Genomic DNA, 71,579 nt, shown 5'->3' with positions numbered 1-71,579 from the left:
GTGTGGCCTCCACGTGCCTGTATGACCTCCCTACAATGCCTGGGCATGCTCCTGATGAGGTGGCGGATGGTTTCCTGAGGGATCTCCTCCCAGACCTGGACTAAAGCATCCGCCAACTCCTGGACAGTCTGTGGTGCAACGTGGCATTGGTGGATGGAGCGAGACATGATGTCCCAGATGTGCTCAATTGGATTCAGGTCTGGGGAACGGGCGGGCCAGTCCATAGAATCAATGCCTTCCTCTTGCAGGAACTGCTGACACACTCCAGCCACATGAGGTCTAGCATTGTCTTGCATTAGGAGGAACCCAAGGCCAACCGCACCAGCATATGGTCTCACAAGGGGTCTGAGGATCTAATCTCGGTACCTAATGGCAGTCAGGCTACCTCTGGCGAGCACATGGAGGGCTGTGCGGCCCCTCAAAGAAATGCCACCCCACACCATGACTGACCCACCGCCAAACCGGTCATGCTGGAGGATGTTGCAGGCAGCAGATCGTTCTCCACGGCGTCTCCAGACTCTGTCACGTCTGTCACATGTGCTCAGTGTGAACCTGCTTTCATCTGTGAAGAGCAAGGGCGCCAGTGGCGAATTTGCCAATCTTGGTGTTCTCTGGCAAATGCCAAACGTCCTGCACGGTGTTGGGCTGTAAGCACAACCCCCACCTGTGGACGTCGGGCCCTCATACCACCCTCATGGAGTCTGTTTCTGACCGCAGACACATACACATTTGTGGCCTGCAGGAGGTCATTTTGCAGGGCTCTGGCAGTGCTTCTCCTGCTCCTCTTTGCACAAAGGCGGAGGTAGCGGTCCTGCTGCTGGGTTGTTGCCCTCCTACGGCCTCCTCCACGTCTCCAGACACAGCAAACCTTCTTGCCACAGCTCGCATTGATGTGCCATCCTGGATGAGCTGCACTACCTGAGCTTGTGTGGGTTGTAGACTCCGTCTCATGCTACCACTAGAGTGAAAGCACCGCCAGCATTCAAAAGTGACCAAAACATCAGCCAGGAAGCATAGGAACTGAGAAGTGGTCTGTGGTCCCCACCTGCAGAACCACTCCTTTATTGGGGGTGTCTTGCTAATTGCCTATAATTTCCACCTGTTGTCTATTCCATTTGCACAACAGCATGTGAAATGTATTGTCAATCAGTGTTGCTTCCTAAGTGGACAGTTTGATTTCACAGAAGTGTGATTGACTTGGAGTTACATTGTGTTGTTTAAGTGTTCCCTTTATTTTTTTGAGCAGTGTATATATATATATATATATATATATATATATATATATATATATATATATATAGTGTATATGCCATTTAGTCAATCCTTTTCTCCAAAGTGACTTACAGTACAATGAGTACATACAATAGTACTTATGACTGACTGATGAGCATGGCATCAATTGCTGAAATGTATATTTCAATGTGACTACTCATTGCTTTTTGAATTGGGTGACAAGATTTTTAAACCTTTTTCCAGAAGTACTTTTCACAATTGTATTATTTTACATGAGCCATTACATATCTGTGTATGAATTAGAGGTCGACCGATTAATGGGAATGGCCGAGTAATTAGGGCCGATTTCAAGTTTTCATAACAATCGGTAATCAGTATTTTTGACCACCGATTTGCCGATTTAAAAAAAAATATATATTAAAAAATATATATATTTTATTTTGTATTTTTACACCTTTATTTAACTAGGCAAGTCAGATTAAGAACACATTCTTATTTTCAATGACGGCCTAGGAACGGGGGTTAACTGCCTTGTTCAGGGGGGATTCGGGGATTCGTTTTTGCAACCTTCCGGTTACTAGTCCAACGCTCTAACCACCTGCCTTACATTGCACTCCACGAGGAGCCTGCATGGCCGGCTGACTACCTGTTATGCGAGGGCAGCAAGAAGCCAAGGTAAGTTGCTAGCTAGCATTAAACCTATCTTATAAAAAACTATCAATATTAACATAATCACTAGTTAACTACACATAGTTGATGATATTACTAGTTTATCTAACGTGTCCTGCGTTGCATATAATTGATGCGGTGCCTGTTAATTTCTCATTGAATCACAGCCTACTTCGACAAACGGGTGTTGATTTAACAAGCGCATCTGCGAAAAAAGCACTGTCGATGCACCAATGTACCTAACCATAAACATCAACGCCTTTCTTTAAAACCAATACACAAGTATATATTTTTAAACCTGCATATTTAGTTAATATTGCCTGCTAACATGAAATTGTGTCACTTATCTTGCGTTCATTGCACGCAGTCAGGGTATATGCAACAGTTTGCCTGGCTCGTTGCGAACTAATTTGCCAGACTTTTACGTAATTATGACATAACATTGAAGGTTGTGCAATGTAACAGGAATATTTAGACATAGGGACCCATTAGATAAAATACGAAACGGTTCCGTATTTCACTGAAAGTAAAAACTTTTGTTTTCGAGATGATAGTTTCCAGATTTGACCATATTAATGACCTAAGGCTCGTATTTCTGTGTGTTATTATGTTATAATTAAGTCTATGATTTGATATTTGATAGAGCAGTCTGACTGAGCGATGGTAAGCACCAGCAGGCTCGTAAGCATTCATTCAAACAGCACTTTAGTTCATTTTGCCAGCAGCTCTTCGCTGTGCTTCAAGCAGTTTATGACTTCAAGCCGGGTGGGTATAATTTGTGGAACGTTCCAACACGCACTACCCTCTGTAGTGCCTTGCGGTTGGAGGCTGAGCAATTGCCGAACCAGGCAGTGATGCAACCAGTCAGGATGCTCTCGATGTTGCAGCTGTAGAACCTTTTGAGGATCTCAGGACCCATGCCAAATCTTTTTAGTTTCCTGAGGGGGAATAGGCTTTGTCGTGCCCTCTTCACGACTGTGTTGGTGTGTTTGGACAATTCTAGTTTGTTGGTGATGTGGACACCAAGGAACTTGAGGCTCTCAACCTGCTCCACTACAGCCCCGTCGATGAGAATGGGGGCGTGCTCGGTCCTCCTTTTCCTGTAGTCCACAATCATCTCCTTAGCCTTGGTTGCGTTGAGGGATAGGTTGTTATTCTGGTACCACCCGGCTAGGTCTCTGACCTCCTCCCTATAGGCTGTCTCGTCGTTGTCGGTGACACTGTTGTGTCGTCTGAAAACTTAATGATGGTTTAGGAGTCGTGCCTGGCCATGCAGTCGTGGGTGAACAGGGAGTACAGGAGGGGACTGAGCACGCACCCCTGGGGGGGCTCCAGTGTTGAGGATCAGTGTGGCAGATGTGTTGCTACCTACCCTCACCACCTGGGGGCGGCCCGTCAGGAAGTCCAGGATCCAGTTGCAGAGGGAGGTGTTTAGTCCCAGAATCCTTAGCTTAGTGATGAGCTTTGAGGGTACTATGGTGTTGAACGCTGAGCTGTAGTCAATGAATAGCATTCTCACATAAGTGTTCCTTTTGTCCAGGTGAAAGGGCAGTGTGGAGTGCAATAGAGATTGAATCATCTGTGGATCTGTTTGGGCGGTATGCAAATTGGTGTGGGTCTAGGGTTTCTGGGATAATGGTGTTGATGTGAGCCAATACCAGCCTTTCAAAGCACTTCATGGCTACGGACATGAGTGCTACGGGTCTGTAGTCATTTAGGCAGGTTGCCATTCAGGCAGGTTGCCTTGATGAGCAAAAAAGACTGTATAAAATAAATTAATACAATTGAAGAAGGCAGACAGACATAAGCGCAGAGAGAGGATATCAATGTTCTGGAAAGATGCTGAATGGAGGGATAGTCTAAGATCCCACCAAACGTGTTCACCAATCTCATAAAACATTTTAGAAAAAGGCTCAGTGCCGAGGGCCACGGAGTATTGATGACAGGGGTGCCAATCATTTTGACCCCTATCTTTTTTAAATGTGTTTTTTTTACAAATGTCTTTCTCTGAGCAGTTGTATTAGTATAAAATAATATGATTCAAAAATGTTTTTCTTCATACAATAGGGTTCAGTATTTGTATTGTTTATTTTATAGTCTTTTTTGCTCATCTATATCAAGGTTGCAATTATTTTGGACCTGACTGTACTTAACATATCTACATGTACTAATTTGCCTGACAATGGAATTCAGGCATGACACAATGACAAGATAAAAATGATTATTGTGGATACTGGCTCTCTCACAAGTCTAACATATCCTATTCTTCAGAAACCAAACTAGAATAGAAGCATTTTTAGTTCTCACAGTCTTCAAATGATGGATTATCATAGGACCCTTTAACCTAAACATCTTAAATCAGACCTCACGGTCCAACAATTTTTCACTGGCTCATTCCTTAAAGAGTTTAAGCTTCATGTTTGGTTTGAGAGTGGTTTGTGTAATGGTTGGCAACTTGTCAATGACTCATGACCTAAAATCACAAATTCCACTTCTGTCCTTTCCCAAATGTTGACTTAAAAGGACCTGTGTCTCGAATTAAGTGGTTGTGATAAAACTAAGTCACTTCCGAAGAGGAGGGCGCTATCCTACTATCGCCTAAAGCAGGGTTTCCCAAACTCGGTCCTCGGGACCCCAAAGGGTGCACGTTTTGGTTTTTGCCCTAGCACTACACAATTGATTCGAATAATCAACTAATCATCAAGCTTTGAGCATTTCAATCAGCTGTGTAGTGTTAGGTCAAAAACCAAAACATGCACCCCTTCGGGTCCCGAGGACCAGGTTTGGGAAACTCTGGCCTAACGTTCTGTCTTTTCACAAATGGAACTCATCAGACAATAGTTGACTTGAGTTATAGCCTACTTTTGATAGACAAAAAGACAATGACGTACCCCCAGTGAGCATTATTGGTTGATATTTGTTTCGTCCGCCCTAGCCTTGATTTCAAAGTCCACAGATTTTTGGTCTGGTCTGGACCGGCCTAGGTTTGGCCCAAAAATTGATTTGGACATATGATATACCCCAGTGAGCACTGACTGACACAGGACATCCATGGACATTGACTATTGGTTCATTTTTGTTCCTTCCGCCATGGCCTTGATTTCAATGTCTACAGACTTAGATTTTTGGTCCATCTGGACCTGTCTTTATTTAGCCCAAACATAGACTATGATTGGTTCAAATTTGATCCAGTCCGGACCCAGCCTCAGCATTTGGCAAAAATTGGAGACATATGGTTTTCAGTGGAAACGGAAGAGAGACTATGAATCGACTTCCGCTTTTGGATGTGTGAAAAGATAAAAGATATAACTTGATATAATATAATATAATATTGCCTGTTTTTCTTTGAGATGGAATTCTTGATACAAAGTCAACAGACACCACATACCAATTTTGTTGATGTCGTCTTTGGCAGAGATTCCATTAATGCTAGATAACGCTAGCTAATATCTGGCCAGCAGCTAGCTATGGCATGCTTGCTATCTTGCTTTCTGAAGTTGTTTCCATCCTGAATATTAACAGGGCGACACTCCATCTTAACTCCTCCTCCACATTTACTGGATTGGTTGAACAGTGCAGAAGAGAACCTTCCCCGACATTTGACCAGAATGTGGGTAATTTAGTTTCAGGCGTTTCTTTTACCCATGCTATATTACGTTAATCCGGAGCTGCCAAATTTGGTCTTGTTTTGGGGGCAGAGCTCATTTCAATAATACCCAGGGTGCTTTGCAAGTGTTCATGTTTACATTTACAATTTGGTCATTTAGCAGACACTTATCCAGAGCCACTTACAGTGCATTCAACTAAGGTAGCTAAACAACTACATAGCACAGTCATGCACTCCCACAGTTTTAATTTGAAGAACCCCTAAAGGACACTCCAGGAACCTTCTCTTTTTAGAGTGTAGAAAGTAAAATGTTTCTGTAACCCTTACTGAGAAGTTAAAGAGTTCAGTTGGTGGTGTCAGAAAACTTTGAACATGTTCACTGCCAATTCTAAAGCTTTTGAAAAGGATAAGGTAAGTGCAAGTGACAGATGGTAGCAATAATAACTGTTCTCCATTTTACTCCAATTTGATATTTTATTTGAAAATAAAATGTATGAATGTAACATAACTTTTCAATGTACATGTAGATGTAAGTGAAATTATGTATGGTTGAAATGTAGCCGTAGAAATAACGACCAAAAAAATACTTATTTTCCATATTCATATATGATGACTTTTCAACTTTCACTTAGAACTGAAAATTAACTTGTCTTCAATGTCAGACAAATACATGTTTTTAAATGTCATCTTTTCAACATACGTAAAAGATGTATTTTCAACTTTCACTTAGAACTGAAAATTAACGTGACCTTTTTTTAACGTGACGTCTTTTCAGCGTCTTTTTAATGGCAATAGCCTCACTCTTAGAAACATTGATGCTTGTTGGCTCCGGGGTGAAGATTCCACTAGATACAGATCTAGGATCCGCTTCCCCTCCCCCAACTGAACCTTAACCATTAGTGGGGGAAAATGCAAAATTGACCCAAGATCAGTGTCTAGGTACAGTTTCACCCTTTACCTGCTTGTTGAGGAATTTCAGGAGTATTTTTCAAGGTCCCTGTCCCACTGAAACATATATATGGAACGTGTGGGAACAGGATGAAGAATCATGAACATATTTGGAATACACACTCAGAGATAGAAAAGATTGAGCTTCCCCATCTGTGCTTTTCCTGTTTGGAATTCCTTGGAATTTGTCAAAACTGAGCAATTTCCTTCTGATAACGATTAGTGTGTAGAACCAGGAAGGCGTGGGGCTTTGAATGCTGATTTTATCCCCTTTATGTAATTCTGACAATTACCATGATCTCTATTGCTGCGTTTTCACAGGCAGCCCAATTCTGATCTTTTGCCCAATTATTGGTCTTTTGATGACCAATCAGATCTTTTAACAATAATTGGTCCAAACATCAGATTTGGGCATCCTGTGTAAACGCAACCAATGAGGTCCATAGAATAGATCAGGTTAGAATCATTATTTTGGCTGTATTGTGTGTGTTCCATCCATCAATAAATTAATAAATCAATTCCAAATAACCATAGGATTTCCAATTCTACATTATGGATAGGCCATGCTGAATCCTTTCTCCAGCTTTTGAGAATATTTTTTGTGATAATATCAAGATGTCATACTATGTTCTCGTCAGATATCCAGGTTAAAACCAGATGAAGAAATATTTTCTGGTTGCTAAAAAGTCAGACAAAATATCCTCTAACAATCAGTATACAACTTGACCAGGAAGACGTCATTGCAACCTTTTGCCTACTGTAGTTTTAATGAATTTAGTGACACTGAAAACACATCGTGGCTTTCAAAACAGTTCGATCGTTCCTGATTTCATGGTGTACTAACTTTCCTTCACAAGAGATCAAAGAGTAACAAGCGTGGCGATCTTGAAATTATTTAACTCACACAGCCTTCTCATGGCCCATCAATCACCATGCTTCTTCACTAGCCCACGTGGTTTGCCTGCTAAACCATTTCAGATGCTTCTGAACTTTACCACCAGCCTCACCAACTCTAAGTGTGTAGCCCAGTGTCATGCTATTTTTCCTTCTTGTCCTCTCGTTGCTCTTTAATCCATTTGTAATAATGCATGATTGTTATTACTGTAAATTCCAACCCACCATATTTTATTTAAAAGTTGTTAAAAACATTATTCCATGAGTAACTATGGTTACTATTACCGATCATTGTAGAGGTTCACTTTTTTTTTCAAATAATTAATTGACTGTAGGTTGGAGAGAACAAAGTTTATAAAGAGATTGATACTATGAGGTATCCAGTAAAAATGAGCCTATACCTGCAGTATCACATATTTGACCTAGTGACTCCCAATGAAATGCAAATTAGTACTATAATGTATGAGACTGAGTATTTTAATGCTATGGGGTTCTCCGACTGATAAAACATCGATCTGTCGTAGGGACTGTTTGTTGGAGTAGTATCAAGAGGCAGCAGGATCAAGTGCTAAATAGAGTTCAGTTTATTAAGTGTAAAAGTGGTGCCAGGTTAAGTTGTAAGTCAGAATATTTACATAACATCTACAACATATTTACTGTAGCTCTCTTCACGACAACAGACACAGGTTTGTTCTTTGAAACGGGCGTTTATTGCATTGCACGTCTTTTTCTCCGATGCATCCACGTCACGCCGTGAGAACTATATGTTTGAATGAACACAGTAACGTTGATAAATTATACAGTACTGAAACAAAGAAATACAAATGGCGCTCGGCGCAACAATACAAGTGGAACTTGGCACGACTATAAAAAAAGTTCTATAGGTTGAACAAAATACCTCGTTGGCTGCTTGTCCTGAAAAGAGGTTCTTGAATTCTTAAAGTCCCTTGAAAGTCCCTTTACTGTCCTTCTTAGCCTCTGCCATCAACAATTATGACTCAGATCTGCTTAAGTTAGATTGCACACAGTCAATTAACAAATTCCGTAGCAGTAACACAACAGAGAACGTTAGTTCCGGGATGGAACATAAAAACACAATCAATGGCCTAACGTTAATTTACCTGTTTGTTACATCACATTTAAATTCTTATCTATACATCAATAAATTAATTTTTTTATTTACTACATCAAATAAACCTTGAATTATGTATTAATCATGCATAGTGAACACAGCATCTATGTAACAACACTTACATTTACATTGATAATCAGACCAGGGTCGGTCCTTACTGTTCTGCCACCCTAGGAGAGACCAAAAATACCAACCGCAAAACTAGAATCATTTCAGTAAGCAAAATAACTTTGAAAAGATGTCTAAAATACATATTTTCCGGATGTTGAAATCAGGCAAATTTTTGGTTCTGAATGAAAATAGAAAAGACGCCTGTAAATGATGTCTTTTCTATTTATCTATGTTTTGACCAAATCAAGGCTGGTCCAGACCGTACAAAACTTGAAGCAAACAGACGTCTATGATTGGTTTTTTGGTCTGCACCAAATCTGAACCAATGTCAGTGGATGTGGAAATCAAGGCCAGTCCGAACTACACCAAAAAATGTTTATGAATGCCCATCTATGTGGTAAGCCTACCGTTTGTAAAAGAAAAAAAAGATGTCTGTTCTGGACCAAAAGAGAGACATCAGCTCGTGCTTACTGGGTTGCAGTGTAACGGAGACGCTGAGAGTCGAGGTGCAGGTGAAACATTGAATAAAACATGGAAAGAAACATAACAGTATAAACACAGGAACAATACTGACTGGGGAAAGAACCTAATGGAGTGCCAGATAAAGGGGAGGTAAGTGAGGTAATGGAGTCCAGGTGTGCCTCATGACGTGCAGGTGCGCGTAATGATTGATGCCAGGTGTGCGTGATGATTGATCCCAGGACCGGTGGTTAGTATACTGGTGATGTCGAACGCTGGAGGGGAGGAGCGGGAGTATACGTGACAGTACACCCCCCCCCCCCCCCCCCCCCCCCACCCCCACCCGAGAAACCATCAGGCATGTTGTCAGCAGCCTTGAGGAGGCAAGTGCTGCTGTCTGAGGAGGAGAAGAGGAGGCAGCTGAAAATAAAGATAAACATCGCATACTTCATTGCGAAAGAAGAAGAACCTTTCGGCAAATTTGGGCCGCTTATCAGACTCCACCACAAAAACGGAGTTGACATTAATCCCACATATGACAATGATGTAAGATGTACGGAGATGATCGGTCAAATTGCTAACATAATTAGGAGAGCCTGTCAGCGAAGCTGAAAGCCGCAAAGTATATTGCCGTTCTAATAGACGGAGACACTGATATATCCAACACCGAATGCGAGATTGTCTACGTACGCTTGTTGGAGGATGGGAAGCCAGTCAATCTCTTGGTTGGACAACAGACCCTTGAGTACTCTCATGCCATTGGTAAGTTGTTCCTCTTTATAGGCTTTATTCTTGTGTAAAGTTGAATCATTATTCATAATGAAGATAATTTAGTTTGTCAGAAATACTTTTGTATAATTGTTTTTTTGGGTTGTCATTCGAGGTGTTTTGGATGCCACCAAGGCCACATTTCGTGCTGTTTGCCCAGAGGAAGATGGAGGGTCATGGATGAAGAAGTGCATCTCCTTCGGGGCAGATGGTGCCTCCATAAACATGGGCCACCGTGGGGGAGTGATTGCCCACCTGCAGAGAGAGGCAGGGGGGCATATAATCCCAATCCACTGTATGCCACATAGGTTTGTAACTAATAAATCCTCTATGATTTAGTTTTATTTGCTAGCAGAGAATTTTAAACAATACTGTGTGTGTGTGTCTGTGTGCGAGCGCTAAGTGCTGGAATGGTAAATACCACAGAATTATTGTTTTCTGTTGGTACAAGAGACAGGGGGGGAAGGAGACAGTGAATTGTTTGGAAGATTCTGTTCTGACTTTCACAGATTAGAGCTGGCAATACTGACCATCCAGAAAAAAGAGCCAAAGGCATCTGTCGTGTACGATCTTCTGAATCTGATATGGAAGACGTATCACTTCAGCGGAAAATCCAAACGAGAGCTCTATGTTCTCGGACAAGAGCTCGGTGTGGATATTTGCACACCATCTAGCGTCAAGGGAACTCGCTGGATCCCCCATGTCCACAGAGCCCTCAAAGTGTTCCTACGACATGGACAAGACAAGGACCTTGGATGGATCCCCCATGTCCACAGAGCCCTCAAAGTGTTCCTGCAGCATGGACAAGACAAGGACCTTGGATGGATCCCCCATGTCCACAGAGCCCTCAAAGTGTTCCTACGGCATGGACAAGACAAGGACCTTGGATGGATCCCCCATGTCCACAGAGCCCTCAAAGTGTTCCTGCAGCATGGACAAGACAAGGACCTTGGATGGATCCCCCATGTCCACAGAGCCCTCAAAGTGTTCCTGCAGCATGGACAAGACAAGGACCTTGCCACTGACGAAGGCCAGTACTCCGTTGTTCTGCAGCACATGGAGCACCTGGCAGTAGCATCAACAACAGCGGAAGTTCAAGGGCGGGCAAAGAAGGTCAGTTTTACACAGGAAATGGAATACCACACTAGTTTTAAAAAATAGGTTAAAGACTCAAATGAACTTTAAGAATCAAGCAATTGAGAGGTGACAATTTATTTACTCACTACTTAACAGGTAAATCGGGAAATGGAGAATGCACTCCTTTGTGTATTCTGCCATTTTCTTTCAGACATGTTTAAAGAGCTATCCTCACTTAGCCTCACCCTGCAAAGGAATGACCTGATCCTCCCCCAAGCCACATCAGAGTTGAGGAAGACAGTGACCAGACTGGAAGCACTAAAGCTTAGGGCAAAGGCAGGAGGCATACTGGAGAAGATCCAGACCATGCTTGCTCAGCAGCAGGGTGATGAGAGGAGATTCCAGGTGTGTTAGGATGAGAGCTTATTAGGATGTAAGAGAAATCGATGATTAAAATCGATGATTAAGACAGATTCTCAGTGTGAGAATCAATGTATTTGTTGCCCAATAGAACGATTTGAGGATAAGGAGGGAAATGCAGTGGAGAAGTCTTTAAAAACAATTTATGGGAGACAGACAAATGGCCAGACATTTCATTATGTGTTGGTGTGTGTGTCTCTGTTTGTGTGTGTGTTATTTCTGTTAAAGGGAATAACACTGAAGGGGGATCTGAAAGGCTTCACGGACCTCACCAATCCCCAGCTGAAGCAGCATATTGAGGCGGCCATCAACATCGGCGTGGATGATTTCAAAGCCAGGTTTGGTGGTTTGCTGAAGGATGAGGGCGTCCAGATCCCAGTGGAGTCTTTCAGAGTGCTAAACCCTGACACATGGCCAGAAGACCAGGCCAGCCTTCTCACCTTTGGCGATGATGGTGTGGCAGACCTGATGAGGAATTTCAAGGAGCCTCTAGAGAGCTAAGAATTTATTTTACACTGCATTGCCATATGAGACAATGTTATGTTTGCATATTTGCAAACTCACTTGTGCTGTTCAATCCTGCAGATCGGGGTGCAACATGGCTGCAATCCAGGATGAGTGGCAGGGGCTGAAAATCCTGGTCAGCCACAATTTCAAGGACAAGTCCTACAGTGGCTTGTGGGAGACCATATTGACAAAGGACCACTACATGCACGATTACAAGGTAGACTAACAGTCCTGAGTGGTTATGTATGGTATCCTATGGTTGGTTTTGATAAGTTAATGGTAAGAGTTTAAATGAAATTGAAAGATATATTTTCCCTAGAACATACTGGAGTTGGTGCAGCTTATGCTGGTGCTGCCCATTTCAGCCGCCCAGTGTTAATGGTAAGAGTTTAAATGAACCGGATTAAGAATTCAACAAGAAGCTGCCTTGGGGTCTCCACCACCGAAGACCTGATGAGGATCAGCCTGGAGGGGCCTTCTGTCGAGGAGTTCGATCCCACTCCTGCCGTGGACCGCTGGCTGACCTCTAAGCGTGCCAGACGGCCAACATACAAAAGCAGCTGGAAAACTGATATCCTTTACGTCTAGTAGGCTTTGGTCAATGTGTGATTTTGGTGGTATGTGCTGTTCCACAGATGTGTGTCCCTTAGTACACGCACACACACTCACACACGCAGTATAAATATGTATGTAATAAATTGTTAATAAATTCTGTTCCATTTTTCACTGTGCTCCTAAATTTCTTTGGGTGCTCCTACATTTTTTTCATTTAGGAGCACATGTACTCCTTGGGAAAAAAGTTAGCGTAGAGCACTGTGCTGCTACCCCTCTCTCTGCCCTACGGGTGATCAAAGATGTATTTGAACAGAGCCATGAACCCCTCATATGAATCTAGCTCCTCTCCCAGACAGCAGTGGCCCATTCCAACACCCGCCCAATCAGCAGAGAAATAACCGTGGGAAACTTGGACCTCTCGGTGGTGGGGGGCTCCCATCTGGTGCGAGAAGTAGAGGGAGCACTGAAGAAGGAAGCCACGGCATTTAGATGGGGTTCTGTAATATTTATCCGGGAGGCAACGAACCTCTTCCATAGCCATCCCCAGTTGTGCCAGCTTGTCATGGTGATGACGAGCAGGGGCTCGTCGACCATCTGGGAGATATTTTGTTTTCCTGCTGGCTCCATTGTTGGAGTCAGTATTCTGTAACGGAAAACAACAGCTGGAAAATGAGTCGGAAGCACAGTAGCATTTGGATGCATTTTAATAATGCATCCAATAATATTACAACACAGTGTAGAATTTGCCAAAACAAAATCTCATATAAAGCCGGTTCTAAGCAAAACCTACACCGGCATATACAAACTGTGCACCCAACTGTGAAGCTAGCTGTAGCGGAGCTTCAAGAAACTAGTGGGCTTGCTAGTGATAGTGGTGGAGCCAGCACCTCCACACGTGGAGATGTATCCACTCAGTCAAGTAGGCCTACTCCACGACCCACAGCAACGCAGTCTTCTATGGACCAGTTTATGCCAAAGTCTGTGTCTGTAGCAAAACAAGGCCAAATTGATATTGCATTGGCTAAAATGATTGCCACCGATGTCTAGCCATTTTCGATCGTGTAGGACAGAGGTCTTAGAAATGATAGCAATAGTCTAAATCCAATGTACACAATTCCAAGCAGGAAAACACTTTCAAAATCACTTATTCCACAACTGTACAAGAGCTCACAGGCTTCAGTGCGGGAAAGAGTTCAAAAAGCTATTGCAGTTTGCCTTACCACTGACTGCTGGACATCAAGGGTAACCACTTCTTACATGTCGGTTACATGTCACTTCATTGAAGATTTTTTGATGTCTAGTTGTCTTCTGGACTGCTTTGAGTTCAGCGACAGACACACCTCAGAGAACTTGGCAGAGGAACTGTTGAGAGTGGCCAGAGAATGGCAAGTAGATGGAAAAGCGGTCTGTTGTGTTAGTGACAATGCAGCTAACATAACCAAAGCCATGAAAATGTTCAAATGGACCCATCATCCATGTCTTGCCCACACAATCAACCTGATTGTAAGAGATGCTCTGAAGGCGATGAAGCCCACTGTGGACAAAGGGAAATCAGCTGTGGAATACTTCCACAGGAGCACAGTAGGTGCTGAAAACTAAAGTCTACACAACGCCAGATGGGGATGCCTGAGCTGAGGCCTAAACAAAACTGCACTACAAGGTGGAATTCAACATTTTATATGTTGCAGCGGTTTCTTGAGTCAAAGGATGCCGTCATCTCTACCCTGGCCATTGTCAATGCACCTGTTGATGCTCTGACCCAAGAGGAATGGGAGTTGGTGGAGGAGATGTGCAGAGTCCTGGAACCCTTCGAGCAGATCACTGTGGAGATCAGTGGAGAGAGGTACAGTAAGCAGTTATTACTACATCATTATTTAATTATTATTATATATGTATATGAGCAGTAGATGAGAATGTAGTATTAGTAGACAAAACATGAACCTGAACTAATAAGTTACTGTTCTCTGTTTTCAGCTATGTGACAGCCTTAGAAATGATACTCCTGTGTAAGGGTCTGCAGCGAATCATAGCCAGCCGCCAGAGAGAAGCAAATGTAACCACAAGACATGTGACAGAGTTGATGAGAGAAGAAACCGCATCAGCCCCTCGAAAGTGAGGCAGCTTGCATTTCTGAATGCAAATCTCTCATAAAAAGCAAAATATGGTCAGCATTGCTGTGTGCTGCTGGTTATAACATGGCAATAAAGAAGAGAGAGAAAAGAGGTACCAGTTTAATGTTAAAAGTGGGATGCTGCAGTTTTGCACATTGTTATTTATTTTTATTTGATATGGTGCAATATTTGATTATTATGTTGTTCAGATTGTATGCGTTTTGAATTGTTACATTTCTATGCACTTTATATACATTTATATACATACGTTTATATACATTAAAAAAGTTATACTTTAAATGCACATGTGTAATAGCGTCCTTCTTTTTTACATTTATTTCAATTTGTGGGATGCTGCAGTTTTTCAAATTATTTATTTTTCTTTGATATGGTGCAATATTCAATTATGCGGTTCAGATTGTATTTGTTTTGAATGGTTAGATTTATATGCACTTTGTTTATATACATAAAAAGTTATACTTTAAATGCAAATGTTTAATAGCATTCTTTTTCATAATTTAATTAGAATTGTTTTAACACCAATCACACCAAACTATCGCAAACTGTTTGACTTGAAAAAATACAAAACATATATTTTTTAAAGAGACGTTTGGGAGCCAAAAGAGCGAGAATGCCCATCACTAGAGTCTATTTGCAATATGTTTACACAGCAGGAAATGCAGAAGTATTTTCTTCTTCGCTATGATCAGCTTGTCAAAAACTGACGGATACAAACTTGAAACCACTAATCATGACAATGGGGTGACAACAGCATTTTTTATTTGATTGGGCGCAATTTAGGTTAGGCTATTTGATCGGTGAAACCTGCATGAAGTAAAAAGTGTCTTAGGTTAGGCTATTTGATCGGAGAAACCTGCATGATTTAAAACGTATCTGTCCCATTACTGTCACACCCTGATCTGTTTCACCTGTCCTTGTGATTGTCTCCACCCCTTCCAGTTGTCACTTATTTTCCCCAATGTATTTATCCCTGTGTTTCCTGTCTCTCTGTGCCAGTTCGTTGTGTATGTTTGTCAAGTCAACCAGCATGTTTTTTCCTGTACTCCTTTTTCTCTTCCCTTTGCTAGTCCTGCCGGTTTTGACCCTTGCCTGTTTTCTGGACTCCATTCCCGCCTGCCCTGACCTCGAGCCTGCCTGCCCTTCGGTACCTACTGGACTCTGAACTGGTTTTGACCTTTTGCCTGTACATGTCCATTCTCTTGCCTACCCCTTTTTGGATTAATTAACATCTAAGACTCCAACTATCTGCCTCCTGTGTCTGCATCTGGGTCTCGCCTTGTGCCCTTATACATTACATTGTCATACATTTTATCTCCAGCCTGTAGGCTACAGAAAAGGCCACATACTCTTTCTACCATATCCTCTATCTGCTATATGATTTATGTTAGATTATTTTTTGACGGAACGTTGGTGGAGCGCCGCAGAGATGCGTCCCTCTGACAGCACCCTGGAGAGGTGCCCCTGCCTTTGACAAAGTGGGCACTGCTTATCACTGGGCGGCATCAACACTCACCTAACAAAAAATCCCTTATGCCACTGGTTGAGAGAAATTGCCATTGATTTAGGGCAGAATTGTGAGGTTTTACATGTTGTTGGAGGTGCATCTTGGTCAGTTTAGCTCAGAAAAAGCCGCCCTCGTCAATCTGCCGCCATAGGCGGCCGCCTAATCCTGCCTAATGAGTGGGCCTGCCATGAATCAGACTCTCATAAAATGACATACATGGGACTAGAGCGAGTGTCCATTTGCACCTGCACATCACATGGACTTGGAGGATTACAAATGGTTAGACCTAAATGACTGCATTCAAATATGAAACTGAAATGGCCAAAATGTGACTTGACCAAAGATTAAAGTGGCAATATGTTTTCCGGCAACCTGACCAAATTCACATTGAAATGTGTGTTATAGATCTGTAATTGTCATTTAATGTCTAAAAATCATTAGATCTCTTCTATTGGCGGTATTTCTATGCTCCCAGTTCTTTAATTTAGTTTTGGCTTTTACTTTCGGTTTTGTACACCAGCTTCAAAGAGCTGAAAATAAAATATTTGTGGCTATGTAAAAGATATTTCAGAGCGGTTTTGATTGTACAATGATTCTCTACACTATACTTGCTTGTTTTGTCACATAAACTAAATATAAAATATGAACGCTCCAAACCATTTATAAGGGGAAGTAAACAATGTGCCTTCCAATGATGAGAGTGGCGAGTCAGCTTCTTCACACAGTCCTTTACATATGCATGAGAGAAGATAGGCCTAGCAATAACCCCAGCTAGCAGGCAGAGGGACATACTGTACGACAACTGTGAACCAGTGTTGCCAGATACTATTGACACTTTCCTGCCCAATGCACAAAAAGTAACATTTTTGCCAGCCCAATGACAAAACTAATGTTTGTAAAACTGCCCAATCTGGCGAAACTGCTGTAAACCCTGGAACCATGGAACACACCTTGAATGACAGACACAGCAAGACACTCTCAGAAACAGCAAGCCTGCATGGGATTTCCAAAAGCAAGTGAACATATTCAAGTGAACGTATATCACCTATACCTCAATTCTATCCACAACATTGTATCTCTGTGGGAAATCCCTAACTGTAAGATTCATACAGCTAGAGGGACATTACTATTTGTAGTGTGGTTTGACACAGTGGGTTAGACAAATATAAAAAGCTGTCCTACTTGCTCTCCGAGATTCCTGTGATGTCGTTAGTGGCGTAGAGATTGCCAAACAACATGCCACAGAGGAGCACAACGAGGCTGTTTTTTGTTTGTGGTGTGTGTATGTGATTTATTGTGACAGTTGGCTAGGTGTGCTTGGCAGAGGTGTTTGGTGACTGTGTTTGGTGAAGGACATAACCAAGTAGGTTAACTCTCTCTGTTCATTTCTCTCCATGTCTCTCTATCTCTGTATCTCTCTTTGTTTTTGTTGTGTTGTGTGTGTGTGTGTGTGAGTATGTTCTCTCTCTGTTGTGTTGTGAGAGGGGGAGGCGGGCCACTGGCTTGCCATATAATTGAACCTGATAAATATAGTGGTTTCCTGTGGTGGGGTAGAGCGCTAGCTAGTGGCTGTAGCCAGTGTGAAAGCAATGCCAGATGAGGTGTGAATTGTGAACCAAATGGAACACATGAGAGTTTCACACATCGCTTTGCAGAGAGATGGAAAGTGAAAGAGATAAGAGTGTGAGAATGAGAGAAATCAAGAAGAAATAAAAGGAGACAGCCAATAAGAGGAGAGGGCGAAAAAGGGGTCGTTGACAGACAACGAATCGGAAACCTTGTCGTGTCTGCTTAACATTGAATGGTTGCCTCTTCAGATTTGTCCATTTTCACCTGGCAAAGATGGACACGGGCAGCATGGGCCCCAAGAAGACTTTCGTGTCCACTTTTCGGATGGATTTTAAGCCTGCCGCCCCTCAGTTTGTGTTGAAGGGGATCAAGAATGAGCTGGAGGACAGGGACACTGCTCAGGGGGGTAGCAGAAAGCAGGGAACCATATCAACAGGTAAGGAATCAGTTTGAACTATTTTAAATAGTTTACTGTTGTCATCAATCAAATATTTCTGGTTCTTGAAGAACGACGCTCAGACCTTCGTTAAAAAATAGCATAGTGCTTTATCGTAGCAATGGGTGTAATTATTTTAGTCATCATTTTGTAGTTATGTGGACGTTTTTGGGCATTGGTCCTATGTGAATCTCAGTGATTGAACTCTTTGCCCTGAAGAACAAGCAACTGACCCTCACTGATCATCCGAAACCTAATTAGCATATGATTCAGAGGTGTTTGCCTGACTCTTGAGGTAAGCATGCCCCTCGACTAGTTATGGATGTTTGTTGTTATTATCCTACCTTGCTGTATGGCCAGAAGGCTCTTTTTTGTTTTGTTGATTTGACAATATCAACATGTTCAAAGGCATTTGTGTATCTATACAACTGAACCACTTATAACATTTTAGAATAATTCCAGTTATAATTATTAGATGTTGAATGCATGAGCCAAAACATTGGTGACTTAAAATAAATAACACCTCTTCAGAGGTTCAAGCCAGCAAAGCTGCCTTATATTTAAATCTAAAAAGGATTACATTTGTTTGTTTTTCCCAGCTGATTTACCCAAGGAACAAAGAAAAATGAGAGACATTTTCTAATATTTATCAAAAATAAAAAACAACACCGTCCATGCTGTCAATCCAGCATGACTTCTGTCGCGTTCAAAACGACTGGAAACACGAAACTGGGAAATCTCTGACTTCAGTGAGTTCAAGACAACTGTGAACTCGGGGTAAAAAACAAGCTCCGACTGGGAAAATACGTTTTGAACGGTCATCCAAGTCAGGAACTCGAGGCTCTTTGTAGAGCTCCGACCTGAAGATCACCGAAGTTATGATTCAACCTTGTTTTTTCTGAGTTCCCAGTTGTCTTGAAAGCACCATAAATCAAGAGAATGCCAGAATTTGATGACGAAGTTTGATGACAAAATTTACCCACGAAGGACCATCACGCCACCTTCCTGTTCAAGTGACCACAGCACAACAAGGTTGTACAAAAATGTATTGTATGCTGCTGCATAAATGATGTAATATGCCAGGGAGATATGTATACTGTAGCTAAGAAAGTAATTCTAAGTGTATGTTGTGTAGTAAGCAGCTAGTAGCCAAATTAGTCACCCTAATAATGTGGTCCCTTTTCCCCTCATAACTTAGCCTACTCTTCTGACCATTGGTCGTGTGAGTACCTACTGTATGCAGTGTCTCAGCCTGTGCTGCGTGTTTTGTGCATTGTGTATTACGGGTCTCCTCCCATGTCGTTCTACGAGGTTTACCCTCGCTCTTTTGTTTGGGTACATCCCAGTGTTTTGTATATGTGTTTGTTTTGGGTGTATTAAAAACCCAGATTATGTATTCCTGCACCTGTCTCCAAATCCTTTATACCAGCGTGACAGGGATATTTTCACCTCTTAACTTCACCTACTGTTCCCGACTTGGTGGTGCACATTTAGCCTATAGCCTATTTTAGAGAAATGTCATCATCAAATATTTTAAAAGCTTTCATTGTCTGCTTATATGGCACCTTTATTTATCCTACAGTCCTGACTTGGTGTACAGGGAGAACACTGTACACTTGGTGTACACTGTAAGAACGGCCCACGTTCAGAATTCTGTCGTTGTACATTTAAAAAGTGCTGAACAAATAGTTCTATTGACCATGTCTGTCCTAGCTCGCTCATTAATGTCTCAATCGAAATTACGGATTGCCTCTTATCCACTCATCGTCCCCTTATGCCATAGTTTGTACATCTCAATTATCAGTAAAAACCACATTTGTTTAAGCAAGTCAGCCATATCAGCTATGTTTTTTTAAAGGCAGTAAATGAGGCTGAATGAATTGTTTCGCTGCCAGACAAGGCTCAGCTGATAGCCAGGTGTAGCAGTGGCAAGGTGTTGAGACTGCTGTTGGGACTTTATGTAGACCCTAACAGTTTGTGGGCACCGTTTGTCACCTTTATAGTGCAATTAATGTATTGTTTAGTGTTGTGTTGTGTAGTGGCTTTGATGGCATTCATCACAATTTTGGGGGGAGTTGGCCCCATCAAAATGGACATGCTAAAATCACCACTGGATAGATCCCAAATTAATACAATCACTAGCATCAAAAAACATTTTAAGCAATGAGGCTGAGGCAACAGATAAGAACGTTTAGCTTAAAATGTTGATAAACTATTAGGCTATTTTTTCACATTATAAGCACAGCAATGCGCACAGGGCAGTAGGCTATAAGCGCAAATGTTCCATTACCAGGTAAACACCATTCTCAAAAGTGACTGCAAATGTGATTATGCATGTAATGCTTTTATTATAAAGGTGCATTTTTATGGTGAAAATGATCTTCCCCAAACTTGAAACTCATGCGTTGTGTATGTATGCCAGTTAGGCTCTACACCCGTTGTAAAATGGATTAATGTCCTTCATTTTAAGAAGTTGATTAGCCACTTTAGATGTGATACGGGGCGGCAGGTAGCCTAGTGGTTAGAGCGTTGGAATCCCCGACCTGACAAGCGGGACACTAATCTGGACGCTTATAAGAAATCCCGCTATGCCCTCAGACGAACCATCAAACAGGCAAAGCGTCAATACAGGGCTAAGATTGAATTGTACTACACCGGCTCTGACGCTCGTCGGATGTGGCAGGGCTTGTAAACTTTTATGGACTACAAAGGTAAGCACAGCCGCGAGCTGCCCAATGACACAAGCCTACGAGACAAGCTAAATAACTTCTATGCTCGCTTCGAGGCAAGCAACACTGAAGCATGCATGAGAGCATCAGCTGTTCCAGACGGCTGTGTGATCACGCTCTCTGTAGCCGATGTAAGACCTTCAAACAGGTCAACATTCACAAGGCCGCAGGGCCAGACGGATTACCAGGACATGCACTCTGAGCATGCGCTGACCAACTGGTAAGTGTCTTCACTGACATTTTCAACCTGTCCCTGACAAAGGCTGTAATACCAACATGTTTCGAGCAGACCACCATAGTCCCTGTGCACAAGAACACCAAGGTACCAAGGTAACCTGCCTAAATGACTACCGACACGTAGCACTCACGTCTGTAGCCATGAAGTGCTTTGAAAGGCTGGTCATGGCTCACATCAACACCATTATCCCAGAAACTCTAGACCCACTCCAATTTGCATACCGCCCCAACAGATCCACAGATGATGCAATCTCTATTGCACTCCACACTGCTCTTTCCCACCTGGACAGAAGGAACACCTACGTGTTTTTTTACGTTTTTTTTTTACTTCAGTTCATTTTAGTAAATACTTTAACATTTTTTTCTTCTAAAAACTGCATTGTTGGTTAAGGGCTTGTAAGTAAGCATTTCACTGTAAGGTCTACACCTGTTGTATTCGGTGCATGTGACAAATGACATTTGATTTGATTCACAAGTGATAGGCTAATATTGTCACCCATCAGACTATTCTTGATGTAATCTTGTCTTTACATATACTAAATAATATATGTGTGAAAATTAGTTTTGATTTAGAATGGACCATTATCATGCACCTGTCTCGAAACAGGGGCAGAAGAAACATTTTTACTTCATCTATGCACTTAAATAGTGAACAGAGGACGCTTTTCCCGTGGTTCATTTTCATGCCAGCCAGGTAGGCTATACTCCTGTTGTAAAGAGAAGCAATGTGCTTAATATTAGGAAAGTTTTGAAATAAATATAGTAGGCCTAGCTTATAAAAAGCTGATGGGATCCTCCTATTTTTAATAGAGGCCTTCTGTCTGTTTTCTCACACAATTGCATAGCCTATTGAATTGCTTCGCAACGTGTGTTTGATGAGATTTTCAATTACATTTCCATTGATGTCAGAGTGATTATGTGACAATAGAGTGCTGAGTACCAGGCAGTACAAGGAAGTTAGCAAGATTGGTAGGCTACTAATGACCATCAGCAGCATCAGAGCTTGGAGAAGCCTAATTATCGGGATTAAATGGTCACGTGGAATTTGACTGCCGTCATGACCACCAGTGTGACAGTAATAAGTCACCGTAACAGCCCTAGATGTGTGCACCTAAAAGTTGGATGCGATCCGCCAACCAAATCCCAAAGAAGAAGGAGACTATGAGACAGGAGAGAGGATGTGAGAGTAGGCAATTGCGATCTTCCACCCCCCCAAAAAAAGTTACAATATTAATTGCTATCTTCCCATAGTCAATCACCCATGTAATGTGACACTTTTCAGATATCACCTCAAAGAGAAGAGTCTCCACTGAAAAGGGTGAGTTGGTCCATTGACAACTGCTTGGCTTCCAGTCAGATTTAGAATAACAAGTATCAAGACAAAGGCCTTCCTATTCGCATGTGTTTCATTGAACACTTAAAGTACCAAGAACAAGTCAAACTTTACCCAACTTGAAATATGCTTCAAACCGGCAGTTTGCATACTTTGCAAAAAGAGTTGAGCTCAGTGATGTAATGTTAACCACTCGTTGTCTCTGCCTCTTCCAGGTCCCCTGCTGGAGTTTCTTGACCCCCAAGAGCAGTTGGAAGTGCGGGTGGGAGGGCAGGCCAGACTCCACTGTGCCTTCAGGAGCTGCAGTGTTCCTGTGGCTTCCTGCTGGATCTACAACAGAGAGCAGGTCTGGGTTGAATTGGCTTTGGGTCAGAAATAAGGCTGTATGGCTTTATCATATCTATTGTTGATACTTTAAATAAATGTACAACTTTTCACAGATTAAGTTAAATGTTTTACTTCTCAAAACATCTGGGACTAGTTTACCGGACTCAGATTAACTCTAGTCCTGGATTAAACACCAATCTCAAATGCATTTTAGTCCAAGAATACGTTTATTCTGTCTTTTCTCCCTCTATGCAGGTGGTTGCAGGCAGGCCGAGGACTCGTGTAGAGAGCAGTGACACTGACAGCAGTGTGGAGATATCTCAGGCTTGTCCGGACGATGCGGGTACATACACTATATTGGTGCGGAATCGCAGGGGCTTGGCTCAGCACACAGTCACCCTCAGTGTTATCGGTGAGTATCCTGGGGCGTGTTCATGATCACTAAAGTTTCAACCGTTCAATAAACTAGGGTCATATTCATTAGGCACCAAATGAAAGAAAACGTACTTAAACAGAGAGGGACTAGCTGATATCCAGCTATTCCCTCTCTGTTTTAGTTTTTTGTTGCAAAACATTTTGCTACAGTGTACACTAATGAATACGACCCTGCCTCATCCCAATTGACAATTATTGCTGATAGATTGCATTACCACAACATAATACCAATGAGCCTCGATTCTGCTCCTGGAAAGCCACAGAACAAGACGAGATGGTTACTCACACGTAACAATTCCAAGAATAGTCCTGCTAGTAAACTCAATGTCAACGAACCCTACAGTTCGGGGAATGTGTCTTCATCTTGAATAGTCTTGTTCAGGGTGAAGCAGGAAAAGTTCACAGCTGCTGACCTCGACTACGTCAAAAGAGGTTATGCATTTGGTCTCTCGGAGCTCAGTTGCTTCCATCTAAAGTTGACCATGGGCCCTCTTCCAATAGTTTTAAATGGCTTCCTTCCTTCTTTCCTACATTGAGGTATCAGAGGAGCTGTCTCTGTGTCTCTGTGTCTCTGTGTCTCAGTTTAAATTATTATACAAAATTTGGCAGGTGTACATTGAGGTATCATCACTGCTCTAACATGACTGAACTAATGAGTTAGGTAAAGTATTAGGAAACCACATCTAACTTGGGCCCTGTTCCAATTCTATACCACATCTACCTTGGATCCTGTTCCAATGCTTTCAAATGGCATCCTTCCTTAGGAATCCAAATCCACCACACCAGTCATGTCAGATCAGTGCTTTCAAAAGGAAGCAAATGTAATCTCACAGGCTCTGTGTTTGTCTCCCTGTCTTCTCAGACCGGCCTCACCCTCCGGCATCTAGTCCCATGGTCTCCCAGCTCTCCTCCTGCTCCCTGGTCCTGTCATGGTCGGGGCCCAGCTACGACGGGGGCACTGCCGTCACAGGCTACACGGTGGAGGTGAGACGAGAAGGCACTGAGAAGCCTGAGGACTGGACTGAGGTGACGACCCATTGCAAGAACACCTCGTACCGGATCCGCTCGGTCCTGGAGCCCCTTGGGGAGTACCGCTTTCGCGTTCGGGCCTACAATTTGGCAGGTGTCAGTGAGCCGAGTGAGGTGTCGGACCGTGTCAAGATGGAAACCAGAGGTTGGTGGAAATTGATTTTCTCCAAACAGTGACTTTGATGATTACTACAAGTTTAGCTCTTAAAACAGTTGTTGATCTGATTGGTTGTCTGTCTATTGGTTTATCCTTTAAATGTCTCGTATCTACATTCTGTTGAATTCAACTACACATATACTGTACAGTAGTTCTTGTTGACTAATCTTGATTCTGTGCTTTTGAAGGAGAGCTAAAAGAGGAATCCCAATCGTATGTGACTGTCACCATTGACACGACGCACAAAGTCAAGGATCATTACAATGTGCATGAGAAGCTGGGAATGTAAGCATTAGATGGTCACTCACTCAGTATATTGACTCATTGCTGAACTGGGTTGTGTTCAGTTGGCATGAAACGGAACAAAACTGTCCGAAACTGAAGTACTATCTGGGTTGTATTCATTTGTGCTCATCATAGCAAACGAAAAGCGACAATGAGTGTTCTCATTGGACAAGCTCAGGTATTCCCTCCCAGTTTTGTTTAGTTTTCTTCTGTTTGGTGTCTAGTTAATATGACCATGAACTTGTCGATTTTCATTTTCTGTGGCGACACATTTTAAAACACTTGAAAACGTTTTGCTACTGTGTGTCCTAATGAACACAACCCTGCTAACTGCCTATTGGAACCTCAACAGGGGGAAGTTTGGCCAGGTGTTCAGGCTGAGTCACAAGGAGACAGGTCAGGTGTGTGCAGGGAAGTTCTACCGGGCCCATAGCTCCAAGGCGAAGGCTGTGGCGCGCAGGGAGATCGAGCTGATGAACTGTCTCCACCACCCCAAGCTGGTGCAGTGCCTCGGGGCCTATGACACCCGCTCCGAAATCATCATGGTGATGGAGTAGTAAGCACAGCCAGTTCCAATCATTAAGATTATTCTAGGAGTACAATTGCATTGATGTCTTTACTGAGTTTCCATTACAATATAATGTGTGCATGTCAATATGTGTGCACGTTTATAGTGTGTTTCTCTTCTCTTCTGCACTTTCCTGGAGATAGGATTGAGGGCCCCTGCATGTAGCCTGGTACCTAGATCTCCTATGGTTGTTGTCATTGCCAAGTTTGGACTTGGCAAAACCACACAAACAGATCTGGGACCAGCCTACACGGCTGTTGAGAGATCTACATTGTTTACATTGAACGTGCATATGCAAGGGATCAGTCTAATAATGGGCTTGTATCATTGAGGCCTATCCAATCCTCTAGAGCTATAGGATCTATGGATTGGTTTGACATGTGACCTTGGTCTTCCTTATACATCTCTAGCATTGCCGGCGGGGAACTGTTTGAGCGCATCGTGGACGACAACTTTGAGCACACGGAGCCTACCAGCGCACGCTACATGCAACAGCTCCTGGAGGGAATGCAGTACATCCACCGGCAGAACATTGTCCACTTGGACCTCAAGCCAGAAAACATTGTGTGTGTGGACACCACGGGCACGCGGATTAAGATCATCGACTTTGGCCTGGCAGCCAAGCTGGGTGAGTGGGTTTGGAGTAGAGACTAATAGTATTTTCAAACTATCGTGCTGACCCGAACGTTATTTTGCTACTTTCCTGGCTCAGATATTTTGTTTGCACAGTACAGCTTGGCTGAGCTCAACTCAGTAGTGTAAAAAGGGTCTTCATAGTGTCCTGCAGATACAAGGGCCATGTGCAGTAGGGGACAATGTTGTGGGACGTTCAAAATCAGGTCAAAATACATTTTGCGTAGAACAGACCTACAGTGCCTTCAGAAAGTATCACACCCCTTGACTTTTTCCATATTTTGTTGTGTTACAGTCTGAATTTAAAATGGATTACTTGGTGTTTTTTGGCACTGGCCTACATACCCCATCATGTGGAATTATGTTTAAAAAAATGACACTGAACCAAAATATAAACGCCACATGTACAGTGTTGGTCCCATGTTTCATGAGCTGAAATAAAACATCCCAGAAAGGTTCCATATGCACAAAAAGCTTATTTCTTATATTGTGCACAATTTGTTAACATCCCTGTTAGTGAGCATTTCTCCTTTGCCAAGATGTTCCACCCACCTGACAGGTGTGGCATATCACAAAGTTGATTAAACAACATGATCATTACATAGGTGCACCTTGCAGTGAGGACAATAAAAGGTCACTCTAAAATGTGCAGTTTTGCCACACAACACAATGCCACAGATGTATCAAGATTTGAGGGAGCGTGCAACTGGCATGCTAACTGAAGGAATGTCCACTAGAGCTGTTGCTAGAGAATTGAATGTTCATTTCTCTACCATTTATAAATGTAAATTTGAATGCACAGAGATACCGTAACGAGATCCTGAGGCCAATTGTCGTGCCATTCATCCATCGCCATCACCCCATGTTTCAGCATGATAATGCACAGCCCCATGTCGCAAAGATTTGTCGCATGCTGAAAATGTGATAGTTATTCCATGGCCTGTATACTTACCAGACATGTCACCAATTGAGCATGTTTGGGATGCTCTGGATCAACATGTACGACAGCGTGTTCCAGTTCACGTCAATATCCAGCAACCTAACACAGCCATTGAAGAGGAGTGGGACAACATTCCACAGGCCACACCAGATACTGACTGGTTTTCTGATCCACGCCCCTACATTTTTAACATATGTGACCATCAGATGCATATCTATATTCCCAGTCATGTGAAATCCATAGATTAGGGCCTAATAAATGTATTTCAATTGACTGATTTTCTTATATGAACTGTAACTCAGTAAAATCTTTAAAATTGTTCCATGTTGTGTTTATATTTGTTCAGTGTCATTAAAAATGAAAAGCTGAAATATCTTGAGTCAATAAGTATTCAACCCCTTTCTAATGGCAAGCCTAAGTAAGTGCAGGAGTAAAAATGTGCTTAACAAGTCACATAATAGGTTGCATGGACTCACTCTGTGTGCAATAAGTGTTCAACAGGACTTTTTTAAAGACTACCTCATCTCTGTACACTACACATTCAATTATCTATAAGGTCCCTCAGTCGAGCAGCGAATTTCAAACACAGATTTAACCAGGTTTTCCAATGCCTCGCAAAGAAGGGCACTTATTGGTAGATGGGGAAAAATATAAAAAATATGACATTGAATATCCCTTTGAGCATGGTGAAGTTATTCATTCCACTTTGGATGGTGTATCAATACACCCAGTCACTACAAACATACAGGCGTCCTTCCTAACTCAGTTGCCAGAGAGGAAGGAAACTGCACAGAGAAGAGTCTTGGTGGTTCTAAACTTATTCCATTTAAGAATGGAGCCACTGTGTTCTTGGGGACCTTCAATGTTGCAAACATTTTTGGTACCCTTCCCCAGATCTGTGCAGCAACACAATCCTGTCTCTGAGCTCTACGGTCAATTCCTTCGACCTCGTGACTTGGTTTTTGCTCTGACACGCACTGTCAACTGTGACAGGTGTGACAGGTGTACATAGACAGGTGTGTGCCTCTCCAAATCACGTCCAATCAATTAAATTTACCACAGATGGATTTGTAGAAACAGCTCAAGGATGATCAATGGAAACAGGATGCACCTGAGCTCAATTTCGAGTCTCATAGCAAAGGGTCTAAGTACTTATGTAAATTAAGATTTTCTGTTTTTATTTGTAATAAATTTGCAAACATTCCCCAAAACCTGTTTTCACTTTGTTCTCACTCTGTTTTCATTATGGGGTATTGTGTGTGGATTGAGGAACAGTAGATTTATTTAAACCATTTTAGAATAAGGCTGTAATGAAACAAAATGTGGAAAAAGTGAAGAGGTCTGAATGCTTTCCGAATGCACTGTATCTAGATATGTAAAATCGCTGGACAGGAATTTTTTGACAACAGCTTGCCCATGAAATGGACACACGCAGAGGAGGCTGGTGGGAGGAGCTATATGACAGACTCATTGTAATGGCTGGAAGGGAATGAATGCTAACGGACCTACCAATCGTTTTTTAAGTATTGAAACCAAACCATATGGATATGAATGAAAAGTATTTGAATAAACATGAAAATGTGAATGTAGGAAGCGAACATCATTTCAAATAGGCTACATGTAATATAAAACAGCCTATAAACACTATAAATAGGTCAGAAGCCAGACAGGGAGATTAAGAAGGAATGATAAATTAATTATTTAGGGTATATTATTTAAATTATTTGAAGGCTATAGCCTACGAAGAAATACATTATGAATCATTTGCGAGTGCGACACAGTATCGTGGAAGGGACATAAAGCGCGCAGCATTAAACCCCATTTTGTTGTATTAAATCATTATAGTCTATAAATTGCGCATATAGGCTGGGACTTACTTAGAATTAAATACAAATTCACCAAAAAATGACCTTATTTGTGCATTTGAATTCATTTTTAGAATTCATTTTTAGAAACACGAGTTTGGCCAGTCTGTGGCTTCAGGCTCATGCGATGGTGCATGGAGAGCCATCCAGGAGCAGAGAATATCCTCTCTACACTTGCAGAGCCACTCGGGATGCTAAACACCCTTTTGGCCATTCTTGCCAGGCTGGGCAGAGATGCAGTTGTTTAATATATATACATATCTATATATAGGCAAGCCTAAAGGTTTTTAGGCCAAATAACCCAATCAAAATGGAAATCTCCTTGAACGTGGGAATAGGCCAGGCCTATTGGCACAAAATCAATTATGGCCTATTGTATAGATAATAGAATGAAAATGAAAGAAACGTTTAAGAGATCAGATTCTTAGTTTAGAAATACTTTGCTACTATTATGCAGTTATCTACCCAAATCGTTCATTTCTTTTTGCATGTGCACGTAGTAAGTACACCATGTACACCACTACACTTTTGGGATAAGTGTCTTTTCAGATTCCATAATGATTATTTACAGTTGAAGTCAGAAGTTTACATACACTTAGGTTGGAGTCATTAAAACTTGTTTTTCAACCACTCCACACATTTCTTGTTAACAAACTATAGTTTGGGCAAGTCGGTTAGGACATTACTTTGTGTATGACACAAGTAATTTTTCCAACAATTGTTTACAGACAGCTCATTTCACTTATAATGTACTGTATCACAATTCCAGTGGGTCAGAAGTTTACATACACCAAGTTGACTGTGCCTTTAAACAGCTTGGAAAATTCTAGAAAATGATGTCATGGCGTTAGAAGCTTCTGATAGGCTAATTGACACCATTTGAGACAACTGGAGGTGTACCTGTGGATGTATTTCAAGGCCTACCTTCAAACTCAGTGCCTCTTTGCTTGACCTCAGCTGAAAATCAAAAGAAATCAGCCAATACCTCAGGAAAAAAATTGTAGACCTCCACAAGTCTGGTTCATCCTTGGGAGCAATTTCCAAACGCCTGAAGGTACCACGTTCTGTACAAACAATAGTACGAAAGTATAAACACGCAGCAGCCACCACTTTATTTTAAGAATGTGAAATGTCAGTATAATAGTAGAGAGAATTATTTATTTCAGCTTTTATTTCTTTCATCACATTCCCAGTGGGTCAGAAGTTTACATACACTCTATTAGTATTTTGTAGCATTGCCTTTAAATTGTTTAACTTGGGTCAAACATTTCGGGTAGCCTTCCACAAGCTTCCCACAATAAGTTGGGTGAATTTTGGCCCATTCCTCCTGACAGAGCTGGTGTAACTGAGTCAGGTTTGTAGGCCTCCTTGCTCGCACACGCTTTATCAGTTCTGCCCACAAATGTTCTAAGTGATTGAGGTCAGGACTTTGATGGCCACTCCAATACCTTGACTTTGTTATCCTTAATATGCTTGGGGTCATTGTCCATTTGGAAGACCCATTTGCGACCAAGCTTTAACTTCCTGACTGATGTCATGAGATGTTGCTTCAATATATCCACATAATTTTCCTTCTCATGATACCATCTATTTTGTGAAGTGCACCAGTCCCTCCTGCAACCGTGCTTCACGGTTGGGATGGTGTTCTTTGGCATGCACGTGAAGAGTCCATTTTACATTTTCAGTCTTTGAACGAAAACGACGTCTCCCGGTCGGAATATTATCGCTATTTTACGAGAATAATCGCATAAAAATTGATTTTAAACAGCGTTTGACATGCTTCGAAGTACGGTAATGGAATATTTAGATTTCTTTTGTCATGATACGCGCCGGCGCGTCACGCTTCGGATAGTGTCTTGAACGCACGAACAAAACGCCGCTATTTGGATATAACTATGGATTATTTGGAACCAAACCAACATTTGTTGTTGAAGTAGAAGTCCTGGGAGTGCATTCTGACGAAGAACAGCAAAGGTAATCCAATTTTTCTTATAGTAAATCTGAGTTTGGTGAGTACCAAACTTGGTGGGTGTCAAAATAGCTAGCCTGTGATGGCCGGGCTATCTACTCAGAATATTGCAAAATGTGCTTTCACCGAAAAGCTATTTTAAAATCGGACATAGCGATTGCATAAAGGAGTTCTGTATCTATAATTCTTAAAATAATTGTTATGTTTTTTGTGAATGTTTATCGTGAGTAATTTAGTAAATTCACCGGAAGTGTTCGGTGGGAATGCTAGTTCTGAACGTCACATGCTAATGTAAATAGCTGTTTTTTGATATAAATATGAACTTGATTGAACAAAACATGCATGTATTTTATAACATAATGTCCTAGGAGTGTCATCTGATGAAGATCATCAAAGGTTAGTGCTGCATTTAGCTGTGGTTTTGGTTTTTGTGACATTATATGCTAGCTTGAAAAATGAGTGTCTGATTATTTCTGGCTGGGTACTCTCCTGACATAATCTGTTTTGCTTTCGTTGTAAAGCCTTTTTGAAATCGGACAGTGTGGTTAGATAAAGGAGAGTCTTGTCTTTAAAATGGTGTAAAATAGTCATATGTTTGAAAAATGGAAGTTTTCGGATTTTCGAGGAGTTTGTATTTTGCGCCACGCCCTATCATTGGATATTGGAGCGGTGTTCCGTTAGCGGAACGTCTAGATGTATGAAGTTATACTTGTGTACTATTGTTTGTACAGATGAACGTGGTACCTTCAGGTGTTTGGAAATTGCTCCCAAGGATGAACCAGACTTGTGGAGGTCTACAATTTTGTTTCTGAGGTCTTATTTCTTTTGATTTTCCCATGATGTCAGGCAAAAAGGCACTGAGTTTGAAGGTAGGCCTTGAAATACATCCACAGGTACACCTCCAGTTGACTCAAATGATGTCAATTAGCCTATCAGAAGCTTCTAAAGCCATGACATTTTCTAGAATTTTCCAAGCTGTTTAAAGGCACAGTCAACTTAGTGTATCCAAACTTCTGACCACTGGAATTGTGATACAGTTAATTATAAGTGAAATAATCTGTCTGTAAACAATTGTTGGAAAAATTAGTTGTGTCATGCACAAAGTAGATGTCCTAAGCGACTTGCCAAAACTATAGTTTAACAAGAAATGTGGGAGTGGTTGAAAAACAAGTTTTAATGACTCCAACCTAAGTGTATGTAAACTTCCGACTGCAACTGTAGGTATTTGTAGTTGTCACATATTCTAAGTCAGAACCATCCAAAGTAGTGATGCTAGTCGGGCGGGCGGGAGCAGGCAGTGGTCGGTTGAAGAGCATGCATTTAGTTTTACTAGCATTTAAGAGCAGTTGGAGGCCACGGAAGGAGTGATGTATGGCAGTGAAGCTCGTTTGGAGGTTTGTTAACAGTGTCCAAAGGGCCAGAAGTATACAGAATGGTGTCGTCTACGTAGAGTTGGATCAGAGAATCACCAGCAGCAAGAGCGACATCATTGATATATACAGAGAAAAGAGTCGGCCCGAGAATTGAACCATGTGGCACCCCTATAGAGACTGCCAGAGGTCCGGACAACTGGCCCTCCGATTTGACGCATTGAACTCTATCTGAGAAGTCGTTGGTGAACCAGGCGAGGCAGTCATTTGAGAAACCAAGGCTATTGAGTCTGCCGATAAGAATGCGGTGATTAACAGAGTCGAAAGCCTTGGCCAGGTTGATGAAGACGGCTGCACAGTACTGTCTTATCGATGGCGGTTATGATATCGTTTAGCACCATTGAGCGTGGCTGAGGTGCACCCATGACCAACTTGGAAACCAGATTGCATAGCGGAGAAGGTACGGTGGGATTCGAAATGATCGGTTATCTGTTTGTAAACTTTAGAAAGGCAGGGCAGGATGGATATAGGTCTGTAACAGTTTGGGTCTAGAGTGTCTACCCATTTGAAGAGGGGGATGACCGCGGAGCTTTCCAATCTTTAGGGATCTAAGACAATACGAAAGAGAGGTTGAACAGGCTAGTAATAGGGGTTGCAACAATTGTGGCGGATCATTTTAGAAAGAGGGTCCAGATTGTCTAGCCCAGCTGATTTGTAGGGGTCCAGATTTTGCAGCTCTTTCAGAACTTCATCGATGACGACTTGGGCATGTCGCTGCAGGGGGTGCAGAGCTGTTGGCCGGGGTAGGGGTAGCTAGGTGGAAAGCATGGCCAGGTGTAGAAAAATGCATATTGAAATTCTCGATTATCGTAGATTTATCGGTGGTGACAGTGTTTCCTAGCCTCAATGCAGTGGGCAGCTGGGAGGAGATGCTCTTACTCTCCATGGACTTTACAGTGTCCCAAAACATTTTGCAATTAGTACTACAGGATGCAAATTTCTGTTTGAAATTGTTAGCCTTTGCTTTCCTAACTGACTGTGTATATTGGTTCCTGACTTCCCTGAAAAGTTGCATATCCCAGGGGCTATTCGATGCTAATGTAATACACAACAGGATGTTTTTGTGCTGGTCAAGGGAAGTCAAGTCAGGAGTGAACCAGGGGCTATATCTGTTCTTAGTTCTACATTTTTTGAATGGGGCATGCTTATTTAAGATGGAGAGGAAAGCACTTTTAAAGAACAACCAGGCATCCTCTACTGACGGGATGATGTCAATATCCTTCCAGGATACCCGGGCTAGGTCGATTAGAAAGGCATGCTCGCTGAAGTATTTTAGGGAGCGGTTGACAGTGATGAGGGGTGATCGTTTGACCGTGGACCCATTACGGATGCAGGCAATGAGGCAGTGATCGCTGAGATACTGGTTGAAGACATCAGAGGTGTATTTGGAGGGCAAGTTGGTCAGGATGATATCTATGAGGGTGCCAATATTTACGGATTTATGGTTGTACCTGGTAGGTTCCTTGGATAATTTGTGTGAGATTGAGGGCATCGATCTTAGATTGTAGGGCGGTCGGGGTGTTAAGCATATTCCAGTTTAGGTTACCTAACAGTATGAACTCTGAAGATAGATGGGGGGGAAACAATTCACATATGGTGTCCAGGGCACAGCTGGGGGCTGAGGGGGGTCTATAACAAACGGCAACTGTGAGACTTATTTCTGTAAAGGTGGATTTTTAAAAGTGGAAGCTCGAACTGTTTGGGCACAGACTCTCTTGCTCTTGGTCCTCATCTTAGTAAGTCACCTTGATTTAGCATCTGTGTGTTTTTATCAATTTCTATATGAAACTCCATGACAGTAGCTAAAGCAAGCGGCTATTAGCAGCACACAAGTAGACTACAAATGCATGCTGGGGTGGGCATGCCCTGAGCTCAGTTGTGAACTGAGGCTACCAGAGCAGGAGAGAAGGCCTATGCACCAGCCTTCGGTCATCTCGCTCCACGCTCCAGTCAAATTGGGCACCCTCCGCTCCTCGCTCACATACTCTGCTGGGCACACACTATCAGCAGGGGGGCAGAGGTTAGTAAACAGGAAAGGGTAGTCCACATATCCTGCAGCTACACTGGCTAGCATCGCTTGTCAGCAGATGCATGCATGGGCACTACCCTACCTGCTATCCAGTACCATCTACCCTTTTTCGTTTTTTGCATTCTGATATCCACTATCCATTTTTATTTTTGGATTTGACTACTGGACATTGGGAGAGCATAACTCTTGAGATGCATGCTGCCATCCTTTTATGTATTATTGTCTATGTATTTTGTTTTACTGTAAAGTATACTGTATTTAGATGTGAAATTCACTTTGAGTTTATTCCATTGGGATTTGATCCGCTCTGTACAGAGATGGATGAAAAACCTTAAACACAATGGGCATGTTACAGGTCATCTTTATTACAAGCTTGCTGCGCAATTGACCAGATCTCACAATACCACATTAACATGACACAGCAGTCTCCTGAGACTGCAATAAAGAGAACCTGGAATATGGCCGGTATCAATGTAATAACCTTGACCACCATGTTTCTCAACTGTTTTCCTCTCCAATACAGAGCCTGGTATTCCACTGATGGTGATGCATGGGACGCCTGATTTTGTGGCCCCAGAGGTGATCAGCTACGAGCCGGTAGGGCTGGCCACTGACATGTGGAGCATCGGAGTCATCTGTTTCATCTTGTGAGTTATGAACAGGCCCACCGACTTGCTTCTATTCAAGTACACCAGGGTCCAGTGTTCAGTAGGGCGCACTGTAGAAAAGAATGTCTGGGTTGCGTTCACACTGGTGCAACATGCTAAACGTTTCAGATAGAAATACCATGAATAGAGCAGTTTGTTTTGCTGACTCTACATGTCACAGAGACGTCTGTTGTACACCATATATTTCTATCAGACAGTTTGCAGCATTGTGCCTTATTGAACATGGTCAAGCGTAAGTTTTTTCGCGGCAAAGCTTGCCTTTACTGCCATCTGCTGGCTATAGAAATATAACAAATGGTGCCCCATAGGAATGGTCGAATGGTTCAATAAACACATACAATGGGCAATGTGACCCTGCTTCTCTGCTGCCTCCCAGGCTGAGCGGTGAGTTGCCCTTCCAAGGTAACAGTGACGCAGAGACCCTGAGCCTGGTGACGGCCGCCTGCTATGAGTTTGACCAGGAAAGCTTCGAGGACATCTCGGACCAGGCTAAAGACTTCATCACCTCTCTGCTCAAGAAAGACACAAGGTTTGTGTCGCCTACTGTCTAGATGTTGGCTGACTGGATTGCTGCTTGCTGGCATCCATATTGTCTTATGCACTGGGGACACGTGTACATGCGTGCCTGCACGTTTAGTCTGTCAGGTTAGATTTAAACTCCACTAAAATGTTCTCCTTAGCGAAACATTACTGACACTTGCTTAGCTACGACCTCTGACACGCACCCAAATTCTGTGGAGACCTGCGGTGAAGTCACAGAGCCTCTATGGAGTAAATCTAGTGGAGTATAAATCCAAAGAAATGGCTAACAATATACTACTGGAGTTGGAGCAGGTTATTCTGTGTTGTGCTTGCAACCGAGTGTGAAACCAAGCGAGAAATGGTATAATGGTGTGCTCTTGCCCCTCCCCAAACCCTGACTCCATCTTTAGGTGTAGGCTGTTGTGTGACGAGGCCCTGGCCCACCCCTGGATGGCCTCTTTTACCCTTCTGGTCCGCCGGCCCACCAAGTCCCTCAAGAAGGACAAGATTCGACGTTTCTTGGCCAAGCGCAGATGGAAGGTATATCCATATTACCGTACACAATTCAATTCTACGTCACATTCCATTTCAAACGTTTTCTGCCCTAATGAACACATCCCTGGCCCCATACGGTATGTGCTGAAGCCAACTCTTCAATTGTTATCATGTCCAGCCATACAACATTTTTTGGCACGACTATGAACAGAGAGGAGTGAGTTAAAGCAAACAGACTGGGCCAGCAGGCTAACTCAGTGAAAGAACCAACAAGGGGTCTGTTAATAGCGTCTCATTGATTCATATGGCAGACGCCTGGTTCTCAGTGATGTATGTGGTGTTTTACCTCTCTCCATAACTATAGACAACAGGCAAGGCTGTCCTGGCACTGCAGAGGATGGCCAACCTTACCAACGGACCTGACTCTCCTGGCAGCCCTGGGGAGGGTAAGAGACACATCCATTGACCATCTAGGGCTCAATGTCAGTGTTTTGCCTTTTTAATGTTAAATCAACTTCTGAAAAGTGGTACTCTCCCTGGTAGTGTGCTCCTGTTTATTAACCTTTGTTGGAAGATGACAGTATTATTTTCCCTCTCTCCTCACCCCACCCAGAGGCTAGCTGGAGCCCGGCGGCAGAGCAGGCCATCCAGAACCTGGATCAGGAGCTGCAGAGCGAACCCCGCTTCCAGCAGGTCCTAAGGGACACCAGCCAGCCCCGGGGATCTACCGCCCGCCTGGTCTGTCGCGTCCAGGGTACGTTTGGTTGGAAGCTTAATCAAGAGCAGTGGTTGGGGCCAATTCGAATTGAAGTCAATTCAGGAAGTAAACAGATTCAATAATTGAAAAAAATTGAATCTATTTCCAATGACTTCTCAATAAATGGAAAAGGAGAAGCTATTTTCAAAAGTGTTTCCATTTTGGAATTTTCAATTGAAATCATTCCAATTTGAGCGACTTCAATTAGATTTGACCTCAACCCCATTTGCTACACACAATCAATGAGAGCACTCTGTGCTCAGGGTGACCCTTGTGACCTAAAACAGTTTAATGTTAACCCTGGTCTCATGTTGCTTGTTATTGTAACCTTAGTTTTCCGTCGCTCGTCATTTGAACCCGTCACTCACCATTTGAACCCTATTTCCGTCACTCACCCGTTGAACCATTGTCTCGCCCTGTGGCTTGTCATTTCAACCCTTCTCGCCCTTTCACTCACCATTTTAACCCTGGTCTCTCCCCGTCACAGGCTACCCCGAGCCGGAGGTGGTGTGGTTTAAGGATGAGGAGCCCGTGGAGTCATCTTCGAGGGTCACCGTGGGGTACGACGGCATGTGTGAGCTGGTCCTAACTGACCTGGGACCTGCCGACTCTGGGGTTTACAAGTGCAGAGCCACCAACGACCTAGGGGAGGCACTGTGTTCGGCCAAACTTACTGTGGAACTGTAGCCTGAAAACACAAAACAACTACATCCCTAATCTCCACCTATTTCCCCAAAGTGTGCACTTTCCGTTATGGATTTAACAATGGTGGAAACTCCCTAGTAGCCGATGATAACACCAATCCAATGTTTTGAATCCATAACGGAAAGTGTGGAAGTGCACACTTTGGGAGAAGGGTGCGGAATCGGGATGTAGCCTACAATCAATGTTGGGGAAGCTACTCTGAAAAGATAGTTTACCAAACTACCAATTACTTCACACTGGAAGAAGTTAAGCTACAAATTGCAAGAACCGATCACTCTTGTTATGATTGTTTTTGTGCTTAATAGGACAAATTACACAATGTGTCAAGTGAGAATTAGACAGGTCTGATGTCAAAAAAGGAAATTGCCTGCCTACTTCACCCATATTTTAGCAAAATAAAGTGTGTAGTAGTTAGCTAAATGGCAAAAAAATTCACTGCTGAAACCACTAACAAGATTTTAATTTAGCTTAACTACTACCAAGCTACTGCAAAATATAGTTTAATTAGCAATTGAACTACAATGCAATCTAGAAGGTGACCTTGGTCTAAAATGTGTAATTGTTGTGAACTGCTCTGAGGTGGAAGAACTGAACCAGTGAAAGCAAATTCCAGGGTGTTCATTAGGACACTGTACAGAGATCTGTTTTCATGCCATTTCTTTGTTGTTGCTTTTTCATTTTTTTGACCCTGGGATAGATTGACCACTGTCGGGCATGTTTCTTTCCCATCTCCTATGACTTCTGGTCATTGCAAGATGTAGGAGAGATGAGAAGGCCACTTTAGACTTGAGATACGGTCATTGTTAAACTGTCCATGGATGTCAAGGGTGGCTCAAAAACAATAGAATACACGATGGGCTGAACTGAGGTCTAAAAAAGTAACAGTAAGGCTAAATGTATAGCAAGGGCAAACTAAGAAATGACAAGTGCACAAGGATGGGTAAATTCACCATTGCATGTTGATTTTGTCATGACTTTCCGACAGTAAACTGTTCCTCATTGGTGCCTCTCACAGCTAGAAGCATAAGAAGGGTGTTGAAAGTTCAAACCACACCACTTTCCATTCACCTTGACTGTTTCCACATTTTGTTACAGCCCGAATTTAAAATGGATTAAATGTAGATTATTTTTGTCACTGGCCTACACACAATACCCCATAATGTCAGTGGAATTCTGTTTTTATAAATGTTAACTAATGAAAAGCTGAAATGTCTTAAGTATTCAAGCCCTTTGTTATAGCAAGCCTAAATAAGTTCAGGAATAAAACTTTGCTTAACAAGTCACATTAGTTTCATGGAATCTCACTGTGTGCAATTATAGTGTTTAACATGATTTTTTAATGACTACGTTATCTTTGTACGGTTCCTCAGTCAAGCAGTGTATTTCAAACAGATTCAACCACAAAGATCAGGAAGGTTTTCCAATGCCTGGCAAATGGCAACTATTGGTAGATGGGTTAAAAAGAAAAGCAGACATTTTGGACAGTGTATTAAACTTTGGATGGTGTATCAATACACCCAGTCACTACAAAGATACAGGTGTCCTTCCTAACTAATACATGCTGACCAGACCGGACACGTCGCATGCGCGAGCGTCGCAAAATAAATGTAGAAATCCATGTTATTCAATTATTGCACCCACACTGCTCGCGTGCGCCAACGAGCGTCTGCGATGCCAAGGGCTAAAATAGAACTTCTATTTCTGACGCAGATCGCGCTGCAAGTCCTGCCTCTCCCATCTCCTCATTGGTTTATAGAAGCAGGTACCCACGTGCCATCTCATTGGTTATACCCACATGGGTGATTGAAAGACGAATGCAATTGACTTTTTGTCCTAAATACAAAGTGTTAGTAGTATTGGATTTGCCCAACATATGAGTACCACTTTTCATATTTTCAAGCATTGTGTTGGCTGTATCATGTTATGGGTATGCTTGTAATAATTAAAAACTGTGGAGTTTTTCAGGATAAAAAAGAAACAATGGGGCTAAGCAGGCAAAATCCTAGAGTAAAACCTGGTTCAGTCTGCTTTCCACAATACACTGGGAGATGAATTCACCTTTCAGCAGTAATAATCTAAAATGTAAGGCCAAATCTATACTGGAGTGGCTTACCAAGAAGAAAGTGAATGTTCCGGAGTGGCCAAATTACAGTTTTGACTTATATCTGCTTGAAAATCTGTGGCAAGATATGAAAATGGCTGTCTAGCAATGACCAACAACCAATTTGACAGAGCTTGAAGAACTTTGAAAATAATAAACGGGGAAATGTTGGACAATCCAGGTGTGAAAAGTGCTTCGAGACTTACCCAGAAAAACTCTCAGCTGTAATTTCTGCCAAAGGTGATTCTAACATGTATTGACTCAGGGGTGTGAATACTTACAGTAACAGTCAAAAGTTTGGACACCTACTCATTCAAGTTTTTTTTTAATGTTTAATATTTTCTACATTGTAGAATAATAGTGAAGACATCACAACTATGAAATTACAATTTTTTGGTTACTACATAATTCCATGTGTGTTATAAATTAAGATATTTTTTAATACTTGAGATTCTTCAAAGTAGCAACACTTTGCCTTGAAGACAGCTTTGCACACTCTAGGCATTCTCTCAACCAGCTAACACAAGATCTGGAATAAGTCGAGGGGTATGAATACTTTGAAGGCACTCTACACACTCCTAAACTGGTCCCAGATCTGTTTGTCCTGTATAGTCAACAAGAGTGTCATGTTGTTAAATCTGTATCATGTTTAATCTATCTTTTCTCAATCTAGAAACAGCACAGAATTACTCCTACATTTTTATTCCACAATTCCTTATAAACATCCCAAACATTATTTTTCACTATACTCTTAAACTTTTTTTTACTTAAAGCTATATTAACAAATACTTGATTGACCCTAAGCTCTACAAAAGAAACCGTAGTCAAAATGCCCACCATTATTTGACTCGATTTATGCATTCTCATGTCTGAAATATTCGTATTTACAGTACAGTTTGGTCTTTAGAGTATATTATACCAAGGATTGTCTGATGTCCGATGATCCATTTGAACATCCATATAAAACCAGGTCGTGAGGGACTTTTATTTGTTCGTTAAAATCTAAAAACAGCAAATCTTCACAAACTTATTCACCACGTAGTAACATTAAGAGCTCGATTCAATCCATATCACGGAAGATCTGCGGTATAGCGCAATTTAAAGGCAATGTTTTTTCCTGCGTTCGCAGAGACTGCATTCACGGTAAATGCTGAATATTTTGGCATAATCAGAAATGACCTTTAAATTTAAATTGCGTTACACTGCAGATCTTCTGCGATATGGATTGAAATCGAGTCCTAATTCTCTGGCCATGTTTCGTCTCCCACTATATCCACCCAAATGACAAAGAAACAACTATTTTTAAACGAGTGTGTGAAAAGTCAGACAGACACACTGGGGCTATACTTACGAACATTAGAAACAGATTCTCCGTATCAAAATGTACATCAGCCAATTAAAATCGTAGACGACAGAACATTACATTGTAGCTGGTCGCATCAGATAACCTGGTACACCAGACGACAGTGATTCATTCCTGGAACAAGTTCTGCATCAGCCAATTGCAAATGTTGACCTAGATGGACGTGAACGAATACTTTTCCATAACAGCGTCCTTAACAAAGTCTCTCGTTATCATCCTACAGATGGCAGCATTGCGGCAATGTTGTTATTTTCAAGATGTATCGCGAGTCCGGACTCAATCTCATGTTAGCTAGCATCCACACTAGAGGAAAGGTTAATTGTTTATCGTTCTACAGCACACCTGTCAATCGTCTGATCAACACATTCTACTGCACGCTGTAGAAATATTAATAAGGTCAAAAGACAATTGAGTGCTTTGAGTGTTTATTGTCATAGTGACAACCGCAAATAATACTTCATTGTACATACATTGAAAAATATAAAAACGTGTATTTAAAAATGTACCAATTCAACAGCAAACACCGTTTAGCCTGCATATCTTTTACAGCATGTCATTGCTTGCCTCGTTGCTTAAAGCTCCCCTAACGATCCTACTTATGCTACAACACAAAGAAATGAGGAATGTATTATTGTTATCAAGTGAGTAAACTACTAAGGTCTATAGATCAAATTTTAATAACGGCTCAAATGTCCTGTTTTGTTTTAGCCGAAATAACCGCATACGACCTAGGCCTGATTATGCAACCATTTGGAACAGTTATGGGTATATTCTAGACAGTTTAGAAGGTCCAGAAAAGTACATTAGCAAGCCACTCATAAGTTGTACTTTGTCAGGATGTATCAGTGCTAAGATACTACAGGAAAATATGGGCTTCTTCTGACACAAATGTCTCTCGCCTTTCCAACTCCCCGCCAGTTCTTAAAGCTGTAGCCTATTTTACATTTACATTTTAGCAGAGCGACTTAAAGTAGTGAGTGCATACATTTTCTTTATATATATATATATATATATATTGGAGGAGAGATGCGCTCTTGCTTGCTGAAATAAAATATATATATATATTTTATTTCAGCAAGCAAGAGCGCATCTCTCCTCCAATAGGCTATTGTTAAATACTATAAGTTGAAATAAGTGTCCAACAAACAATTGTAATTTGGCTTTACCTGGAAATCCACGCGATTTAAGACGAATAGCCGAGGCAGCGAAGATGCCAGGTGCGTAATTGCGCAACAAAACCATGAACACAGACAGGCTCGAAATGTGTAACCTAAGTTATAAGTGTATGCATATTAGGCCATAATTCATTAGCTCAATGCTAGGCTTAATACCGCAGTGAATATATCCAGTGAATTTACACAGCGAAATTTAAAAAAAAGTTAGCAGATAATAAAATCACAGGTAGCCTACACTGTGTGGCACGCAGTTTGAAAAGCTAACCTAATGATTATATTTTATATTCATTTTTATAAATCATCTACTTTGTCACATATGCATTATTTGACTAGAGAACCAACAGTGGATCGTTTTTTTCCTTAAATAAAAACCTTGCCCTGAGTGGGATTCGAACTCATGGCCATACCTTGCAGTCTCTGGGCTTACAGTCTTAGAGGATCACACCACCAATTAGTCATAGCGTCTTTCCTTTTTTTTCCCCGTCTTTAATTTTTTAATTTTTTTACGATATATGAATATAAACATACATGTTGTATAATCCTCCTACATCTTTACTGCTGTGAAAGCACATGAATGTGTGTGAAATGGACAGGTAAAATTGGGGATTTTGTCATATGTGAAACCGTGAACATTTTGTCTAACGTTAGTACTAGTAGCCTAGTCAAGGATGCATCACTGCAATATTGGCACACAACTTGTTACAGACCAATGGGAACAAAAGTAAACCTTAAATTTGTAGGTTTAAAATATCCCTTTAGTGACGGGGTTGACCTATTTTAAGATATGCCAAAGATGGGCTATCTTCCAACATCACGAAAACAATGCACACACTTCAATGGGGCAGAAGTCAGTGGTGTTGTGATTCTGGATGGCCAGATATCTAGCAACAATGACAAGAAGCTGCCATGTGGGGAATTGTAGGTGGCTTGTTTCAGCTAGTTTTATCTTGTTCTTGATACAATGTCTTGTTTTGAGGTGTTGACTGATGTCAAATCTATGCTAATATGGATCAACGTTGTGCAAATGTATTAATGTCTTCAATAAATATTGGAGACAAAATTAGTTTACATGTTGTCAACAATCTAAGCCAACCCTGTCTGCTTTGCCCCATAATTGCGTACTTGTCAGTTTTGTTGCTAAACAACCAACATGTCTATTGGTTGGTGGAAATAAAGTCTAAAGATCTTTGATAGGCTGATGAGTGATTTTGTTCCAGGAAATAATCACTGTCATCTGGTGAGGTTAGCATAGGGCTAACGTGTGCCAGGTTATCTGATGGGACCAGCTACAATGTAACGTTCTAATCATTTTAATTGGCTGATGCGCATTGAGACGGAGAAACTGTTTAAATTTAAACTGTTTCTAATGTTCACAAGTATGGCTCCAGCTTCTTTTGCAGGCACACCAAAGCAACCGCTGTGGCGCTCTTTTTAAGGCAGATGCGTCCCCAACATGATTGCACCCTGGCAGTTTTGGAGCCACCCTCGTCCCTTGCAGGGCTTACAGTTGGTATGTGTGCAGTTCACTGTTGTTGTTGTGGTGTGTGTGTGTGTGTGTGTGTGTGCACGCGTGGAGGTCTGACTCAGGACGGTGGCTTGGCTCCTTCCCGACTCTGTTGGATCCGCTTCTGAAGAAGATCCCAGGCCTTCCGTACCTGAGATTTAAATGCAGAGGAAGACGTAAGAAAGGGTTTGTTTATACAATGCATTGACTGGTATCTATATCCTCCCTGAAAGCCATATAATGAAAATACTTGGTTAAATATTAAATGTGTAAGCTGCGTCCAGATTCTTAATTTTTCCCAAAGTGTGCACTTCCACACTTCCTCTCATGGATTTAACAATGGTGGAAACTAGGGGTGTGCCGATCTTGCCATACTCTTATTTGTATCCGTAAATTCACAGGGATGATACTCGTAATTGGAAAAACTGTTTTGAAACGCCTAAATAGAGGTCGGCAATACCTAATCGTCTCCCTGCACTTTCATATAAATCAAGGACGCTGCAGATCAGGAGCAGCAAACTTGCGTGTGTTATCAAACTTGCAGCGGGTAGATGCGTTTGCTGTCACTCAGTCAGAACGCAGGGGTTAAAGCAAAAAATTATTTAAAAAACAAAAAAATAAAATGTCCCATCTCGATCTCAGATCGATTGTCTGCAGGGCCAAGTTAACCTCCCATGTAAAAATGTCATGACCATCATGCTTTTAAGGAAAGAGGATCATTTTGTACATTAAACTGCAAGTTCGACCAATTCCAATCTTTTTCAATAATTTAAAACACAAAATCATTGACAAATCTGTTGCAGTGACGGAGAACTTTAACCCCTGAGAACGTGCGTCAGCCTTTCATCTTTTTTCCTACTCTCCCTCCGCTTGTTAGATATTATCCACATTGATAGCTTGCTGATTTATCATAGTAGCAGCAGTCAGCAGCAATCTAAGTGACCGGAGCATAACATGGAAGAGCGACCACTTGATGAAGATCGAGTGAATGGAGATACAGCTTTGCTCTATCCAAATCGTAGAAGCAGGAACAACCTAGACAGCCAGAACTAAACAGTTATTTAGAGCACACAGTACTTCGCACTGAGTGAAATGAGAGAGATGCGTGCTGGCAGCTGAAAAACAAAAACCACAATTTTTTCCCCAATCATGGAAAATAACAACAAAAAATACATCCGTTACGATACTCGTTTTGTCCGAGTACTCACCCCTAAAGGCGTCCGCATACTAGGTTCGGTTTTCTCCTAGCAAAACTCGGCTACGTGAAGCGAGCGTCAGTGCCTCGCATACAGCCTTAAAAAGACATTCGCTTGAAAAACAAGAAAAGAGCGGCAAAATTACAGTTTTTCCCCTCGAGACGCCGTAGCAACAACATACAGTAACACTTCCTCAAAATAGTCAGAATCAATCTAAAGATAAATCAAGAACTCTGTCACTCATTTTTTTACTGAGGGCTTAGTCGCAATTTTACATCTAAGTGCAGTATTTCTAAAGTGAAAAAATGTGCATGAAAACTAGTCCTGTTGTTGAATGACAACTAACACTTAATTGAAGAAACCCTACTGTCGACCAATCACCGATGAAGGGACGCAGACTTAGGGTATCGAGAAAATGCCTCAAGAAATACGTGTGCTCGAACAGCTGGGGGGGAAAAAAACTGCCGAACACCAAAAAAAAATCACAGAACTTTGTCATAATTCAAACTGTTTTGACTGGGAAGCATACGGTAAGCTTTAGTGGAAACTCTCAACAGCCAATGTTTACACCAATCCAATACTTTTTAATCCATGATTGAAAGTGCGCAAGTGGCGTGCCCACTTTAGAAGAAGGGTGGAGAATCTGGACGCAGCCTAAGATACATAAAAATTATTGTTCCTATAAAAATGCAAGAAGCCTTTATGTGTGGAAGGTAAAAGTTTCAGGACTTTTCAAATGTGCTTTATCAAGCCATTTTCCCCGTCAGTGTGTCAGGCTTCACCCTGGGTCATGTTCATTAAGGAATTGCGATGGGAAAATGGACCAGTCCCTCCTTGTTTTCTTCCTTTTGGTTCCTAATGAACAAGAACCTGGTCTCCCAGCTCCCCTCCTTACCTGTTTCTGGGTGATCTCGGGCTCCCACAGAGTGCAGAGCACCACGTTGGCCTGCTCCACCTGCTGCGTGTTGGGCCACTGGCTCTGCAGCCGCCGCACAGCGTCCTCTTGGCTGACGCCGTCCCTCGCCATGATACGAGACACCGCCTGGGGGGTAGGAGCATTGGGGTGGATAAAAAATAAAAAAAGTGTCTGCATCAGTGTTTTGTCTTTTAGCATTAGATGTTATGCAAGGGTCTACATACGGTTACTGTGATAACAGCATCTGCTAAATGACTAAAATGTTAATGTAATTGAACTACCACTGTTTAAGTACCATTTTGTTTATTATTTTCAATTCAAAATGTTTTCACTTCGACATTGAGGACAAGGTTGTGTTGAGGAGTTAAGATCAACCCAATGCCTAAATTCCATGTTGTGTAAGGCATCAAAATGAAGAGTGCCCTTTGCGCAGTTATGAGGTTATTCTCAGACGTTCAAAGCACAGATGTGGGTTACCTCTTCCTCAGGAATGACGGTGACCCAGACCTCGTGCACGATGTCCGTCCAGCCGGCCTCCAGCAGCACAGCCGCGTCCACCACACACACCTGTTTACCTAGGGGGAATAATAGAATACTAATAATACATGCCATTTAGTAGACAGTTTTATTCAAAGCGACTTACAGTCATGCGTATATACATTTTATGTTCAGAACCCACTATTCTGGCGTTGCAAGTGCCATGCTCTACCAACTGAGCTACAGGGGAACACAAGCCCACTGTCTGTACACACAGGTGAAAGCACACAAACACTGACACGCAAACATACACAACTTTGACACGTATCAATCAGCAACACACCTTCCTCTCTGGCCTGTTGGATCCTTTCCTTGACGAGTAGAGCTATCTCCGGCCACACAATGTCGGTGAGGGCTTTCAACCTCTCCTGCAACAATAGTAATACTCATTTATTACATTTGTAAAGCGCTTTCATTACACAAGAGTAATCTTAATGTGCATAAAATAAAAATATAAAAATTGTTACAAGGCAAAACAAGTACATATAAAATATCATAAAAGCATACAAGCATAGTGTGATGATATCAGTTGATATAATGATTAACAGAAGCCGATGCCATTAAGTCACAGAGCCAAACTGACAACACATTTTCAGGCCCGATAACAATGTTTTGGGAAAGAAGCCCACAAAGTGCCTTTAGAAAGTATGCATACCCCTTGACTTCTTCCACATGTGTTGCAGCCGGAATTCAAAATGGATCAAATACAGTGCATTTGAAAAGTATTCAGACCCCTTGACTTTTTCAACATTTTGTTACGTTACAGCCTTATTCTAAAATGTGTTAAATAAATATAAAATCATCAATCTACACACAATACCCCATAATGACAAAGTGAAAACAGGTTTTTAGAAATGTTTGCTAATTTATTAAACATAAAACACAGAAATACCTTATTTACATAAGTATTCAGACCCTTTGCTATGAGACTCGAAACTGAGCTCAGGTGCATCCTGTTTCCATTTATCATCCTTGAGATGTTTCTACAACTTGATTAGAGGAGTCCACCTGTGGTCAATTCTATTGATTGGACATGATTTGGAAAGGCACACACCTGTCTATATAAAGTCCCACAGCTGAAAATGCATGTCAGAGCAAAAACCAAGCCATGAAGTCGAAGGAATTGTTCGTAGAGGGTACTGGGGAAGGGTACCAAAATATTTCTGCAGTATTGAAGGTCCCCAAGAACACAGTGGCATCCATCATTCTTAAATGGAAGAAGTTTAGGGGGGGTTTAACAAGTACCCGATGGTCACTCTGACAGAGCTCCAGAGTACCTCTTAAGATGGGAGAACCTTCCAGAAGGACAACCATCTCTGCAGCACTCCACCAATCAGGCCTTTATGATAGAGTGGCCAGACGGAAGCTACTCCTCAGTAAAAGGCACATGACAGCCGGCTTGGAGTTTACCAAAAGGCACCTAAAGACTCTCAGACCATGTGAAACAAGATTATATGGTCTGATGAAACCAAGATTAAACTATTTGGCTTAACTGCCAAGCGTCACATTTGGAGGAAACCTGGCACCATCCCTACAGTGAAGCATGGTGGTGGCAGCATCATGCTGGTGGGATGTTTTTCGGAGGCAGGGACTGGGAAACTAGTCAGGATCGCAGGAAAGATTAACGGAGCAAAGTACAGAGAAATGTTTCACGAAAACCTGCTCCAGAGCGCTCAGGACCTCAGACTGGGGCGAAGGTTCACATTCCAACAGGACAACGACCCTAAGTACACAGCAAAGACAACGCAGGAGTGGCTTCGGGACAAGTCTCCGAATGTCCTTTAGTGGCCCAGCTGAGCCGGACTCAAAACCCAACCAATCTCTGGAGGGCCCTGAAAATAGCTGTGTAGTGACGCTACCCATTCCAACCTAACAGAGCTTGAGAGGATCTGCAGAGAATAAATGGCAGAAACTCCCCAAATACAGGTGTGCCAAGCTCGTGGCGTCATATCCAAGAAGACTCAAGGCTGTAATCGCTGCCAAAGGGTCTAAATACTTATGTAAATGTGATATTTAAGTTTTATTTTTTTAATCTAAAAACCTGTTTATGCTTTGTCATTATGGGTATTGTGTGTAGATTGGTGAGGGGAAAAAAATATTTAATCCATTTTAGAATAAGGCTATAAATGAAACGTGGAAAAAGTCAAGGGGTCTGAATACTTCCTGAATGCAATGTAGCTCACTTTAATTTTACATCACTCAAATATCCAGGTGACCAATACTGAGAGATATTGTGAGGCTACCCTCACATATCTCAAATTACATCATCAATTGATGTTTACTGATCATAAAATCAGTTAATTGCTGTTTAACTGATGACAGTGCTAATTGTGTGCAATTGTTTTGCATGGAATAATCAGAAATATGAAGTTCTGACTATGCTCTTCAAGAGGTGATGACATAACAACCAAATAGTTAACATTTATTTACAATCCCATGAAAATGGCAGGCAGTTGTCAATGTTTTTAGCGGAGCTGGGGTCTCCTTGTCCCCCAGAAGGTAAAGCGAATGCTCTGCACCTCGGTGACGTTTTACTGATAAACTACTGAAGGGAAAGCTGTCCCCCTGGAACTTACAAAGGACTTAACGGTACAGTAGGTAGCTAGAGGTCGACCGATTAATCGGAACGGCCAATTAATTAGGGACGATTTCAAGTTTTCATAACAATCGGTAATCGATATTTTTGGACACCGATTGTGGCGGAATTTTTTTTTTTACACCTTTATTTAACTAGGCAAGTCAATTAAGAACACATTCTTATTTTCAATGACAGCCTAGGAACAGTGGGTTAACTGCCTTGTTCAGGGGCAGAGCGACAGATTTTTACCTTGTCAGCTTGGGGATTCGTTTTTGCAACCTTCTGGTTACTAGTCCAACACTAACCACCTGCCTTACATTGCACTCCACGAGGAGCCTGCGTGGCAGGCTGACTACCTGTTACGCGAGGGCAGCAAGAAGCCAAGGTAAGTTGCTAGCTAGCATTAAACTTATCTTTAAAAAACAATCAATCTTAACATAATCACTAGTTAACTACACATGGTTGATGATATTACTAGTTTATCTAGTGTGTCCTGCGTTGCATATATTCGATGCGGTGCCTGTTAATCTCTCATCGAATCACAACCTACTTCGCCAAACAGGTGATTTAACAAGCGTATTTCGCAAAAAAAGCACTGTCGTTGCACCAATGTGTACCTAACCATAAACATCGATGCCTTTCTTTAAAATCAATATACAAGTATATTTTTAAACCTGCGTATTTAGTTAATATTGCCTGCTAACATGAGTTTCTTATAACAAGGGAAATTGTGTCACTTCTCTTGCATTCCGTGCAAGCAGTCAGGGTATATGCAGCAGTTTGGGCCGCCTGGCTCGTTGCGAACTGTGTGAAGTCCATTTATTCCTAACAAAGACCGTAATTAATTTGCCAAAACTGTACATAATTATGACATAACATTGAAGGTTGTAAAATATAACAGCAATATTTACACTTAGGGATGCCATCCGTTAGATAAAATACGGAACGGTTCTGTATTTCACTGAAAGAATAAACGTTTTGTTTTCGAAATTATAGTTTCTGGATTTGACCATATTAATGACCAAAGGCTCGTATTTGTGTGTTATTATGTTGGACTTAATTATATGATTTGATATTTGATAGAGCAGTCTGACTGAACGATGGTAGGCAGCAGCAGGCTCGTAAGCATTAATTCAAACCGCACTTTCGTGCGTTTGCCAGCAGCTCTTCGCTGTGCTTCAAGCATTGAGCTGTTTATGACTTCAAGCCTATCAACTCCCGAGATTAGGCTGGTGTAACCAATGTGAAATGGCTAGCTAGTTAGCGGGGTGCGCGCTAATCGCGTTTCAAACGTCACTCGCTCTGAGACTTGGAGTAGTTCTTCCCCTTGCTCTGCAAGGGCCGCGGCTTTTGTGGAGCGATGGGTAACGATGCTTCGAGGGTGGCTGTTGTCGATGTGTTCCTGGTTCGAGCCCAGGTAGGAGCGAGGAGAGGGACGGAAGCTATACTGTTACACTGGCAATACTAAAGTGCCTATAAGAACATCCAATAGTCAAAGGTATATGAAATACAAATGGTATAGAGAAATAGTCCTATAATAAATACAACCTAAAACTTCTTACCTGGGAATATTGAAGACTCATGTTAAAAGGAACCACCAGCTTTCATATGTTCTCATGTTCTGAGCAAGGAACTTAAACGTTAGCTTTTTTACATGGCACATATTGCACTTTTACTTTCTTCAACACTTTGTTTTTGCATTATTTAAACCAAATTGAACATGTTTCATTGTTTGAGGCTAAATTGATTGCATTGATGTATTATATTAAGTTAAAATAAGTGTTCATTCAGTATTGTTGTAATTGTCATTATTACAAATGAATAAAGCAAAAAAATGTAATATATTTTTGTATATTAAAAAAAAAAAAAAAATCGGCCGATTAATTGGTATCTGCTTTTTTTGGTCATCCAATAATTGGTATCGGCGTTAAAATCATAAATCGGTCGACCTCTAGTAGCTACATCTGGTAAATCAATAACAACTAAACGGATGAAGACCGAGTTTGGTTTCTTATTTGCTAGCTAACGTTAGCAAAGATCAAGGTGTCTTAGAGTTATAGAAGTAGGACAATTCGAGGAAATATGTATTTAACTAGCTAGCCTAAGTTACTTCTTTGTTTATTTGTTAGCTAGTTAATTGCTGCCAACTAGCTAAGGCCGGACAAAGTTGAATTACTATTTCACGGATGCCCCACCTCACTTTTCTCCACACACCCAATCTTTGCGGCTCTTAGTTTATAATGCATTGTCCGCTCTCCCAAATTGATGCCCAAGAGACCAAACAGTCTCAGATCAAGTGCTCAGATCTGTTCGAGCGTCGGGTTGGAAAGTGACACACACACGCTCGCACCTGCAGATGTTTCATTTCTCTCATGTCGTCATGGCTGAAGCCAGCGAAAATTCCTACTATTTATGTGTCCAGGTTAAACGTGGGACATCTCGCATTATAAACAAAACGTTGGTGAAATTAATGGTTATTGCATCATTTACAGATCTATTAGATGCGATGAATAGACGAAACAACGTAATTTAACCAATTGATTGGCTAGAGAGCAGGGCATTCATCAGCAAAGACGCAATGCAAGCTGATACATTTGGTTGTCCAAAATACTAAGTCAAAATTATTGATGAAATCGCAGTGTCAGCTCTACGGTGATTTGCGATTCATAACTTACATTTTACCGGTACTACCAGTAGTACTAGGCCAACCGATACCACGACGGAATGCGTTTGAATTGATGATGCACCGCCGAGAACAGCTAGCATGTCCAGCAAAGTACATCGCCAGTGGCACGCACATACTTCGTGTAGATCAGCAGGTGGGGGCTTTTCGTGGCAGCCAGGTGAGACAATCGAAGGAGGATGCGGTGAGCAAAATTCCTGGGCTCGAAATTAGATTGATGCTTCTAATTGTGCATGTTAAACATTTTTTTTTATGATTTAAGGTTATACTCTATGGCTGGATTTCTGTATTTTTTTCTAATGCTAAATTTATTTGGCAGACCTAACTTGATTGACCCTCTTTCTACAAGACCTCTAGTCTATGAGAGGCCTAATCATATTTGTATGAATATTTTGTTAACGCCTAGGTTATAGAGACGCAGTCAGGTAATGAACTCATTACTATACATCAACATTTTAATTTGATTAATTATATATTGTCAATCATTCTTGAATTTGTTAGGCTTAACAATTAAGTAGATTAATGAACTGATCATACATTCACAACTTTTCAATGATTTTTGAATATGATAGGATGTATAATAAACGAATGCAATATTCTATGTGAATAATGTTAATTTCTATATTAATAATAATAATCTTAAAATCAGTCAAATGGAATATTTTGCCAATTGTTAATGTCCATATAGCCTAGGACAATGTGGTAAAGTACTGTTATTCCTTATCCACCTAATGATTCCCCCCCCCCTCCCTCGCTCGCCTCACTTTTCTGGGGGGAAAATCCGTTAAACAGTGAAACAATTTTGTCTGGCCTAACGTTAGATATAGTAAGCTATGATAAATCACATTTGCAACACGCCGGATAGCCAACAAGTACAGCTCAACTCCGCGTTGATGTGGAGTTGTTTTACTTGGCTAACGACGTACACCCCGGAGTAGTCAGACTACACATTGAAATGACTACCATAACATACACAAACCATAGCTATCATTGAAATATATCCCTAGTTGACAAAATAAACTGAGCACCGAGCAAGCTTGCTAACTAGCAAGGTAGGTTGCTGTAAACTAGCTAGGACGGACACTAGCGTTCGTGCGTGGAAATAACAACAAACACGAAGAGTGACAATAGCTAGCTACTTTACCTTGTACAAATACTTTGTCACTTAACTGACGTTACCTTGCTAATCTCGTCTAACTGGGTACTCCCAATGGCTAACCACACTATTGTAGTACCACTGTGCTATATTGTTATTATTCTTTCGATAAAGAAATCCTAGATGGCTAGCAGTTGGACATGGACAACATTCATTGGTTGAGAAATTAATTTGGGGACAATATTTGCACATTATTATTTTAATTTCATCAAGCTCTGGTTGGTTGTTGATCATTGCTAGACAGCCATTTTCAAGTGTTGCCATTTAATTCAAAACTTTAACTAGGCCACTCAGGAACATTCAATATCATCTTGGTAAGCAACTCCAGAGTATATTTGGCCTTGTGTTTTAGGCTATTGTCCTGCTGAAAGGTGAATTTGTCTCCCAGTGTCTGTTGGAAAGCAGACAACCAGGTTTTCCTCTAGAATTTTGCCTGTGCTTAGCTTTATTCCATTTCTTATTTTTTTCTTTACCCGGTTTTCTCCCCAATTTCGTGGTATCCAATTGGTAGTTACAGTCTTGTCTCAACGCTGCAACTACTGTATGGACTCAGGAGAGGCGAAGGTCGAGAGCCGTGCTTCCTCCGAAACACTACCCAACCAAGCCACACTGCTTCTTGACACAATGCCCACTTAACCCGGAAGCCAGCCGCACCAATGTGTCGGAGGAAACACCGTGCACCTGGCGACCGTGTCAGCATGTACTGCGCCCCGCCCGCCACAAGAGTCACTAGTGCGTGATGGGACAAGGACATGCCTGCCGGCCAAACCCTCCCCTAACCCGGACGACGCTGGGCCAAATGTGTCTACCGGGTTGCGGCCAGCTGCAACAGAGCCTGGACTCGAACCCAGAATCACTAGTGGCACAGCTAGCACTGGCACTGCGGTGCCTTAGACCCCTGCGCCACTCGGGAGGCCTATTCCATTTCTTTTTAATCCTAAAAAAAAACTCCCTAGCTCTTGCCGATGACAAGCATACCCATAACACGATGCAGCCACCACCAAGCTTGAAAATATGGTACTCAGTTGTGTGTTGGATTTGCCCCAGTTCATTTCTTTGCAAATTTTTTGCAGTTTTACTTTAGTGCCTTATTTCAAACAGGATGCATGTTTTGGAATATTTGTATTCTGTACAGACTTCCTTCTTTTCACGCTGTCATTTAGGTTAGTATTGTGTACTAACTAGAATGTAGTTGATCCATCCTCAATTTTCTCCTATCATAGCCATTAAAATAACTGTTTTAAAGTCACCAAAGTCATGGTGAAATCCCTGAGCAGTTTCTTCTCCAGCAACTGACTTTGGAAGGACACCTGTATCTTTGTAATGGCTGAATGTATTGATACTACATCCAAAGTGTAATTAATAACTTCACCATGCTTAAAGGGATATTATTTATGTTTACCCATCTACCAATTGGTGCCCTTTGCGAGGTATCGGAAAACCTCCCTGGTATTTGTGGTTGAATCGGTGTTTGAAATTCACTGCTTGACTGAGGGACCTTACAGAGATCAGGTAGTCAGTCAAAAATCATGTTAAACACTTATTGCACAGAGAGTGAGTCCATGCAACTTTTGTGACCTGTTAAGCAATTGTTTGCTCCTGAACTTATTTAGGCTTGCCATAACAAAACGGTGGAATACTTATTGACTCAAGACATTTCAGCTTTTCATCTTTAATTAATTTATAAAAATGTATAAAAACATAATTCCACTTTGACATAATGGAGTAGCCTTGGCAAGTGACACAAATTTAAGCTTTAACACAAGTCAAGGGGTGTGAATACTTTCTGAAGGCACTATATCTCTGCTGATATAGTCCATTCCATTGATATTTGAAAAGAAAACGCTAAATACAACTAAATAAACCAACATGACATTTTTTACATCCCTTCCCATTTGTATAAAATATTATGTTCTCTCAAATATTATCGGGCTGTATTTCACACATGCCATACACAAACATTACCTTGTTTCCAAAAACCTTCCTGCCTAGTGCGCGTCTGTTGATAGTTTTGTCCTCATTAATAAGATCTGAAAATGATAAGAGTCATTCATTGAAACAGATGCTTTGAGTAAAGCCTTACATTATATCTGTTAAATCAATTCTCCACTATACAGAATATTACGACAGCTTCTGTCAGCTATGTGGACAGAAGACCCACTCGCACCTGATCCAAACTCCTCCAGCACCCTGTTGTAGGCAACCTCCCCCGGCCGGTAGGTCTCATGGCCCAGCTGGTCGCTGTTGATGCGGACCGCACCCAGGGCCTCCAACTGCCGGGCAATGGAGCTCTTCCCGCTGCCACTGCCCCCGGTCAGGCCAATCACGTAGGGCACCAGGGGGAGATGGGACTTGTCCTGCTTCACAGGGGATAGGCAAGAGGGGTAAAGGTGAACGGGGCATCAAAATGCATTGGCAGTCATATGGGGGCTTGTGTGTAAGTGGTACATAATCAAACTAAATGTCTGACATATAGCTACGATACTGACTATACACATAATTCAATCATATACTAACTTAAGGCTCAGGTCCAATTAGACTACAATGAGATAAAGAGAAACTGAATTGTGAAAAATCAGGTCTTGTGATACCTGATGCATCCCAACAACGTGCTTGACAAAGCACTCGCTGGCAATTAGTGAATAGTAGTCGATTGTGTGACTGCAATTGCCACTGAAAGATCATTTGCGGTTAGCGAGGCTGGATGAATAGTATGTTTCTTCTGCTTGAGGAGAAACAAAGTCCCTGAATATAGCCTTCTCTACCCTGGTAACCTTGCTGGAGTAACTATCAGTTGTTCTGAAAAAGCCCTGTCTCCGTCCCTAATGGCCCCCTTTTTTCCTATATGGTGCACTACTTTTGACCAGAGCCCTAGTCAAAGGAAGTGCACTATATATGGCAGGGATCACCAACTAAATTAAGCCGCTGGTCTAATTTTTTCTTGAGTGGATGATCGGGGGGCTGGAACATGATTACAGATAATTAGTAAACTGCAAATAGACAGCAAGCAGCACAAACAGATAATATTTGACTAAAACAATAATTTCAAATCTTGCTTACATTTGTCTACGATGACATGTCTCTCTATTATGCATGGAAATACGTGGGAACAGATTTCCAAAATTAAAATCACTTGGAGGCTGATTTCCTGGTGTTTTTGGTCTTTTATGTCCAACAATGAAAATTGGGGGGCCAAATAAAACCACCTGAGGGTGAAATTCAGCCCGCCAGTTGGGTAACCCTAATATGGGGAATAAGGTGCCATTTGAGACACAGTCCCTGTTATTTGCATAGAGATTAAAAATACTGAAATTAGCCCCATCTTTTGCCGGTGTCAGCGACTGAAACTACTCAGGGGTACACAAAATCCCTTTCTGTCTCAAATACCAAGTAGAAATTAGTATGGTATGTGTGACACCCATGAGCAGGCTGGAAGGGAAGAGGGGGAATGTGTGTACTTTCGGGTCTGTGAGGAGGGTTCCCAGGAGGCGTGAGCGGAGGCTGGAGGAGCTGATCTTTTCCTCCTCCATCTCAGTGTGGTGGGCATCCTTCAGCAGCTGGATCTCGTGCAGCACCAGTCCTGGAAGACCCTAATAGGGCAGACAGTTGATGACAAGACACCAGACATAACAAAGAGAATATATAGGCTGTTTAGCCAGACGTAACACAAACAATACATAGCCAGCCATCCCTCAGCCTGTGCTGTATCAAGAGGCCCACTCACAACACTATGACTGTCTTTGCCAGCTATTAGACACCATTGAAGCTTGTTCAAATTGTACTGCATGTTTCTAAACCCAGAGACGCAACATCACGAGACTTCCGGGAACGCTTGTGAAAAAGACCAGGCCTGAATTTGGGGTTTGAGAAGTCAATGAGAGAAGTGAAGAATTCTTCCTTAGTAGTTTGTTAATTGTTTCGAAATCTAAAGTCACAACCTGGATTTGAGCCAATATCTTTAATTCAAATATCTTTTGTTGTTATTACTCCAACCTCTGAAAGTGACAAACTAAAATGTTTTCAATTATATCGAAGGAGTGCTTTTGATTTGACGGCCTGCACATGTGCAGTTTGGCGCGAGAAGACGATTAAACCCAAAGCACTTACGTTTTCGAGGCGCTTCTTGTTCACAGCCTCGCCTCCCCTGCGGGTCTCCTCGCTGACCACAATGCATTGCAGCTGGGCATCAATAACGGAGGGTCCAAAGGGGTCCGAAAGGGGCACGATCTCGTACTGCAGCGAGGGCTTGACGTCCTGCAGGAACTCTTGGAGCCGCTGCACCCGCAGGGCATATGGCTCGATTAGCTCCTTTAGCACCTTCTCTGAGGATAGGCAGAGAAAGATAAGAAAAAGAGAAGGTGGAGAAAGAGGAAGAAGAGAACGAAGAATAAGAGGCAAGGAAAATGGCAGGGTAGGGGACATCAAACGTTTTATTCCGCTATTGTGCAAACATATCCGTAAATCCACATTCTTCAATGTCAAGGTTGAGTGTAGGGAATTTTCTACCATTGTAATCCTTGGGCAGGCCGCCTAAGCATTTTTTTCGGGTCTCCTAAATCCAAACAGTGTACAGAAATATATAATAATAATAAAACAAACTTTATGCATTTGTGATTGAAAAACGCTTTCAGTGTTAACTTAAACGACATAAAACATAAAATATGTAGAAAAGATAATGGACCTCTATGTTTTTCAATAATCTCATCTTTGAGAATTAACAACCCCCAAAATAAAAACTAGACAATCAGGGAGAATTTAAAATACCAAAAACAATGAATTTAACAGTATTGATTTTGTTATTATGTTTGAGCAAAACACAGCATTAGCCATGGCAAAATGCATAGGAAATTAACTTTAAAACGGCACTATTTTCTCTCAGCTCCAAGAATTTGAATAACAAGAAATTGCCTTAAATTCAAAAATGTCTCTACATTGTCAAGATGGGGGACCTCAAATTTTGCACCGCTGAAGGTCCGCACCCCCTGCCCACCACCTGAAACCCCTTTTGATCCAGAAAAAAACCCTGAAGCACAGTGAATTCCAAAGTCCTTTTAACAATGGCAATCCAGATCAGATTATATAGCCCATTATGGGGTAAGGAACACAATACCTTGTGTATGGATAGAAGACAAGGAGACCTAATAATGCCCAAAGAAACTTGTTTACACAGCAACCATTGTCCTTTCTCATCATTCCACTTACTTTTTAGAAGTTCTTGGTCACACACCCCGATAAGGAACCGCTTGTTCGCCAAGAGGCAAGAGATGTTCAGCAGCGTCTTGTGCGCCCCGTGGAGGCGGTCAAACGTTCCACCTACCACCACCTCACTGTAAGTCTCCATGCGCTCCGAGCTACTATCCCAGTCGTCCTTTTGGCCCTCCTTCTCTACCTCTTCCTCCAGCTTCTGCAGCTGCGGGTGGAGCAGCACCGAGGCCAAGCCGGGAGTGCAGACGTAACAGCGGCCCGTGTACCTCTGCAGACACTGGGCCACCAGTGGGGACTGGCCTGGGTCCTGCAGGGCGAAGTCTGTTAGCACCACCTCGGGGGAGTGGGAGAGGGGCTGTGGGGAAGGGAAGGGGTTACATGCTACCCCTGTCCCACCCGTCTCTGGGCTGGAGGCGTTGTTGGGCTGGGCGCGGACGTTGGTGAGGAGCACTCGTACGTCCAGGTGGCCGCACACATTGGCAGCATTGCTGTAGAGCCCGGTGATAAGGCTGGACAGATCCACCACGGGCGGGATGAAGACGGGCCTGGGCTGGCCCCCGCCTGTACCCAGGTTCAGGCCTGGATGGAGATGGACGTAGAGGGTGCGCTCCACCACCTGGGCAGCTGAGCTGAGTACGGGGGCAATGCGCAGGGGGAGGGTGTGGAGGGGAGAGGTGAGCACCAGGATGCCCGTGCTGAACATGGACATGTTGGCCAGATGTGTCACAGGAGCAGGGACACACGCTTGGCACAATGTCTGGGGTAGAGCAAAAGGCAGGGTCACACCATTACAAAAAACATTGAGAAAACCTATTAATTAGTTACCTAAGCTAAAGGTCGTTATCAATAAACCGTCACAATACCGTGCAGAGCGTACAATTTGGCAGCTGGGGAGCAAGGAGACCCCCAGTGCCGCTGACATTTGTATTTATTTAACCTTTATTTTATCAAGGAGTTATTTTTTCATCTATCCAGATATCTGTAAGCAGGGATGGACACCTTTCAAAGTATATATGTTGGTACTAATATGGACACCTTTCAAAGTACATATGCTTAAATCAGAGTTATTTCTATGCGCTCTTGAGAACATATACAACATATACTTATAATCGACCCCTGTGGGACATCTTTCGTAATATTCAGGAAACCTGATTTAACACCATCAGTAGATACGCATTGAGTTCTATCTGTCAAGTCATTTTTAAACCGGTTACATGCAGCCTGGTCTAGGCCATTTGAGAAAAGCCTCTGAATTAGCGGGGAGTGATCAACAGTATAGAAAGACTTTGATAGGTCAATGAAGATTTGACAACTACATGCCGTTTTCAAGGGATTGCTAAACAAATGTTATCTATTTGGCTTTAATATCATCACCTCTTGAAGAGCAGTCAGAACTACACATTTCCTATAATTTAACTATATAATCAGTAAACATCAATTGAGCATCTATTTTCAGATTGGATAGGCTACCCTCACCTATTGGCATGTACTGTACTTAGCGTGTCATTTAGTTTGCTTCATCAGAGATTAAGCTTTTGGAAAGAGCTTTACATGGGTAAATCCTCCTGGTCAAGTTGTAAATCGGACTACTGTCTTCAGCACTATAGATGGCGACCAAATACAGCCATCTAGTTTATCCCCTGAAAGATAACGTTAATGTAACAAGCTATCCCTAATATGCTAGCTAGACAATTTGACACATAGCCTATCATGTTTGTCAGCTGCAATCTTGATTAAACACTCTTAAAAACAATGAAAAGGGGATCATGTTGGGTAACTAAGCTGGGTAGGCTTAACGTTACGTTGGAGAAAAAAAAAGTAATTTTAGGTCTACTTAACAATATTTTCAACCAACTGAAAATGTTCTACCAGTAGATATAATTGCAAAGTAGAAACTACTTTGCAATTATGTCTACTGGTAGAAACTTTGCGCAATTGGTTAAACATATGGGTAGGTAGACCTAATGTATTTCTCTTAATACAGGATGGGAAATTAACCTAAACAGCTCATACCCGTCAGGTATAGTTCACTTTTATATCACTCAAATATCCAATTAATTGTGGCCAATATTGAGAGATATCGTGAGGCTACACTCACGTATCTGAAATGACATGATGAATTTACGTGTACTGACCATGAAAGCAGTTAATTGCGGTGTAATTCTGATAGCGCTAAATGTTCGCAATTGTTTTGCATGGAATAATATGTGTAGTTCTGGCTATGTTCTTGAAGAGGTGATGATATTGCAACCAAATAGTTGACATGTATTTAACGATCCCTTGAAAACCGCAGGCAGTTGTCAATGCTTTTAGCGGAGCTGGGGGGGGGGGGGGGGGGGGGGGGGGGGGTCTGCACCTTATGACGTTTTATTGATCACCCTGGCCTTTTACCAAGCACTAAACCGTAGGTAGCTACGTCTGGTAAATCAATAACGACTAAACAAACGGATGAAGACGAATGATTTCTTATTACTATAGTTAGCCAAGTTAACTATAAGACACATTGACCTTCGCTAAAGAAAAGGGAAAATTCGAGGAAATGTGTTTAGTTAGCTGCAAGTAAAGTTAAGTAGCAAAGCTAACTGGCACGTAGCTAACGTGAACTAGCTAGCTACGTTAACGTTAGCTGGTTATGATCAAGACATTTGCAACACCCCGGAGAGCCAACAAGTCAACCTCAACTCCGCGTTGTGGCGTAGCTAGCTAGTTTCCATTTGAGTTGAGTTTTACTTGGCAACGACGTACACCCCGGAATATTGTCAGAATACTACACATTGAATGTACTACCATGACATACACAACCCATAGCTATCATTGAAGTATGTCGCTAGCGTTAGCTGACTAAAACCGAGCAAGCTAACGTAGCTAGTAGGTTGCCGCGTAAGCTAGCTAGCACGGACACTTGCGTTCGTGCTTAGAAATAACAACATGAAGAGTGACAATAGTTACTTTACCTTGTGCAAATGCTGTAGCAAGGTAACGTGAGTTAAGTTTAAATCTCGTCTGTAACTGGCTATTCCCAATGGCTAACTACATTGTTGTACCACTGTCCAATATTGTTATTATTCTTTCGATAAAGAGACAGTCCATTTGACCTAGCTAGCTACCGGTTGCACATGGACAACATTCATTGGTTGATAAATTGATTTGGGGACATCTGGGTAATGTAGTCAGATAGCGAAAATATCTAGCTATTCATTTCCATTTCATAATCAGCCGACAGAGGTCACTATTGATATGTTGGGACGTTGATATGTTGGTGCTATTGATAGAATAAATCTGGTTCATTATACAATTTATTTATTTATTTGTAGGCTACCTATTTTATTGCATCACACAGGAGAGTGTCATTTAACCAGGCAAGTCAGTCAAGAACAAATTCTTACTTACAATGACGGCCTACCTCGGCCAAACCCTAACCTGGACGACGCTGGGCCAATTGTGCGCCGCCCTATGGGACTCCCAATCACGGCTGGTTGTGATACAGCCTGGAATCGAACCAGGGTCTGTAGTGACACCTCTAGCACTGAGATGCAGTGCCTTAAACCGCTGCACAACTCTGGAGAAAGAAAGAATACAATCACAGACAGGAAATGCACAGTAGGCCGACCACCTGTAAAACCTGCTTGGCATCTCAGCAATGCACTTTGTAATGAACCTCAAACCCAGTCATGTTGCGAATCCCACCATCAAACTATAATGTTTTTTTAAAAACAGATCAGTGTCCAAACTTTAGTTCAACATTTATAAGTTGCACCAGGCCCATAATCACAAAGCATCTAAGAGTACATTTACGTCATTTAGCAGACGCTCTTATCCAGAGCGACTTACAAATTGGGTAGGAGTGCAGATCTAGGATCAGTTTGACCTTTTAAGTCATATTGAAAAAAGGTAGAACCTGAGCCTAGATCAGCACTACCGCTCTGAGAAGCTTTATACGCACCCGTCTCACCTGTGTCTCAGTCCTTATTTCTGCTGCAGATGAGAAATCATGGCCTTTATCCATTGTACAAAGATAACACATCAAATCAAAGTTTGTTACGTGCACCGAATACAACAGGTGTAGACCTTACAGTGAAATGCTTACTAACCATCAGTGCAATTTTGAAGTAAAAACAATTGGTATTAGGTGAACAATAGATAAGTAAGGAAATAAAAAAAACTGTAAAAAGACAGTGAATAATAACAGTAGCGAGGCTATATACAGTGGCGAGGCTATATACAGGCACCGGTTAGTCAGGCTAATTGAGGTAGTATGTACATGTAGGTATGGTTAAAGTGACTATGCATATATGATAAACAGAGAGTAGCAGTTGCATAAAAGAGGGGTTCACGGGTGGTGGGTGGCAGGACACAATGCATATAGTCCGGGTAGCCAATCTGCAGAGGCACCGGTTAGTCGGGCTAATTGAGGTAGAATGTACATGAAATATATAGTTAAAGTGGCTATGCATATATGATAAACAGAGAGTAGCAGCAGTGTAAAAGAGGGGGGGACGACACAATGCAAATAGTCCGGGTAGTCATTTGATTACATGTTCAGGAGTCTTATGGCTTGGGGGTAAAAGCTGTTGAGAAGCCTTTTAGTCCTAGACTTGGCGCTCCGGTACCACTTGCCATGCGGTAGTAGTGAGAACAGTCTATGACTGGGGTGGGTGGGATCTTTGACAATTTTTAGGGCCTTCCTCTGACACCGTACACTCTGTAGTGCCTTGCGGTCGGAGGCCGAGCAGTTGCCGTACCAGGCAGTGATGCAACCAGTCAGGATGCTCTCGATGTTGCAGCTGTAGAAACTTTTGAAGATCTGAGGACCCGTGCCAAATCTTTTTAGATTCCTGAGGGGGAATATGCTTTGTCGTGCCCTCTTCACAACTGTGTTGGTGTGTTTGGACCATGTTAGTTTGTTGGTGATGTGGACACCAAGGAACTTGACGTTCTCAACCTGCTCCACTACAGCCACGTCGATGAGAATGGGGGCGTGCTTGGTCCTCCTTTTCCTGTAGTCCACAATCATCTCCTTAGTCTTGGTTACGTTGAGGGATAGGTTGTTATTCTAGCACCACCCGGCCAGGTCTCCGACCTCCCCCCTATAGGCTGTCTCGGCGTTGTCAGTGATCAGGCCTACCACTGTTGTGTCGTCTGCAAAATTGGAGTCATACCTGGCCACGCAGTCGTGGGTGAACAGGGAGTACAGGAGGGGACTGAGCACGCACCCCTGAGGGGCTCTAGTGTTGAGGATCAGCGTGGCAGACGTGTTGCTACCTACCCTCACCACCTGGGGGCAGCCCGTCAATAAGTCCAGGATCCAGTTGCAGAGAGAGGTGTTTAGTCCCAGGATCCTTAGCTTAGTGATGAGCTTTGAGGGTACTATGGTGTTGAACGCTGAACTGTAGTCAATGAATAGCATTCTCACGTAGGTGTTCCTTTTGTCCAGTGGGAAAATGCAGTGTAGAGTGCAGTAGAGATTGCATCATCTGTGGATCTGTTTGGGCGGTATGCAAATTGGAGTGGGTCTAGGGTTTCTGGGATAATGGTGTTGATGTGAGCCATTACCAGCCTTTCAAAGCACTTCATGGCTACGGACGTGAGTGCTACGGGTCTGTAGTCATTTAGGCAGGTTGCCTTAGTGTTCTTGGGCACAGGGACTATGGTGGTCTGCTTGAAATATGTTGGTATTACAGACTCAGACAGGGACATGCTGAAATTGTCAGTGAAGACACCTGCCAGTTGGTCAGCACATGTCCTGGTAATCCGTCTGGCCCCGCGGCCTTGTGAATGTTGACCCGTTTAAAAAGGTCTTACTCACGTCGGCTACGGAGAGCGTGATCACACAGTCATCCGGAACAGCTGATGCTCTCATGCATGCCTCAGTGTTGCTTGCCTCGAAGCGAGCATAAAAGTGATTTAGCTCGTCTGGTAGGTTTGTGTCACTGGGCAGCTCGTGGCTGTGCTTCTCTTTGTAGTCAGTAATAGTTTGCAAGCCCTGCCACATAAGACGAGCGTCGGAGCCGGTGTAGTACAATTCAATCTTAGCCCTGTATTGGTGCTTTGCCTGTTTGTTGATTTGTCGGAGGGCATAGCAGGATTTCTTATAAGCTTCCAGGTTAGAGTCACGCACCTTGAAAGCGGCAGCTCTACCCTTTAGCTCAGTGCGAATGTTGCCTGTAATCCATGGCTTCCGGTTGGGGTATGTACGTACAGTTACTGTGGGGACGACATCCTCGATGCAATTATTGATAAAGCCAGTGACTTGTGGTGTACTCCTCAATGCAATTGGAAGAATCCCGGAACATATTCCAGTCGGTGCTAGCAAAATAGTCCTGTAGCTTAGCATCTGCTTCATCTGACCACTTTTTTATAGACTGAGTCACTGATGTTTCCTGCTCTAATTTTTGCTTGTAAGCAGGAATTAGGAGGATAGAATTGTGGTCAGATTTACGAAATGGAGGGCGAAGGAGAGCTTTGTACGCATCTGTGTGTGTGGAGTACAGGTGATCTAGAATTTCTTTACCTCTGGTTGCACATTTAACATGTTGATAGAAATGAGGTAAAACTGATTTAAGTTTCCCTGCATTAAAGTCTCCGGCAACTAGGAGCGCCGCCTCTGGTTGAGCGGTTTCCTGTTTGCTTATTTCCTTATTACAGCTGACAGAGTGCGGTCTTAGTGCCAGCGTCTGTCTGTGGTGGTAAATAAACAGCCATGAAAAATATAGATAAACTCTCTTGGCAAATAGTGTGGTCTGCAGTTTATCATAAGATACTCTCTACTTACTATACTCCAAAATCTAGAGACTTCCTTAGATTTCGCGCACCAGCTGTTTACAAATATGCACAGACCGCCCCCCCCTCGTCTTACCGGAGTGTGCTGTTCTATCTAGCCGGTGCAGCGTATATCTTGCTAGCTGAATATCCATGTCATCATTCAGCCACGATTCCGTGAAACATAAGATGTTACAGTTTATGTCCCGTTGGTAGGATATTCGTGATCGTACCTCATCTAATGTATTGTCCAATGATTGTAAATTGGCGAGTAATATTGACGGTAATGGCAGGTTTCCCACTCGCCTTCTCCGGATTTTTATGAGGCATCCCGCTCTGTGTCCTCTGTACCTGCGTCTCTTTCTCTTGCCAATAACGGGTATGTCGGCCTTGTCGGGTGTTCGCAGTATATCCTGTGCTTCCTGCTTGTGAAGAAAAAAAATCTTAGAAAAGTGCAATATGGTTATAGAAATACATTTATTAGAAATGAGCATCAAGATCATCACCATGCACTTTCACCTCCCTGTGAAGTTCACCATAATGTATGTAATCTGTAGCCTAATAAACAGCTTTTACAAATCCTAAAGGGAGGACCAAACAACACAGCCTGGACAGCCGCTAGTGGTCGCCATTTACCTGTCTTTTGACGGGTCCACTATCATCTGGACGCACATTGTAGGCTACGTCGGCTAGCACATTTATTCGGCCCTTGAGCCAGCAGGTACAACACTGCACATTGTACAAATGGACCAGAGCATGACTCTTTGTTAAGGATCACCTAATTGGCTGAACACTGTTAGCTACACCTAGCATAGAGGGGATTCTATTAATGGCTAAGGCCTGGCCCTAGTCAAAGTGTTGAAGTTGATTGCATTAGTGTTGGAACTGGGCTGCCTCGTGAGCCCGGTGCTCTGTTCGGAATACAAAAGTGACATAGGTTAAGCACGTGGAGTAATGAGTAGAATTCTGTGTTTTCACATGCAAAAGTGATTGCTTTGATAAAAACACTTTATTTACCTTCCAAATGAAAACTAGTTTGAACATTCTTAAACATATACTGAACAAAACTATAAACGCAACATGTAAAGTGTTAGTCCCATGTTTCATGAGCAGAAATAAAAGATCGCATTAATTTCCCATATGCACAAAATGTTTCTCTCAAATGTTGTGCACATATTTGTTTACATCCCTGTTAGTGAGCATCTCTCCTTTGCCAAGATAATCCATCCACCTAACATGTGGCATAAAAATAAGCTGATTAAACAGCATGATCATTACACAGGTGCACCTTGTGCTAGGGAAAATAAAAGGCCACACTAAAATGTGCAGTTCTCACAAAACACAATGCCACAGATGTCTTAAGTTTTGAGGGAGCGTGCAATTGGCGGTCAGGCCATCAAATCATTAGCATAATACATCACTCTTACAGAATTTCCACGTGGGCGAGGCTTTTGGAAATTTAATCAAAGCCTATTTGATGACAACTTGTTTTTAACCAGGACAGAATAATTCATAACTGACTTTTCCCTACATAACATAGGTACAGCAGATCCCCTTATTGTATGGGACTCTTTTAAATGTGCCTTTAGAGGCCATGCAATTTAAGACTCTGTACCATAGAGGTACAGAATACGTTAAAGGAAATACAAAAAGAAATGGAGGAACTTATTCAAGAAATAAGTGTATCAAGATAATATATAAGATCAAGATAATATAAAGACAAGTACTGGAAACAACAGAACACTATGAAAAATCAGGCCTGGTATTCATAGCTGACTTTGAAAAGGCTTTTGATAAAGTACGAATGGAATTTATAAATAAATGCCTGAAATATTTCAATATTAGAGAATCTCTTATACAATGGGTTAAATTTACAGTAGAAGTCGGAAGTTTACATACACTAAGTTGACTGTGCCGTTAAACAGCTTGGACAATTCCAGAAAATTATGTCATGGCTTTAGAAGCTTCTGATAGGCTAATTGACATCATTTGAGTCAATTGGAAGTGTACCTGTGGATGTATTTCAAGGCCTTCCTTCAAACGCAGTGCCTCTTTGCTTGACATCATGGGAAAATCTAAAGAAATCAGCCAATACTTCAGAAAAAAAACATTGTAGACCTTCACAAGTCTTGTTCATCCTTGGGAGCAATTTCCAAACGCCTGAAGGTACCACGTTCATCTGTACAAACAATAGTACGCAAGTATAAACACCATGGGACCACGGAGCCGTCATACCGCTCAGGAAGGAGACGCGTTGTGTCTCCTAGAGATGAACATATTTTGGTGCGAAAAGTGCAAATCAATCCCAGAACAGCAGCAAAGGACCTTGTGAAGATGCTGGAGGAAACAGGTACAAAAGTATCTAAATCCACAAATTAAACGAGTCCTATATCGACGTAACCTGAAAGGCCGCTCAGCAAGGAGGAAGCCACTGCTCCAAAACCACTATAAAAAGCCAGACTACGGTTTGCAACTGCACATGGGGACAAAGATCCTACTTTTTAGAGAAATGTCCTCTGGTCTGATGAAACAAAAATAGAGACTGTTTGGCCATAATGACCATCGTTATGTTTGGAGGAAAAAGGGGGAGGCTTGCAAGGCAAATAACACCATTCCAACCGTGAAGCACGGGGGTGGCAGCATCATGTTGTGGGGGTGCTTTGCTGCAGGAGGGACTGGTGCACTTCACAAAATAGATGGCATCATTAGGTAGGAAAATGATGTGGATATATTGAAGCAACATCTCAAGACACCAGTCAGGAAGTTAAAGCTTGGTCGCAAATGGGTCTTCTAAATGGACAATGACTCCAAGCATACTTCCAAATTTGTGGCAAAATGGCTTAAGGACAACAAAGTCAAGGTACTGGAGTGGCCATCACAAAGCCCTGACCTCAATCCTATAGACAATTTGGGGCGCAGAACTGAAAAAGCGTGTGCGAACAAGGAGGCCTACAAACCTGACTCAGTTACACCAGCTCTGTCAGGAGGAATGGGCCAAAACTCACCCAACTTATTGTGGAAAGCTTGTGGAAGGCTATCCGAAACGTTTGACCCAAGTTAAACAATTTAAAAGCCAAATATTAACTGAGTGTATGTAAACTTCTGACCCACTGGAAATGTGATGAAAGAAATAAAAGCTGAAATAAATCACTCTACTATTATTCTGACATTTCACATTATTAAAATAAAGTGATGATCCTAATTTTTACTAGGATTAAATGTCAGGAATTGTGAAAAACTGAGTTTAAATGTATTTGGCTAAGGTGTATGTAAACTTCCGACTGCAACTATGTATAGTAACCCAAGCTGTAACCCTAGGTGTAACATAGTAAATCATGGCTACTTCTCAGAAAGTCTTAAACTGTCAAGAGGAGTAAAATAAGGTTGTCCACTATCGGTACATCTAATTATTATTACGGTCATCGAATTGCTAGCTATTAAAATTAGATCCAACAATAATATCAAAGGCCTAGAAATCAAGGGTTTGAAAACAAGAAGTCATTGTACGCAGATTCATATTTTCTTTCAAATCCACAATTTGGATCTCTCCACAACCTCATAGATGACCTAGATATTTTTTCTAACCTCTCTGGATTACAACCAAATTATGATAAGTGTACTAATATATTACGTATTGCATCCCCAAAAAACTTTTACATTTCCGAGTAGTTTACCAATAAAATATTCTGACGGTGAAGTGGACACTCAGGTTTCATATCCCCAAAAGAAAAAAAATTCTCATTACAATACATTTTAATAGAAAGTTGGCAAAAATAGATAAGCTCTTGCTACCGTGGAAAGGAAAATACCAGTCTATTTGGGGAAAAATCACCATGATTAACTCTTTATTCATAATACCAGTTTACCTATTTGCTTATGGCCTTGCCTACACCTAGTGACTTGTTTTTTACAGTACCAGGCAAAAGTTTGGACACAGCTACTCAGTCAAGGGATTTTCTTTATTTTTACTATTTTCTAAATTGTAGAATAATAGTGTTAAACAAATCCAAATATATTTTTGATTCTTCAAAGGAGCCACCCTTTGCCTTGACAGCTTTGCACACTCCTGGCTTTCTCTCAACCAGCTTCACCTGGAATGCTTTTCCAACAGTCTTGAAGGATTTCCGACATGCTGAGCACTTGTTGGCTGCTTTTCCTTCTCTCTGCGGTCCAACTCATTCCAAACCATCTCAATTGGGTTGAGGCCAGGTCATCTGACAACTGATTGGCTCAAACCCATTAAGGAAAGAAATTCCACAAATTAACTTCTAACAAGACATACCTGTTAATTGAAATGCATTCCAGATGAGTACCTTATGAAGCTGGTTGAGAGAATGCCAAGAGTGTGCAAAGCTGTCATCAAGGCAAAGGGTGCCTACTATGAAGATTCTCAAATATATTTTGATTTGTTAAACACTTTTTTGGTTACTACATGATTCTATATGCGTTATTTCATAGTTTGGATGTCGTCACTATTATTCTACAATGTAGAAAATAGTAAAAATAAATTAAAACCCTAAAAATTAGTAGGTGTGTCCAAACTTTTGACTGGCACTGTATATATTTACAAAAAAAATATGGGGGATTGGAAATAATGCAGACAATTGCGCTGGTTGAAGCCACAATCTGCAATATTAAAGCTGATCTTCACACTAAAAATAAATAAAAGTTGAGGGAGCATGCAATTGGCATGCTGACTGCAGGAACATCCACCAGAGCTGTTGCCAGATAAGAAATTGACATTCAATTTACATTAAGCCGCCTCCAACGAGAATTTGGTAGTACGTACAACCGGCCTCACAACCGCAGACCACGTGAAACCACACCAGCCCCTCCACATCCGGCTTCTTCGCCTGCGGGATCATCTGAGACCAGCCACCCGAGCTCCGACTGGGAAAAATCGATTTGAACAGTCATCAAACTCGGAATTCCAACTCGGGAACTCGGGCTTCTTTCTAGAGTTCCAACTTTCCGACCTGAAGATCACTGATGTCATGATTTGACCTCGTATATTTCAGAGTATCCCAGTTTTTTTGAACGTGGCAACTGTGTAGGTGTAGAAACATGGTGTTCGGAATTCCATGATCAGATCTCTGTAATCAGAACACTGAAACTGCATGAGCTGTCAAGTCAACCGCCTGATAGAGGTCCTGGATGGCAGGGAGCTCAGCCCTAGTGATGTCCTTAGCTGTCCGCACAACCCTTTGTAGCGCCATGTGATCGAGGGGGGTGCTATTGCCATACCAAGCAGTGATGCAGCCAGTCAGTATGCCATTTAGCAGACGCTCTTATCTCTACCAACTGAGCTACAGTCAGAGGACTACCGTAAATTCCGGACTATAAGCCGCAACTTTTTCCCCAGGCTTTGAACCTCGCGGCTTAAACAATGACGTGGCTAATATATGGATTTTTCCAGCTTTCAATTTTTTTTCTCCAAAGAAATACATTCTGTGACGTGCTCAGTTTTTTGGCGGCATGAAGCTTGGTCTTAACGGGAGCTTGGTCTTAATGAGTCGATGATAAGACGTTGGAAACAGCAGCGTGAGGAATTGACTCTGTGCAAAAAGACAACTACCGGTAATGCTTACTGCTAATTTTTTGTTACAAGCCGTGTTTCGTTAAAGCCTATTTATTTTTGTTACAAGCCGTGTTTCGTTAAAGCCTATTTATTTTTGTTACAAGCCGTGTTTCGTTAAAGCCTGTGTAAAGTTAATTTGTTTCAATGTACCGGTAGGCACCTGCGGCTTATAGACATGTGCGGCTTATTTATGTTCAAATTTAAAAATGTAAATTCAGTGGATGCGGCTTATATTCAGGTGCGCTTAATAGTCCGGAAATTACGGTAAATAAATGCTTCAAATGAGTTTGCAAAAGTTTGTCAATATAGCTTATGACATTGCATATGTTTTGTGATTGCAATGTAATGTGTCCTGACCCTCTTATGACAAATGCAGGTTATACAACAAAAAGTGAACATACTTTGCAGGAGATTCTTGTTCCCTAGTCATGTTTTTTTGCTTGTCATTATCAACATACATAGAAAAAAATTCACACACAACTGGAGCTATCTAGTAAACACATTCAAACATTTTAAAAGATTTCTGGGTAAAAAACAAACAAGTAATACAATTCAGGTAGTTTCATTGTAAAAAATAACCATCCAATTAACCAGTCACTGTATTAAAAACAAAACATTGCAGATGGCATCAATTTCCATGCTGTTTTTAACCAAGGGTTAAGCCATATGAGAAAATTGTGCCTCTAGTATTCCTAAGCAAAATGTGAGCCTCCTCAAGGTTTCCCCATCAGCAGCATTTTGCTAGTGTTTGACAATGTAGACCCTTCTACCACACGGAGATCATGACTTTTATCATTTGTGTATTTTATGGTGTGATTTTAGGGAAGATGCCGTTGTGAAACTTCTCCCACAGTCCGAGCAATAGTATGGTTTCATTCCAGTGTGTCTCCTCTGATGATTTTTCAAATCTGTTGAAAAAGCAAAGCTTCTCTCGCACTGAGAGCACTGATATGGTTTCTCTCCGGTGTGAATTCTCTGATGCTGTGTTAAGTTTCCGAATGAAGAGAAGGCTTTGCCACAGTCAGAACAGCCGTAAGGCTTGTTGTCTACCCTGTGCACTCGCTGATGTGCCGTTAAAGAGTCTGCCCTAGCAAAACCCTTCCCACATTCAGTGCATAAGTGAGGCTTCTCCCCTTTATGAATTTGCTGATGTGTTTTGAGGTGATGTGATCTGGAAAAGCCTGTCCCACAATCAGGGCACTTGTATGGTTTCTCTCCGGTGTGCACCCGCTGGTGTTTTTGCATGTTGCCAAAATGTGAGAACCCCTTTCCGCATTCAGGACAGTTGAAAGGCTTCTTTCCTGCATGCACAGTGCTCTCATGCGATTTGAGGTTTCCCAATTGAGAGAACCGCTTTCCGCACTGAGAGCAGGGATAGAGTTTCTCTTTGGTGGGGTGCTGCACCCTCTCTGAAGTATGAACTCTCTTGTGTATGTTTAAGATGTCTGACCTAGCAAATAACTTCCCGCACACAGAGCATTTGTATGGTTTCTCTACACTGTGAATTTTCGCATGTTTTTTAAAATAGTCTAACCTTGCGAAACTCTTCCCGCATTGAATACAGCCATAGCGTTTCTCTCCTGTATGTGTTTTATTGTGTAATTTCAGATGTCCCAATTGGGAAAAACCCTTTCCGCACAGAGAGCAGTTGTACGGTCTGTCTGATTTCGGCAGCTCTCTGTCCGATTCCCCTG

At 42.0% G+C, this 71,579-nt stretch overlaps 4 protein-coding genes and 1 long non-coding RNA gene across 7 annotated transcripts in view; 2 read left to right on the top strand and 3 right to left on the bottom strand.

The window, feature by feature from the left end:
- Window positions 1–7,957: 7,957 nt before the first annotated feature.
- On the bottom strand, window positions 7,958–9,134 carry LOC106579365 (uncharacterized). Its single transcript, XR_001322634.3, has 4 exons — window positions 9,002–9,134; window positions 8,606–8,653; window positions 8,250–8,355; window positions 7,958–8,111 (listed from the first exon to the last, which is right to left on the bottom strand). It is a non-coding gene; the product is annotated as an uncharacterized LOC106579365 (long non-coding RNA).
- Window positions 9,135–9,431: 297 nt separating this feature from the next.
- On the top strand, window positions 9,432–12,549 carry LOC106579367 (uncharacterized). The gene is made up of 4 exons (XM_082965885.1): window positions 9,432–10,129; window positions 10,331–10,934; window positions 11,547–12,042; window positions 12,145–12,549. Exons 1-3 carry the CDS (start codon window positions 10,002–10,004, stop codon window positions 11,817–11,819), a joined length of 1,005 nt encoding a protein of 334 aa, XP_082822011.1. The 5' UTR covers window positions 9,432–10,001; the 3' UTR covers window positions 11,820–12,042; window positions 12,145–12,549.
- A 4,678-nt stretch (window positions 12,550–17,227) lies between these two features.
- On the top strand, window positions 17,228–39,411 carry LOC106579130 (myosin light chain kinase, smooth muscle). Of its 2 annotated transcripts, XM_014158717.3 has the most exons (15): window positions 17,228–17,379; window positions 17,834–18,021; window positions 22,270–22,305; window positions 22,536–22,666; window positions 22,903–23,059; window positions 23,945–24,256; window positions 24,457–24,553; window positions 24,906–25,109; window positions 25,532–25,749; window positions 34,511–34,634; window positions 35,032–35,184; window positions 35,588–35,717; window positions 36,037–36,118; window positions 36,286–36,426; window positions 36,917–39,411. In XM_014158717.3, exons 2-15 carry the CDS (start codon window positions 17,859–17,861, stop codon window positions 37,114–37,116), a joined length of 2,148 nt encoding a protein of 715 aa, XP_014014192.1. In that variant the 5' UTR covers window positions 17,228–17,379; window positions 17,834–17,858; the 3' UTR covers window positions 37,117–39,411. The 2 variants fall into 2 exon arrangements, with proteins under 2 accessions (XP_014014192.1, XP_014014193.1); XM_014158718.3 differs by lacking the exon at window positions 22,270–22,305.
- A 133-nt stretch (window positions 39,412–39,544) lies between these two features.
- Window positions 39,545–60,692, bottom strand: coasy (CoA synthase). 2 transcript variants are annotated; one of them, XM_014158719.3, is made up of 10 exons: window positions 60,503–60,692; window positions 57,546–58,305; window positions 56,451–56,665; window positions 55,802–55,933; window positions 54,511–54,703; window positions 54,309–54,373; window positions 46,210–46,294; window positions 45,867–45,964; window positions 45,369–45,515; window positions 39,545–43,428 (listed from the first exon to the last, which is right to left on the bottom strand). In XM_014158719.3, exons 2-10 carry the CDS (start codon window positions 58,255–58,257, stop codon window positions 43,357–43,359), a joined length of 1,719 nt encoding a protein of 572 aa, XP_014014194.1. In that variant the 5' UTR covers window positions 58,258–58,305; window positions 60,503–60,692; the 3' UTR covers window positions 39,545–43,356. The 2 variants fall into 2 exon arrangements, with proteins under 2 accessions (XP_014014194.1, XP_014014195.1); XM_014158720.3 differs by having other exon boundaries at window positions 54,511–54,700.
- Window positions 60,693–64,765: 4,073 nt separating this feature from the next.
- The window catches only part of LOC106579132 (uncharacterized), a 12,546-nt gene continuing 5,732 nt past the window's right edge, over window positions 64,766–71,579 (bottom strand). The window contains exon 3 of the mRNA XM_014158721.3: window positions 64,766–71,579. This exon is cut by the window's right edge and continues 60 nt beyond it. Coding sequence (XP_014014196.1) covers window positions 70,678–71,579 — 902 coding nt within the window. The 3' untranslated portion in view covers window positions 64,766–70,677.

Source organism: Salmo salar, chromosome 19 (assembly GCF_965601325.2).
Source record: "Salmo salar chromosome 19, fSalSal1, whole genome shotgun sequence".
Taxonomy (NCBI): domain Eukaryota; kingdom Metazoa; phylum Chordata; class Actinopteri; order Salmoniformes; family Salmonidae; genus Salmo; species Salmo salar.
This window is presented reverse-complemented; position numbering and strand designations above follow the sequence as displayed.

Bases quoted from the DNA above. Each gene is read 5' to 3' on its own strand.
- LOC106579367 (XM_082965885.1), top strand. From the start codon at position 10,002: ATGAAGAAGTGCATCTCCTTCGGGGCAGATGGTGCCTCCATAAACATG. The intron at 10,130-10,330 runs GTTTGTAACTAA...TGACTTTCACAG, and splicing joins ATCCACTGTATGCCACATAG to ATTAGAGCTGGCAATACTGA. The intron at 10,935-11,546 runs GTCAGTTTTACA...TTTCTGTTAAAG, and splicing joins TTCAAGGGCGGGCAAAGAAG to GGAATAACACTGAAGGGGGA.
- LOC106579130 (XM_014158717.3), top strand. From the start codon at position 17,859: ATGGACACGGGCAGCATGGGCCCCAAGAAGACTTTCGTGTCCACTTTT. The intron at 22,306-22,535 runs GTGAGTTGGTCC...TGCCTCTTCCAG, and splicing joins AAGAGTCTCCACTGAAAAGG to GTCCCCTGCTGGAGTTTCTT. The intron at 34,635-35,031 runs GTGAGTTATGAA...GCTGCCTCCCAG, and splicing joins GGAGTCATCTGTTTCATCTT to GCTGAGCGGTGAGTTGCCCT.
- coasy (XM_014158719.3), bottom strand. From the start codon at position 58,257: ATGTCCATGTTCAGCACGGGCATCCTGGTGCTCACCTCTCCCCTCCAC. The intron at 45,965-46,209 runs GTGTGTTGCTGA...TATTCCCCCTAG, and splicing joins CCAACAGGCCAGAGAGGAAG to GTAAACAGGTGTGTGTGGTG. The intron at 43,429-45,368 runs GTAAGGAGGGGA...TTTAAATCTCAG, and splicing joins CCGAGATCACCCAGAAACAG to GTACGGAAGGCCTGGGATCT.